At 34.3% G+C, this 60,948-nt stretch overlaps 4 protein-coding genes and 3 non-coding genes across 8 annotated transcripts; all 7 read left to right on the forward strand.

Moving 5' to 3' along the window:
• The first annotated feature begins 3,145 nt into the window (after nucleotides 1-3,145).
• LOC141644292 (protein NSP-INTERACTING KINASE 3-like) lies at nucleotides 3,146-8,559 on the forward strand. The gene is made up of 11 exons (XM_074453787.1): nucleotides 3,146-4,117; nucleotides 4,776-4,908; nucleotides 5,092-5,163; nucleotides 5,338-5,481; nucleotides 5,753-5,824; nucleotides 6,062-6,121; nucleotides 6,211-6,305; nucleotides 6,449-6,595; nucleotides 6,741-7,082; nucleotides 7,494-7,885; nucleotides 7,967-8,559. Exons 1-11 carry the CDS (start codon nucleotides 4,015-4,017, stop codon nucleotides 8,273-8,275), a joined length of 1,869 nt encoding a protein of 622 aa, XP_074309888.1. The 5' UTR covers nucleotides 3,146-4,014; the 3' UTR covers nucleotides 8,276-8,559.
• Nucleotides 8,560-27,387: 18,828 nt separating this feature from the next.
• On the forward strand, nucleotides 27,388-39,448 carry LOC141644293 (homeobox protein knotted-1-like 6). The gene is made up of 5 exons (XM_074453788.1): nucleotides 27,388-28,036; nucleotides 28,515-28,637; nucleotides 28,771-28,909; nucleotides 38,320-38,558; nucleotides 39,068-39,448. Exons 1-5 carry the CDS (start codon nucleotides 27,734-27,736, stop codon nucleotides 39,224-39,226), a joined length of 963 nt encoding a protein of 320 aa, XP_074309889.1. The 5' UTR covers nucleotides 27,388-27,733; the 3' UTR covers nucleotides 39,227-39,448.
• A 1,168-nt stretch (nucleotides 39,449-40,616) lies between these two features.
• On the forward strand, nucleotides 40,617-44,955 carry LOC141644295 (2-phytyl-1,4-beta-naphthoquinone methyltransferase, chloroplastic). 2 transcript variants are annotated; one of them, XM_074453791.1, is made up of 9 exons: nucleotides 40,617-40,896; nucleotides 41,009-41,073; nucleotides 42,122-42,212; nucleotides 42,290-42,378; nucleotides 42,479-42,612; nucleotides 42,701-42,762; nucleotides 43,536-43,635; nucleotides 43,864-44,010; nucleotides 44,874-44,955. In XM_074453791.1, the coding sequence occupies exons 1-8, from the start codon at nucleotides 40,732-40,734 to the stop codon at nucleotides 43,962-43,964; spliced, it is 807 nt and encodes a 268-aa protein (XP_074309892.1). In that variant the 5' UTR covers nucleotides 40,617-40,731; the 3' UTR covers nucleotides 43,965-44,010; nucleotides 44,874-44,955. The 2 variants fall into 2 exon arrangements, with proteins under 2 accessions (XP_074309892.1, XP_074309891.1); XM_074453790.1 differs by lacking the exon at nucleotides 44,874-44,955 and having other exon boundaries at nucleotides 43,864-44,114.
• A 4,628-nt stretch (nucleotides 44,956-49,583) lies between these two features.
• Nucleotides 49,584-53,411, forward strand: LOC141644294 (polygalacturonase At1g48100). Its single transcript, XM_074453789.1, has 8 exons — nucleotides 49,584-49,951; nucleotides 50,307-50,435; nucleotides 50,841-51,008; nucleotides 51,149-51,190; nucleotides 51,282-51,489; nucleotides 52,238-52,319; nucleotides 52,526-52,634; nucleotides 52,831-53,411. The coding sequence occupies exons 1-8, from the start codon at nucleotides 49,673-49,675 to the stop codon at nucleotides 53,239-53,241; spliced, it is 1,428 nt and encodes a 475-aa protein (XP_074309890.1). The 5' UTR covers nucleotides 49,584-49,672; the 3' UTR covers nucleotides 53,242-53,411.
• Nucleotides 53,412-53,777: 366 nt separating this feature from the next.
• TRNAN-GUU (transfer RNA asparagine (anticodon GUU)) lies at nucleotides 53,778-53,851 on the forward strand. The gene has a single exon. It is a non-coding gene; the product is annotated as a tRNA-Asn (tRNA).
• Nucleotides 53,852-54,443: 592 nt separating this feature from the next.
• TRNAN-GUU (transfer RNA asparagine (anticodon GUU)) lies at nucleotides 54,444-54,517 on the forward strand. Its single transcript has one exon. It is a non-coding gene; the product is annotated as a tRNA-Asn (tRNA).
• A 1,009-nt stretch (nucleotides 54,518-55,526) lies between these two features.
• On the forward strand, nucleotides 55,527-55,600 carry TRNAN-GUU (transfer RNA asparagine (anticodon GUU)). Its single transcript has one exon. It is a non-coding gene; the product is annotated as a tRNA-Asn (tRNA).
• Nucleotides 55,601-60,948: the final 5,348 nt, after the last annotated feature.

The raw sequence follows: 60,948 nt of genomic DNA on the forward strand, positions 1-60,948 counted from the left end.
ACAACCAGTAAAATAAAATGGATCTTTGAATTATTTTGGTTACCAAAAGAAATAAATTATATTCAAATATTTAATTTATTTTACTTTATATTTTATATTGACAATCGATAATTGTTGTAAAAAATCATTTTTTCAAATTAAATTTTGAATAACAAGAAGTGAAGGATCTTATAAAGGTCATATGTTGACTTTGTATAATGTATAAGACTGGAACGTGGTAGTTGTATAACGTTTTTATGATATAGAGTGAGATTTTAATAAACTCCAATGAGCCTATCCATCTTAATGTTACTTTTTCTGTCTCTTTCATTTGTTTACCTTTGATTTTGGAATAAAGACCAAGGAACGAGGAGAAACCAATTATTGAAAGATAACTGAACCAAATTGAGTGTGTAGGATCAAATTGGCTATTAAATGTATTCCCAAAAAAAAAAAAAAGTTAAACAATTGATTTAAGTACCCCAAAATAGAATAGTTAAACATGTAATCGAGACGAATGGTGTATAATTATTCTTGTATAAGGCTTCTAACTACCGCGTAAAACGTATTTTACTATAACGACAGTCCAACATCATAAATTCATTCATAATCCATCAAAGTAAACCGTTATTAGTTGTTACTAAAACCCGATTTATAAACTTTTTGTGTAAGACGGTTTGCACAAAAAGTTTAGATTATGTTATTGTCAATTTTTCATCCCCCCTCCAATGGTGAGTTCCTAGCAATAGTAATTTACTCCCAGATTAGTTGGCTGTTGGTGTAATTCCCGGAGTTTGATTACATAGTACTTATACGGAGTAGTTAATTAGTCTGAAGGAATAATCAAGCCTCTTAATGCGACAAACATGCAGCTATTGGAGTTTGGAGTTCCACATTCTGGCAATTCAAGCAGCCTTATCATTTTTTATTATAAAACCCACATGCATTGCTCTCATTTTATTGCATTTTCTTGTTTTTGTTTACAATTGAAATGCATGGATAAAAATAATAAAATACACATATAAAAATAGGAATAAATTAAGGTGAAATAGGTTGGCCTATTTAAAATGAATCAGTAGGGATCCTCTATCTCACTTTTGGTTACTCCTCTTTTTGGCAAAATGTAGGAGTTTGAAAATCACATGATTTTCCAATTCCCCCATAATGGAGGATTTGAATTACCTAGCCTCTTCTAGGTAGTTCTAAACTCCTGTGTTAATTGAACTCCTATGTATGTAACCAAGCGGATTTGCTAAATTCACGTGAATTTCTTGCTGGAACTTAATTCCCATGAATTCGATATTCCTATGGAGTTGTATTCCCGCGAGCAACCAAACAAAGCCTTAAAAGTTAAGTGGTGTGACACACATAATGGGACGCCAAATGGGACAGAGGATCTTCACTGAAAATGAATGCCCTTATACACCCATTGTTCCATGCGTCTCAATCATTTATTTACCTCTTATTAAATTCTGTAGTCTGATAATATAATTTGTAAATGCTTGTAATTGCGTGTATCATAATTCCACACCAACTCATAGGCTCTTACTATTTCTAATATCTTTCATCACGTACGTGGAATATGTACTCGTGGAGTACGATCGGGTATAGCAATATATAGAACAAAACAAGTAATAATATTTCTACGCTACTCGAAAAATACAATTAAATTTAACTAACGAGTATATCATATTATTCATACTACTCATATTTAGACCTAACAATAATGATATGGTTGAATAACCACTCTCATACCCGACCCAACACCTGAACTCACGTTTCGAGTTTGACCTGATCTAATAAAGTCAAACCCAAATGTTTATTATTATTAATAAATAACTTGATAATTACTGATCCGAAAACGATCCGTCCTAAGTCCTAACCTAACTTGACTCAAACTCTTATTAATTTGAAATTGACCAAATCTGAACTCGATCCGATTAGCCCGTTCTTGTATCCAGATATGCAATCAAATACTACCAATGTGGAGGTTGCACTCGACATTATTTTGACAGGCGTACATCTAAAGTGACGGGGACCAAAAAAAGAAATGAAAAAACAGAGGCAAAAGAGTATGGCAAAGATTTGGAACAAATGATTTGGACACTAAAAGCCAAAACAATCTGATAGACAACTCATGCACGTGACCTGCCAATTTCACCTTTTTCTTTCATTTTCTTTATCTCATTTCAAACATCAACTTGTACGTACCATTTTTCTTCTCTTATACAGTAATTTTGTGATTAAACATCTCATACATCTCGTCAATCTATCACAATTTTTTTTTCAAATAAAACTACTTATCTCGTGGATGAGAATTGAACGTCCAACTCTATAATTAAAAAAACGGAATATGAAGTATTGTATATTGTCAATAAATTGCTTTTTTTGTTAGAGGAACGTCTAAACGTCCCTAGGTGTAAAACATCTACCACATTTATTGCTAGTCTAGAGAACAAGAGTTTTAGCTCAGGCAGTAAGAGCTCTTTTACTCTAACCCTGAAATTAAGAGTTCGATTCTCACCCGTAACGCAAGTGCGCTCATTTAAAAAAAAAAAAAATTATTGCTTGTCCTTTATTTCTGCTCGTTTTTTTATAAAGAATCTAAGATATGAACATTCATGAGAGTTTTTGATGCCTGAAGAATGAGAAGAAATGTACTTGTTGTTAGAAAATCCCTCCTTAGTTATATTAGTCATGATATACTCGTATTTAGAAGACATCCTTAAATTTACAAAAATCACTATTAATTACTCGTATGTCGTATCTAATTACTTAGCATAACACTACTCATCCTAATGATCCTACGCCACTCAAATCCGGCTTAAATCCCATGAGGCCATGACATTAAAAAAATAAAAAATAAAAAAAAAAACTCAAAGCAACCCCATCCATTAATTTCATAACCTTTTAAATGGCAAATATCCTCATTATTTTGGCACTATGTTTTGGAATTGTATGTTTGTTTGTATTGTGAAGCAGTGGAAGACCACCATTACCAAACCACAACTACTCACTGATTTTTGATCCATTTTTTGCATTGTTATGTGTGACATCAATTTTCCCTTTTCTTTTTTAATTTTATTTTATTATCAAAATATAATTTAAAAATGATAAAAAATACTATGAGTGGGTGAAAATGGAATCTCAGAGAATGAAAGAAATCAGGGAGCAAAACCCCAAATAAAACTAATATCCTCTCATGGAATTTGTGGGGATCAGCTAGTACTAGGAGTATATTTTCAGATAGCAAAACACTCAAAATCACACCAAAAAAAAAAAAACACAAATTCTAGTATAAGACGGTTTTAAACGTTTTACTTCAATATCGTCTCTCCCTAGTTTCTTAGCCACCTTACATTTTATATTAGTGTAAAACCGTTTTACCCAGTCCTTTTTGGTCACTACGTGATTTTCTTGTAATTTAGACCCGTTCTACACGGTCTGTATAGGACGGTTTAACATATTTTACTTAAATATCGTCTCGCTAAACCGTCTTATACATTTTAATTTAGTGTAAACCGTTTTACCCCATCCTTTTTACTCACTGCATGATTCTATTGTGATTTGGATCCGTTTTACAGAGTCCATTTAAAACCGTCTTATACAAAACTATCTGTTTTTTATATTATGGTATACCCAGATCTCTAGGATCTCAGATTTTTTTCATTATTCCTCAAAGGGTTTTATTAGTTGAACAACTTGACAGAAAAAGACTGCTTCTTTTGCAAGAATTTTACTTGATGCAGGGAGTTTTATGTATTTGGGCAACTGGGTATTTTCACTAAGCAGTAAAAATCCTGTCTTTTCCTTCAAAAAGGGTGAAAATCACTTGGAAAGTGAAACACTCAACATAAAAGTTACTGCAATTTGATAGAGAAGTGAAAAAGATTCATCCTTTTTTTATATTTGGTAACTTATTCTTCAGAAGAAAGTTTCTTTGAAATTTAAGCTGTTTTGATTATATAAAATGTCAGAAAATTGGGATTTTTTTGGTATATTATGAGTACTAATAAGTGGGTCTAAGAAGAATTAATGGTGAGAATGTTTTTCTTGGTATGTACCATTGGATTGGTATTTCTGATATTGGTGGGGACTGTTTCTTCTACACTCTCACCAACTGGAGTAAATTATGAAGGTTAGTTTCTTCTACTTTCGGAAACCGCCTCTTTGTGTTGCTAATTGCTAGCATAAGGGTAAAGCTACGTACATCCGACCCCCTTACCCCGCAATTTGCAGGATCCCTTAAGGCACTGGTGTAATGTTGTTGTTGTTAGTACAAGGATTAGGCTGCTTACATCCGACCACCCCTTACCCCGCAATTTGCAGGAACCTTTAAGGCACTGGAGTAATGTAATGTTGTTGTAAGTACAAGACTACAAGGGTTAGGCTGCTTACATCCGACCCTCCTTATCCTGCAATTTGCAGGAACCTTTGAGGCACTGGAGTAATGTTGTCGTCATTAGTTTCTTCTACTGTATTTTGTGCCAGTTTTGTTTTAAAAAAATCTGTTGGAATTGCAGATACCTGAATTTCTTGCATTTGTAGTTATATATTGGTAGGATGATGTTGAGACACCAATCAGTAATAAATTCTCTTAGATTGTTGGCCACCTAATTTATTTTATGGTCCACAATAAGAATTAGATGGTGTTTGATTGTGAAATTTATTGTAGACTTAAGTTTAAAGAAGCTGTATGTTGAATTCGCGGAATTAAATCGCTACCCACCTGTTGTATATAACTATATATGGATTATGTACAATTTTTGTTCACTTTGTACAAACTTGCTTTGCAGTCGTAGCTTTGATGGCGATAAAAAATGAACTGGAGGATCCGTATAATGCTCTTGAGAATTGGGACATAAACTCTGTTGATCCTTGTAGTTGGAGGATGATTACTTGCTCTCAAGATGGTTATGTTTCTGCTTTGTAAGTGCATTCAAAGAAGTACACTTTTATTTCATGTCAATTTTTTTCGCTTTCCAGTGACTGTTAATGTTCGCCGACTCCAAATCATTTCGGAAATTGTTGCTGTCATCGTTGTCGTTTTAACTTCTCATGGAAATGGATATGTTCTTCTGACTGTATATATAAATTTGTCATGCTGTCCAGGGGGCTGCCTAGTCAAAGTTTGACAGGGAAGTTATCTCCCGCCATTCAAAACCTTACTAAGTTGGAATCAGTGTAAGTGTTGCGCTGAATGTTTCTTACTCTTATTTACTGGTTGCTTACACAGTTAGTCGTACTCTGGTTTCACTTCTATGAGTAATTGGATGTATGGTTAACCTAAAGGTTGAAAACAGATACTGGCAACTGTTACGTAATTTGTATGAGTACTTACCTTGGATGTTTTGTTAGGTTATTGCAAAACAACGCAATATCCGGTTTGATTCCCGCTGAAATCGGCAAGCTAGAAATGCTTCAGACACTCGATCTTTCAAACAACAAATTCATTGGGGAGATACCCAATTCACTGGGAGATCTGAAGAATTTAAATTATCTGTAAGTTTCAGTTTGGATCCTGTTAGCTGACCTCATGATGATACTTGATAGTTGATACTTTGAATGATATTTGACAATTGGCAGTACACGGAAACTTTTAATTGATTTACGACTAGCTAGTATCAAGTCAGTATTGCCTGTGTTAAATGATTAGCAATGACTATGCATATGGCATTTTTTTAATGTCGGTTTAGTCTCCCTTAGTCCCTTTGATGTTTCCAGTTTCGATGGTGTTTGATTCCTGATGTTTTCCCTTTTCTGAACAAGACAGGCGACTAAACAACAATAGCCTTACTGGACGTTGCCCTGATTCTCTTGCTGAACTTGAAGGTTTAACTCTTGTGTAAGTCTACAAACTGGCAATCTGGCATAATATACTGTGTTGTTATTACATGCTACTGATAGCGAGCTTAGCCGGTAAAGTAATTGAGTGGTGGTATTCATGAACTCGGTCGGAAGTCGGAACCAATCAGTATCAAACTGCCCTTCTGACTCCTATTACAGAAAAGAAAATAAAAACGAAGAGTTGCTTATGTTATGTTTAGGAGCTCACGGTGTTGTATTTACAAATTGTTTGTAGGGACCTTTCATTTAACAATTTAAGTGGTTCTGTACCTAAAATAGCCGCAAGAACCTTCAAGTAAGCATTTTCTCAAACCGGCTTTTAAATATTTATTATAGCATTTTGCATAATGCATTTTGTATTCACACACCTAATCGGTATTTCAGGATAATTGGCAACCCCTTAATCTGTAGAACCGCTGGTGCCAACTGCTCTATGGTGTCTCCTGAAGCACTTTCTTTTCCTTCCGATGCTCTTAAAGGTACTAAGATCAAGAAAGTAGATTTTTTTGGGAACAACCTTTCAATTTTTTAGGATCCTGGTTTGTTTTGACCTCCGCTTTTTCATTGAGATGGTTTCACTTTCATGACTCACATCTTGAATTTCGACTGCTCCATTACTCAGGTCAATCGAATTCTGGTGGAAAAGGTCACCACTTAGCTATAACCTTTGGGGCAAGTTTTGGCGCTGCTCTTTTGGTCATTGCTATCATCGGGTTGGGATTCTGGTGGTGGTACAGAAGAAACCGACAAATATTTTTCGATGTAAATGGTCAGTTACTCATTAGCTCCTCTCCTTGTCACAAAATTACCATTTTAAATTACAGACTTGTAAAACCGCCGTACACTTGTCTAAACTCTAATTTGCTTCACTTGTTGATGTGAAACGTGAAGTCTGATATTGTTTTGCTTGGCAGAGCAATATGACCCTGAAACTTGCCTAGGTCATTTGAAGAGGTATAGCTTCAAAGAACTACGTTCGGCAACCAACCATTTCAATTCAAAGAATATACTTGGTCAAGGTGGTTTTGGTATAGTTTTTAAGGGCACCCTAAATGATGGGACACTGGTAGCAGTGAAAAGGTTGAAGGACTATACAATAACCGCTGGCGAAATTCAGTTTCAGACAGAAGTTGAAACTATTGGTTTAGCTGTTCATCGGAATCTTCTTCGTCTTTGTGGGTTCTGTTCAACCGAGAATGAGCGGCTTCTTGTCTATCCTTACATGCCTAATGGGAGTGTGGCATCTCGTCTCAAAGGTTAGCATCGTACAAGGCTTTTGTGCTTAAGACTCTCTTCTATCATGCCTTTGTTTCTTTTCGTGTCAAGGGAGACCCAAAAACAGTTTTTAATATTGACGGCTTTCAAATCCAACTCAAAAGCACTACCACGTAGTGGCGTGTTTGAATTTCTCACAAAGTTTTTCTAAGGTTTTTGCGACCTTCATTTGAGGCGGTATCGGCTGCATTTATAGCCCAATGGCCGATTCTAAACTGTGAATGTGATGACCGACCGAGAAATGAAGTTTCAAACCGAGGTTAAAGGCCATGCTAAAATTGCGCTATAATGAAACTCTTTGTAATCACCTCTTAGGAGCATGTTTTGTTCCTCAGTCGACTGAGATCCAACAGTTCTCTGTGAAAAGTAACCATTTTTGCTCATTATTGTAGATCACATTCACGGAAGACCTGTATTGGACTGGTCGAGGCGTAGGAATATAGCTTTAGGGACAGCAAGGGGGTTACTGTACTTGCACGAGCAATGTGATCCTAAAATTATTCACCGAGATGTGAAAGCAGCTAATATTCTACTAGACGAGGATTTTGAGGCAGTAGTTGGTGATTTTGGGCTAGCAAAGCTGTTGGATCATCGGGATTCACATGTTACCACAGCAGTTCGGGGCACTGTCGGACACATTGCTCCTGAGTATCTGTCAACTGGTCAGTCATCTGAGAAAACCGATGTTTTTGGGTATGGAATACTTCTCCTTGAACTCATCACTGGCCAAAAAGCATTGGATTTTGGCCGAGCTTCTAACCAGAAAGGTGTCATGCTCGACTGGGTACGCTTATTTTCTTACTGTTGCAAATTATCAGTAATTCTGTCGTAATATCTGTTTCTAACGCTTGTCTTCGATTATCAGGTGAAGAAATTACATCAAGAGGGGAAGCTTAACCTTTTGGTAGATTCAGATTTGAAGAACTACGACGTATTGGAATTAGGAGAAATGGTACAAGTAGCTCTTTTATGCACACAGTTCAATCCTTCCAATCGTCCAAAAATGTCAGAAGTCCTAAGGATCTTAGAAGGCGATGGGTTAGCCGAAAAATGGGAAGACTCACAGAGATTCGATACTCCAAGATCACGCTCTGGTGAACCACTACAATATTCCGATTATATAGAAGAGTCTTCACTAGTTGTCGAAGCAATGGAACTTTCTGGCCCAAGATGACACCCTCCTTGTGTCATTCGCCTACCCGTAAACGCGAGGGGTACTAACTAGTAACTACTAAGTACTAATCAAGGAAGAAGTATGTGATTAGTGTCTATATATGATGTATTTAAGTTGTAAAAAGGAATATATTATGAAGTAAATGTGTAACCTTTAGATTAAAAGTCTGTGATGAAAAGAAATTTTGATGTTATCTGATTATAAACATTGAAATCCTGTAATAGTTCTGAGTTCTGACAGTACTCTGTATTATTTTATCGAAGATCGGCCAAATTAGTCGTGTATTTCGAATTTTCATAATCTGAGTATACTAATACTCTTGTGAGACGGTCTCTTAATAATGATAGATGAGACCTCTTCTAGCTTAATTGGTCTGTCTCTACTTGGAGACGTTCGTTCTCTCAGAAGACTTGTTCTAACGAGTATTGGCTTCATTAGAAACAGTGGTAGACCGAGGGGGCTAGAAGGGGAGGTCGTCCTTGCTTCGAAATTTTTAGTTAAAATTTTCGAATTTTTTCAAGGCCCCCTTACAATATTTCTCTTTCGACCCTGCTGCCTTAAAATCCTAGCTCTGCCACTGATTAAAAACGAATGAAATTCGACTTATTTTGCCATACATCATGCATGCTTACATCTGCACAAATGGATGGTACATTCACACAGGGTTTATTATGCTCAAGAAATTACATTCAAAACACTAAATATACAATTTATTTTAGAATTTTGACAAAACCATACACATACAAATGTAAATAAAAATCATAAAAACAATAAAAATAGCCGAAATGATGCCATTATGGTGACTTGCCGGCTTGCTTGCCATTTCACCATGGAAGAATACGAGTACGGATTCTCTGTCTCATTTCCATTCTAGTAGAGAAAGTGGGACAGATAATCCGCTCTCATAGAGAAATAATGGCGAAAGTGCAAGACAAACGGTTTTACTGATCAATTCCTTGCCATACCATCACGCCCGAAGAAGTATCTTCCTCATTTACAACTTACTCCCTACCTCGCTATGTATAAGCGGGAGTATTTGAGGGCACTAGCGTAATTTTACATGGTTGGGGATTGTTTAGAAAGTTGTAGTGTAGAAGTTTAAGCGTGGTTGTTAAGGTTTATATAGATCGATTGCTTATAAAAGTTGAAATCACAAACTGACTAAAAATAATGATTAATTTGGGTCATGCTGCCTTTAGATTTCATTATCAAAATCATTGTGGTTAAATTATTAGTACAAGAGAAAGTGTTTTAATTTTACATTTGCTTTTGACGTGTTCTTCACTTATTTGTGAATGACAGATTGATCCTTAGATCACTTTGCTTAGATTATCATTATTAGCTCGTTCGCCCCCGCTGAAAAATGAAAAGTTCGAAAGTTTTAGTTAAACTAGTGTAGTTCCCGTGCTATAGCACGGTACTTTTTAGACTCATTTTATAAAGAGATATTATCAATTAAATTATTTACATAAATGAAGTATACTTTTAATTTAATGTTATAAATCTACTAAATATAATATTAATAAGAGATTGAAAAAAAAAGTTTACTACCATAAGAAGAAATTTTAAGTTAAGTTATTTTTTTACTATTAAAAATAATACAATAATTTTATACCATTACATGCAACTAATTTAGGACACTAATAGTACAATTATTAAGTTAGTTGTATAATTTTATTAAAACGCGTATTGACCTTAAAACGAAAACCAGTAACTAAGACAAAAATATACACAATAAATAACTGATGATTTCTTACAAAAGAGGCAATATATAAATATAATATAAATTTAAATTTATACGAAATCAAGTTCACTCATCTAGCTTATAATATGACATGTAGAGTCCAAAATTATGGGCTATTAATAACTTTTACTTTGATAGATGAGAAAGAAAAAGTGGGCTACATATAGGGTCCACAATTTACAATCCATCAAATCTTATTGTATTAGTAGTATCCAGAAAAATAGGCCCAATTAAGAAAAAATTTCTTTAGGCGAGAAAATTAAAAGAATTTTTATTCTCTTAGTGGTAGGGGGGATTTTCCAAAAAAAATCAAGTTTCCGTTATATTATTACTTGTTTGTCCCCGCTGAAATTTCTCATCCCTCTTAACCGTAAATCCTGGCTCCGTCACTAAATGCGTGTTCATTTTTTCCGTGTAATGACAAGTTTTGATGCTATAAGCATACGAGTTCTAAATATAAATTTGAGATTTCTCAGTAACTTTTCAAGTCGATTTTTATTTTTTATTTATTTTTGTATAGTTTTATGATAATGGTTGACGAAAATGACAAAGAAGGACTACTTTTAGCCCTAGACTATGGAGTCTAACTTTTTGATTGAGTGGAGTGCTTTTATTTTCCGTGGTTTACCAGTAGATCCACTAACTTATGCCTCCTGACCTGTAAGACTACACTATACTAGCAGGACTTTTGCGCCTACTTAATTTTCGAGTGGACTCTCTAAAAAAAAAAAATTCGAGTGACGTACTTATTAATTCTTCCGTTTTAATTATTTATTTATTTTTATTTTTTTGTTTAAAATCAAAAAAGGGAAGGAAATCATTTATTTCCTCAGTTTCGATCATTTATTTATATTTGATTTTGGCTCAAAATTCAAAAATCAAAGAAAACTAACCATTTGTAGCCTTGTGGGGGTTGCTACTTGCTCTTGAGCAGAGGCGGCTATAGAGGGGATGCACCCGCACTCCCTTTGTTAAAAAAATAAGTTTAATTTGTGTAATTAGGGAACATATTAATTATGTTGATCTAGTGGTTTTGTGTAGTTTTTCTTTGTTCAAGGTCACGGGTTCAATACTTCTTGTGAACATTTTTTACTCAATGTTTTTTACACTATTTTTGTTCTGTATATTATGCCCAATCACATAACAAATTATTATCTTAGAACCAGATTTCTTATTATAAAACATAAATCCGCAACTTTCGTAATTTCATTAATTTTCCGCACCCCCGTCGACCGAATCCTGGAATCGCCCCTACTCTTGAGTCACAACTCACAGGTAGACAAAGAGTTATGTGAATTAATAAATTATCTTTTAAAAAAATTCCCAATATAGAAAGGTAAATAAATTAATGAGGCACTCGTAAATGGAATAGGTAAAAAAAATGACCAAAACAAAAGGAGTATTGTGTAAGATCTTTATATAATCTACAATTTTTTTTATGATAATAGATGATACTTTCTCCGTTCCATATGATAGTTTACGTTTGCTTTATGCACGTATGTCAATACTTGTTTTCTTTTGTTCGTATCTTTAGTTATATATTATTAAAAATTATAAAAAATTTATATTCATAATGTACTCGGTAAGACAATTTAAACATGACATATTCTATAACTTGATCTCACATGACTATATTTTATTTTATACATTAGAAGTTGTATTGAATATTCTTCGCACTTATGAATAGTGCCCAAAAAGTAAACGTAAACAATTCAATGGAACGGAGGAAGTAATAATTAATTAGAGAGTTATATGATGGTAAAATAGTTTTAGCTGGTTTTTCGACTAAAAATTCCTAAACGGAACTATATGAAGTTCTAAAGTGCTTAACTGAATGAAGCTGAAATAAGAGTTAATTTGAATAAAGTTGAATTGCACTAAATTGATCTCAGTTGAGCTAAACTAAACTAACTAGAGCTAAATTGAATTGAAGTGAGTTCAAATTAATTCAGAAAGAACATGACATATTCTACAACTTGCTTCTATGAGTTATGACAAACTTAGGCCATGTTTGACAAAACTACCTGAAAAGGTAGCTGAAACCTGAAAAGGTAGTTGAAAATTGAAAAGCTAACTGAAACCTGAAAAGGTAACTGATAAGGTAGCTGAAAATTAAGGTAACTGATTATATGAAAATGTGTTTGGCAAAGTAGCTGAAAAGGTAGCTGATTTTGGTAAAATGACGTAAAAGGATATGAAAATTATTTAATATTATAGAATAAAGGGGTAAAAATGGAAAATAAGTCATTTCAGGTACCTGATTTCTCAAATGCTACCTGATGTAGCATTTCATTTCAGGTACCTTATTTGACCAAATAAGCTACTTGCCAAACACTTGCAAAAAAATCAGATACCTGAAATTTTGGTCAAATAAGTTACTTTGGTTAAATAAGCTACCTAAAGTGTCGTGCCAAACAGAGCCTTATGCCAATATGCTAGCTAATACGGTTTTTATTTCATTTATAAAACGATGTTAGTTTTAATATTGATATGTTTTGAATTTTCTATAAATATATTAAATCAATTAATATTATTTTATTAAAACTAGTTTAGCTTTCATTTTTACTCACTAGCAGAGGTGTGAAAGTGTCTAAGACACTGGGTAGCCACGGGCGTCAGGCGGCGGAACCAGACCTCCGATTTTGGCCGCCAACTTTACAAGCTTTAGTGATGAAATTCATTACAAAACTCGACGTATATTACAAAGTACTCCCTCTGTTCCGGTTATGTGTTTACACTTTCTTTATTTTGTGAGGGGAAATAAAGGAAGTTTGGAACGGAGGGAGTAGTAAATTAGCCCCTTAACTTAGTCTAATCATGAGATTCAGCCCCTTAAGTTTAAATTGGGTTGATTAAGCCTATTAACTTTTGTAAAAAATAAAATTAAGCCTCATATCAAAATCTCATGAGAAATTTATTTTCTCATACCGTAAAAACTTAGATTAGTTATCTTTTATTTTAAAAAAAAATCGCGTTTTAAAATGTAAATAAAATAATGTTCTTAAATTCTAAAAAAAATGGAAAATTTTATTTTATTTATTATTTTTTGAGGAAAAAACGTTTTTTTTATTAAAACATTTTTTTGTTACGTAAGAAAACTTTAGACAATTAAAATCAGGCATATTTATTTTAAAGGTATTTAGTTTTTTTTCAAAAAAAAAAATTATACACTGTATATTTTTTAAAGAATTGTTAACAATTTTAGGAAAAATATTTAGTTCTATAAAATTTAAATATTTTTTCATAAAATAATTTAAAATCTTTTCTAATTGATGTTAATTCATTTTATATTATGATTATATTTGTTATATATTTTTTTTTTTTGAATTTTGGTTGTATATTGTAACAAGTATAATCAATTTCACTTTTTATATATGATATATTGAATTTCTCATGAGATTTTGGATAAGGGGTTTAATTTCACATTTTATATAGCTTATGGGGCCTAATCACTACAATCTAAACTTAAGGGGTTTAATTTCACAATTAGGCAAAGTAATGGGGTTCAATTATCACTTTCGCGCGTATATTTGGAGCCTTATTTTTTTTTTTTTTTGCTGCACCGGCCTCCATACTTCAAGATGCTCCTTCTCACTAATGAACTTGTTCTTCTCCCATTTTTCCTCCTACCAACTTTTTTCCCTCACAATTAATCCAATTTCATCAGTTTCTAAAACCCCGATTAATTAATTAATTAATAACTCTCTAATTATAATTAAAATTACAATTTCCTCTGTTTTGTGGTTTAACTAATGTGAGAAATCAATCTCACAAAATAAAAATGAAATCTTTACCAATGGAGATGGTGGAGTATAGCACGGAGTGTAAGAGAGTTACACGAAAAATTGTTCGAATATCAGTCGTGGATGATGATGCTACTGACTCAGACTACAACAATGACCGTGAAGATTACAGTCATTATCGTCGTGTTGTAAGACAGGTTGATGAGATATGTTTTAAAGTGGAGCATGTGTCATGGACACGGGCTCCACCAAAATTAGTGACGGAATTTGAATTGGACAATTGAACATGAATTTCTTGTGACTCAGATTTCATCATTATTTAGCCACATTACGGAGCATTACTTTAAACTACTTAAACTGACGATGATGTTGTTTCTCAATAATTAATCATATGAATCATCACGCCTATCTACCTCCATTAAGTAGTGATTTTGATACAAAACTAATTAATTAATCATGAACTTATCGCAATTTAAACTACTCAGTATTTCGACCTATTGCGGAGATTGGAATTCCAATTATTGTACGTTCCACCTTATCGTGAATTTATGATAAAATTTCGATATGGTGAACTAGAGACGGTTTAATAAAATCTATACAATACTATTAAAAGGTTAACTAAAACACCTAATTAATGTGACATGGCAACAATTTATTGTGGCGTGGCAATAATTTCGTCCCTGTGGCATTACTAGCGTAGTAGCATATATGAAAAAAAATCTCAATTCCACATTCATAAAACATATTCTCATAATTAATGGTAAAAAAAATAAGTGAAAATAATTTATACAGTACTATTAAAAGGGTAACTAAAACACCTAATTAATTTGACATGATAAAATAAACGTGATATGACAACAATTTAGTGTGTGGCATTACTAGGATAATAGCATATATGAAAAAAAAAATCTCAATTCCACATTCATAAAACATATTCTCATAATTAATGGTAAAAAAAAATAAGTGGAAATAATTGAATGAAAAACCTTGAGATTTCGACAATTTACTTTTTGAACGATCATGACAATATAATTAATCATTTTAATTATGTCATTTCCTCTTTCAATTTAAGTTTTCTCCGACTCCGGCCCATTGTTTGCCTTATCTTTTTTTCTCTAAAATTTAATATACATTTTTAGGTGCTTGATGGTCTTTTAATCATTGTTTAGGTAATTGTTGATCTCAAAATAGAGATCTTATAATATTTCTTTTAATTTGTTATTAAACGTATATTATTGTGTAATTTTACTAGTATACTTTTTCGATCAACCTATTTGAATTTGTAATTTTCTATTCATGAGTATAATCACCTCTAACATATGTTTTTCTTTTTTATTTCATATGAACTATTATCAAGGTATGTACTAAAAGCAAACGTATTAAAAGAAAGCGAAAGTGAACCTCCAGGTAAATATTAAATAGTAGGGTTTCTAAATTCTACTCCGTGTTTATTAAAAAAAAAAAAAAACAAGAATAGATTATTTTGTACTCCCTCCCATCCAAACCAAAGGTTACATTTGACTTTATTACGCTTGCCGAAGCGCGTTTTGCAACGTAGATATCTTTAGCTACACATTATTTAAAATTATAAAAACTTGATATTTTTATAGCATTCATGACGATGAATCAAACAAGATCTCGCATGACTATGTTTTCTCTTATACATTACTAATAATACCAAATATTCTCTACAATTATAAATAATGTCAAAAAGTCAAATGTAACATTTGGTTTGGATGAGAGGGAATAGTTTTTAATACTAATTTTATTTGTATATAGGATCGTGGACTTAATTATAACAAGAGATGAACCAAATTCTTGAAATAACAATAATGAACTTAAAAAAAGTTTATGAACCTTTTGGAATTCAAATTCAGGGAATATGGTTGTTAGATTATTAAGCAATTGAAATGAAAATTTAATTCGTAATATATGGAGTAGATACTGTTTGAATCGTATTTAATATTTTTCTATCGATATAATAAAAGTTTTTCAGATGTACATAATATTTAAAGCACGAACCTGGCGATAAGACTTCAAAAATATTTCTATGAGAGAGTTGATGGAGAGGACCGGAAATAATTTGGAGATGACTATATTGAAGTATTGAGTTTACAATATTATAAGGTGTCATTGAGGTTTTTACCATACAAAGTTTCATACTGATGGTCTCAACTTTTAATATTTGAATAACTCACTTTTTTATATTGTGGAGTAAAACATCCATGTATATAATGAGTCGTCTCTGTCATTGCTCCGTTGTCAAGTTTCTCAAAATTAGTAACTACCACATTGTCATTTGGACGATTTGATTTAAAAAATAAACCAAAGTTGTCAAAAGAATAAAGTATTAACTAACTAACTAACGTTTATGTATTTTAAGACTATATCGTTTTAAATTGATCAACAACTAATTGCTCGAACAAATATTAATAATACGATAAAAGTACTCCAGCTTTATTTTGGAGAAAATGTATGACAAGTAGCTTATTTGTTAAATAAAGCTGAAATAAAGAGCTCCTTAGACTAGCATGTGACAAATAAACTAGCTGGAAATCGTTTTATCATTCTTTTCCGCCTCTTTAACGATTACGATAATAATAAAAATACTATATAATTATTTGTCCTTTTTATCATATATATTACCTACCTTTTCAGTCTAATTTGCCAAATAGTTTCAATAATATTGACAAATTTATCTGCACCTCATTTTTAAACAGCTTTTTTGCGGACTTAATAGATTTCAGCTAACTTTCAGGTAGTTTTGCGAAATGAAGTTTAAATCTTATATTTGCACAACTTCTTATTTAAGATCATCTTAAGTTAAAATAGCTCTCACAAACGATTTAAATAAATCAAAAATGAAATGGAGTGGTGTGAGCAGTAATTCTCTTGTACAACGGTCTTAGCGAATTATTTTGCAAAAAGTGACCTGTTTTTTTGTCAATAGTGATCACTTTTAGGTAAATAGTGATCATTTTGAAAAAAAAAAATGGTAACTATTTATCAAAAAGTGCTCACTTTTCTCTTGATCACACGTACGACCGTCGCACAAGAGAATTTGCAATGATATATTTCCTCCTAGTCTGAGTTTTAGTTCCGTTTCTTTTGGGCACCAAAATTAAGGAAATGAATTTGGACCACAAAAAACACCATACCCCACATGAAATTGAATTTATACCACACAAAATTTACCAAAAAAAGAAAGAAGAACCAACATTCGACTAGCATGGAATTGAAAAGGGGAACCGACTTTCAAACTAGGAGGGAATAAGACTTTTTAAGTTAAGACGGTCTTAACTAAGACAAACCGTCGATATCACAAAAATTCAAAAGAGCCCGTTAAGCTTTCACATAGTTAGGGACATAAGTCCAACTTATGTCTAACTTTCAATTTTTGTGGGTACAAGATTGAACCCGGTTATCTAGCCCAGGCCCACAAAATATGTTCTAGAGCTTCTAGTGTACATTAATGGGCCATGTGTGTCTTGTAATCTCTATGTTCTTTCCCTTTTGCGGCCCATGAATGAAAGCTTGGGTGGGAGTGTGTGGGACTCATGGACTTCAACATGCATACAAAAGGCCATGCACAATGTTACATGTTACATTGCTAATAACTCTCTACAAAAATTGAAAATGACATTGCTTTATATTCCAATTAAATTAAGTCCACTCTAGAAACATACTAGTAAATTATGATTGGAATTGAGATATTTTAATATCGAGTTTTAATTTTTTATTAAAACACGGTAAGTTATGATTGAAATTTACATATGTAAATAGATCAGTCGTTATTAAAATAAGATTAAGGTTGCATAAGTAAAAATATAATTATTGGACCACCTTTTATTATGCCTGTCTTACGTTAAAACTATCGTTTTCATTTTCATCTATAATAGCCTAAATATAATTTAGATGATGAGCATATATATTTCAAATTATTGTGTAAAAATCTCATGATAATGTGTCTCTTACTTTCAAATTTACTATAACTTCGTCATTCTCTATTGTGGAATCAAAGACTTGGAATACGTTCTGAAAAAAATATTTCATATATTTTACAATAATAATCTGTAAAGGGAGAGTGAGTAACGAAATTACAAACAATTTGAAGGTAAGAAACACTATAACAAGTCTTATACAATAACCTAAAAGGTTTTTTTTTTCCGAGTATTTTGATCCATATCATTGCCTCATAATAACTCTAAAACTCATATATATCATGGAGGTTTATTTATGCATTTAGGTTATACCTTATAGACTTCGAACATGTCAACTTTAGGATAATTAATATGATATACATAATTTACAAGTTATCACGTATTCACGTATAACTGAGAATTTCACTGAGACACACCAAAGATAATAGTGGTTATGGGTCCCGAGTTATAAAAAAACACAGTGTGCCACAAAGTTGGTATAATTGCTTATTAGAACAAGATGATTAAACGAATCAACCTGAGATTTACCTTTTTCGATCGTCATTCCAATTAAAAAATGTATTTATTTTAGCATGTTTGTGAGACATTCTCAGTGTAAAATTGTTGGGGACGCAATCACGCAAATTAGGGAAAGTGTCAAAGGTTCGTTTACCAAAATTTCCAGATTAAGAAAATGTATCTGAAACTAAAAATGGAGAGTGATTAAAAATAAGCTTAATTAATTACAGTAATTAATATGTTTGTGATCACAATTGTTGTGGGCTCCATCTAGCAACAAGTAACGTGTCGGCCACCCGCTAAAGTTATCTTTGTGTTGTATCTATACTCCCACAAAGCGTCTTGCTTGTGACGGGCTAATCCCGTCACAAGCTGAAGACCTCTCATAAAAAGGGAGAGGGGACAAGGTGGGGCATCTCCATGTGCTTCTCCACTTGCCTCTCATAGGTATTTTGTGAGAGACAATGGTATCCGTCTTCAGCTTGTGACGGATATCGCCGTCTTCAATGAGATTTTGTGATACTCCCAAATCACAGCTTTATTTACGACAAAATATACACTAATCATTTGTTTGCCTCACAAAAATTAAAGAAAGAGGACTGAGCTAATTATTAAATGATAAGTGAATCAAATTGAGCTAATGATCGAAACGAAGAAACTCTGTTTTTTCGGGTTGAATGGAGATAAGCTCATATGAAGTGAGCTTTTTTTTTTTTTTTTTTGGCAGTAGTAAAGAAAGGTTTACCTATATAATGTTCGGGCATACAATGCCCTTATTACACCTGTAAGCAAATATCACTACAAAATAACTATTAAAACCTAGCAAAAGACAATGTCGGGAAGGAAAATTAGGTTGATGGAGTACGAAAAAGTTGAGGCGCGTTTCCTTATCCTCGTCTTGCAAGCATCTAACATCTCTTGAAAGCCTCCGATGCGGGTGAGTAGCGAAGTGACGACTGCATGGTGCACTTACGCCACAAAAGTGTAGAAAAGAAAGGTGGATAGCAGACAACATGCTGCTTCCGATGGAGCATGGACTCCTACACCAAGACAAAGAAACTCCACAGTCACACGAACGGCGTATCAACAAACCCAACATGCCTACAAACCACCTCAAGGAACACCCCCAAGCCAATCTTCTGTCCATATTTGCTTTTAAGCACCGTCTACCGACGGATCCAACCCGAACCAGACACCAATCTTCTTTAACTATGACCAAAGTCCCATGGATAACGGGACAGGACACCTGAGACATCCGTGAAGAGACCGCGATAGCCAAAACCCCAAGGATACAGGGACAGGACACCCAAAACTTCCTTGAAATAACGGCTAAAATTATTCGGAATACCATAAAAAGACTAAAAGGAAATTTAAACACCATAAGCTTGTAGAAGAGACCACCACAGCCAACCAAACCAACACAGATACCACTATACCAGACCCTTACTCAACCCAACCATGACACTTCAAATACCCAAAACCTTCAACCGTACAATCATTCCAAACGAACCGACAGACCCAACGACCACACCAAGACCACCCTAACTGATCGGTCAACACAGTGACCACAATAAACCCAATCAAACCAAGATTCTCAAAAACAGCCTCCCGAGACCACAGCCTCACATGTAACAAGACCAACAAAGTCCAAAGAAGAACCAGACCATAAAACCGACAAAAAAACGACCACAAACCTGACAAGGGACAGATAAAGCATAGAACCGATAGGTGGGGGAAATGAAAGGATCACCAATCGGTCCTAACCGCAACCGACACCCCAGACGACAGACCGATTGGTGGGGGAAATGGGGGGGGATCACCAATCGGTCCCAAAACGACAGACCTGAAAAAACAAAGCTCATCGACACAACCCAACAAAGACGGCCTGACTTTAACAACACCAAAACCGACAACCAAAACATTAAAAACCTAGGACAAAGGCCTTACCAGGGGGTGGGGAAAGGGGCGAGGGGAAGGGGAAACACCCCCTGACCAAGGGTGCATGCAAGACTGGCGCAGACAAGGCGGAGAATCGGAAGATGAAGAGCAGAAAATTGGATCAACAAGGCATAACCTCACAACCAATCAGTCACAACAAGGCCGATCATCAAATAAAACTCGGAGGAACGATAACCACGGAGGAAGAAGATTGTGAAGGGCCGAATCCGCCGGAGATAAGCCCATGAAAGAGCCCATCTCCGGCGAAGGTTGGGGGAGGAAAAGGGAGGTAGTGTGTGGGAGTTGGAGGCGGCGGATCAAAGAAAAAAATTAGGGTTTTTTTTGTTTAGAGATATGGGGGAGAAAAGTAGAGAGAATGTGTTGATAAGTGAGCTGAAAGGAGCTATATGGAGATAAATTGAATCCGAATTTTGTTAAGTCAAATAGAGCTGAAAAGCTTGAAATAACTAATAAGCTCAAAGTGTTAAATTGAACCGAACTAAAGTAAAGTGAAATAAGCTGAATAAAAGCTGAAATTAAGCCGAAAAGTAAAGGGCCTTAATGGTAAGATGGTTATAACTTATAACTTAAGTTGTAACTTTTAACAAGAAATTCTTCGTATATTTGTTTACAATTAGTCTTACTTATAGTCGTTCTAACTTATAATGAAGGAGTGATATCACTGATCACTTATATGCACCATCACCTCTATAAAAAGTGTTGATTTAAATTGTTTCACACTATCGCTATAGCTTACAATTTTGTACTTTTGCTTAATAATAAATATTTCAGGCCATTTACTTATTTAATTTTTATTTTCTTTATTGGAGCCTCTTAATTAAAACAAATGATTGAAAGTTGAGACCGAGAGAATAATGTTTATTTTAGGGTTTTTCTACATGGTAACCCTGTATTTTTTCCGATTCTACATGGTAACCTTCCCTTTCCAAAACACACACGTGATAACCCTGAACTCTATTAATACGTATTGGCATGACCCTAAAGTTGTATTCCGTCAATTTTTCCGTTAAGTACCTAACGGAAAGTGAGGTGGCTAATTTAATTTTGAGTTTTTTCTACCTTGTGTTTTAAAAAATTATACATGATAACCTTATTTTTGTACAAAACATGCATGCTTACAAAAATACTCATTCGATTAATTGTTTTTCTCTCATTTTCACTCGATTACTCTATCTGTTTTTTATACGCTCATGCTAACGAACTGTTTCCACCTCCACATCCTTGATGTTATTAATTTGATTATTCAGATTGTTTCCAATTCCCGAACAATTAATCATTTGACTCTTTTTGTCGCAGGCTTATTCATTCGGTCAAAGCTCGCTCCCAGCCAACAAATGGGCGAGCGCAGGGAGGGAGACTAAGTTATTCACCTTGTAGACAAAAAGCGATATAGAAAGTGAGACGCCCGAAGAAAAATAATTATATCAAACACATTCCTCCAATATCCTACATATAAACGAGTATTGAAATATCTTTTTTCGGTATTGTAAAAGCCTTAACTAGATCTTTTAAATTCCAAAGTAAAACCCCCCATAGGAGCGAAAGGAAGGAGATGTAAAAGATTAATCATTATTTAGAGTAATCGAGTGAAAATGAGAGAAAAATGATTAATTGAATGAGTAGTTTTTTAAGCGTGTGTGTTTTGTACAAAAATAGGGTTATCGTGTACAATTTTTTAAAACACAAGGTTACCATGTAGAAAAAACTCAAAATTAAATTAGCCACGTCACTTTCCGTTAGCTACTTAACGGAAAAACTGACGGGATACAAGTTCAAGGTCATGTTAATATGTATTAAGTGAGGTCAGGGTTACCACGTGTGTGTTTTGAAAATGGAAGGTTACCATGTAGAATCGGAAAAAACACAGGGTTATCATGTAGAAAAACCCTTTATTTTATTTGTTAAAATGTCACCAAATCTTGCTTGTGACGGTCTTTTTAAAAAGTTTTTTTTCAACCCTCTCTTTCACTTGGCCTCGTTTGGTTGCCCGTTGGAATACAATTCCACCGGAATATCGAATTCATGGGATTTAAGTTCCCACATCAAATTCACGTGAATTAGCTAAATCCGTTTGGTTGCTGATGTAGGAGTTCAATTACACGGGAGTTTGCAATTACCTAGGGGGGACTAGGTAATCCAACTCCTCCATTATGGAGGAGTTTGAGACTCTTTGGAAAATAAAATTCCCACATCATGGCAAAAAATGAGCAACCAAACAAGTTGCAATTTTCTAATTCATGGGATTTTACAACTCCCATGAATTAGAAGGGGCAACCAAATGAGACCTTATTTTTATCAGCTATAGTGCCGTCTACAATAAGAATGAGTGAATGTACAATTGGAGTTTGGTCACTTTCACGTAAAAAACTGAACAGATTACAAACAACATCTCCATGTTTGATTAAGTTTACTATTTTAACGTTCAAATCGTTATTTGGTGTACTAACATTTCCACGAAAGGTTAGGTTCCATTAAAACCGGATTATTAAGTCAATTTGTCCATACAATTTTGATACAAAACTCTTAGATTTGACACCATACTAACCTTTTTTTGTTTTGTTTTTACTTCAAAAGAAGAAAATTGTGTGAATATTAATGCTTGAATCCCTGTTGGACAAAGTTACCAAACCAATCAGTCTTTTGTTCATTTGTGGCAAGGAGAGTTAAACCACGATGGCCGATTTCTAACGTATGTCTTAAGGGCATTATTAACATTTTGTATATTTCATTTTGTCCATAAGACGATCCTTTTCTGATTAATAATCAGGGTAACTTATGAAATACAAATATTTCTTCTCAAGTCTCACACTATAATATATGGATATAGAATTTAAACTATTATATATACTAACTATACCGCTTGAGGTTAGACAATCGTATCTACAGCCGTTCATCAATTACTCCCTCCATTCAACTCCACACTACCATTATCTATTTTGTACACTATTCATAGTTAAACATTTAATTTCAATTTTCTCCCAATACATAAGTGAAAATATATTCATGTGGGATCTTGTTTTATTCGTCTTTACGAGTACATTAAAAATATCTGACTTTTATATTTTTCGCAAATACGTAGCTAACGATATTTAGCGCGTAAAAGACGCGTTGATAAATGTGAAAAAAAAAAGTGGTAGTGTTGAGTTGAATGGAGGGAGTAGTTGGTAGAGTTTCAAATTGGTTAATGAATGTTATCGAGTAGGATAATGAATGTTATCGAGTGTTCTAAGGACATGCATTAGAAAATTCTTTGTTATTAATGTAGTTTGGATGTATTGTACTACTATCTACAAACTATTTTTCAGACTTCAAATTAGGAACAACTTTTTACGACTTTAACTTTTATAAATATCAATCTAATTCCCCGATCTATGATAATCTTTAGAGCATCCGCAAAGGTGAGGCTCCCCATATTTTCTCTTTCCTTCTCTTATTCGTCCACCTTATTTTCCACTAACTTTTTCATTTACCCTCCCATTTCATAACTATATTTATATGCAACAACGAGGTTCCCCAATTCACACACAAAAATTTGGGAACCTCCCCAAAGGAACACAAATTGCCTTACTTTTCTTTTGAGAATTTTCCCTAAAAACAGTGGAGCCTCAAATGTTGGGGAGGTTGGTGCAACAATGAGGAGCCCCATATGAGGAAAGAGAGTGTATATGGGGAGCTCGATTTCCACCTTTGCGGATGCTCTTATGTTCCTACTAGAGGGGTAATAAAGTCAATCGAAGCTCTAGCTCAAGTGTGATCAATTGGGTGCTTATCGAGGCTAAGAAATTGAAGTTGAAGCTCGGCTCAATCTCGAATGGAGCTTAGCTTGATCGGGCTCAGGCTTGGCTCTATCTTAAAATCGTACTAGACAATTATAAATGAGTCTAAACGAGATTTCCATCCAAGTCTTACTCTACTCGGGCTTGTCTCGTATTTGGTCAAGCTTAGTTGAGGCTTTGATCGACCTCGTGCTCAGCTTTGATCAAGCCGATTTCGAAGAGTGTCACACACCAGCACTTATCACTTAGACCATCCCCAAACAAGGTCAATTGCTTGGTCATGGTTAGTGAGTTAATTAAGGTAGTTAATTGGTGACCAAATGAAATAATTTGTGACCATACTTGAATAAAATTGACCACCTTTGTGACTTCCTATGTGTCCAAATTTGATTGGTGGAACAATTAATAAATAATAAAAATACTACATTTTCAATGCACTGTGTATTTCTGCGTGAAAGTACTTACTCGATATTTATTAATTGGTTACTCAGATTTAGATGAGTTACTCAGTTTTTATTAATTGGTTACTCGGAATTAGATGAGTTACTTGTATTAATTGGTTACTCGACTTGTATTAATTGGTTACTCGGATTTATTTATTAAAATAAGAAACTCGATTTTAATAATTAGATGAGTTACTCGGTTTTAATTATATTTCAAAATAATTATATTGTCGCATTTGGATTTAATATTTCAAAATAAAACCATCAATTAATTATAACCGTTAGATCAAAATATAGCCGTTGGAATAATGAAAAGCATTTGGATTTTAATTATAACCGTTAGATCAAAATATAACCGTTAGATCAAAATATAGCATTTGGATTTTAATTGTTAATGAAATCGTCTAATCACTTTTCAAAATTATAACATTATTTAATATTTTTTTCCGTAAAGTGTTAGCATAAATAATGTGGAAAATGATATTTACAATAAAATAGATAAATAATATATTTATAAATAATAGATAAATAATACTCCGTATATTGTGACTCATTTTTGTATTTTTCTCTCAACAATTTTTCCCATTAATACACCTTTTCCCCATACTTGGACAATGTTCTCCTTCCAGTATCTTGTCCGACCATATACATGTGCTTTTATTTAAGTTATAAATTTAGTTAGCTTTTACAAAATAATTGTTACATTTATTTATCAAGTTATAAGTTTGGTTAGCTTTTACAAAATAATTGTTACATTTATTTATCAAATACTCCGTATTTGAAAGCAACTTCAGAGGTTTGAAACTAACTTCAGGCATTAATTTACGATAATATGGGGATGGGATACGAGTTTGACATTTCCTAATTCCTAGGTATTCTGCCTTTTGTAAATAAGAATCCGTGCCTATAAAGAATAATATTTGTCTATTTGACCCGTTTTATACCGAAGATGCATACGATCGTCAGATCGTCTCTAAATTAAATAAGCTCATGATAGTAACTCTTGGTTTATCACAAATAAATCTCCAATTGTTTTTGATCATCATGTAAATGCGTAATGCGTTGACATTTAATGACTCACAAAAGTACAAGAGATTATAATAATAATTACTGTATTATTTATAATTTTACTGTTCACTTAATTTATGTTATCACGGTTGATTTATCAGAAGTTCAAAACTATAACCACATATTAAACCTCCAATACTATCAAAGTCAAAAGGTGTAAAACTTAACCAAAGAGTTATTCTACACCGTCCTCTACCAAGGAATATCTATCTACACCAAGATAAGAGATAAAAAGCTCATCATTCTATAATTTTAAAAAAAAACATATAGAAAGTTATAAGGTGGAGGGAAAAAATATTAACAACAAAGGAAAGGTAATAATAGGACGTTACCAGATGTCCGATATAAAATTTAGTATCACCCGCTCGTATAATGTAGACCACGTATTATGGAAAGAGAAATGTACAAACTTTATTAAAGGAATAAAGGGTATGCCTGGTAAGGCATGTAAGGGTTAGGGGTTCGATTTTAGACTCTTGCGAATGAAAAATATCAAACTTGAGAGGAGTCTACCAATTAAATTGCTTCAATACCCCGAAAGAGATTGCCCCAGCTGTCGGTAGGAGATATTCGTGGTCAACACAAAAAAAAAAAAAAACTACTACTCCCTCCCAGTTACTATATTGTTCTCATTTGATATGAGCACAATAGTTAAGGAAAAGTATTAAAATAGGAGTAAAAGAGTTGTGTGGGGTTGATGATAGGAGAGAGATGAATTATTATTAGTTAAATAAAGAATTGTGGGGCCAAAACATAAAGGAAAGTAATAAAATAGGAGTAAAAGAGTTGTGTGGGGTTTGGTGATATGAGAGATGAATGAATAAAATAAGAGTAAAAGTTACCAAAAAAGGAAATGAGAACATTAGTTGAATAATCCATTTTTGGAAAGTGGGAACATTATAGTGACTTGAGGGAGGATAAGATAATAACACTATCTCATTTTAACAACCGAAACTATAAAATAACAATGCTATCACATTTTCCCGAAAAGTAATGACTCATCTAGTTTATCCACGAAGAAAAATTCTTGTGTTCTCCTTGTACATAAGAGCATACACATTAAAGAGAAAGTCATCTTCCTCTCTTCTAATTTTTCATTGGATATAATATTTTTTTTTTTTTTTCTGTCCCATTTTCCAATTTTCCATGTTCTTCATCTATTTTTCTCACATCAAAGACGATGATCAAGTCCTCTCATTTCAACCTTTTAAGTAGGCCCCAACAACCATTTTTCTCTCTTATATGGCACAAGGGCCAAGACATGGATATCCTCTACAGCAGTTCATAGACTATACATTTGAGGTAGTACCTCTTATTGTTTATTTTCTGAGTTTTATTTTAAAGTTTTTGACTTCTGCTTTAGTATAAAGTTTTTGAGCACATTTATTAAAACATTACATTAAAAAAAAATAGAATATTGCTCAAAAACTATATTTATAAATGTTAATATGCTCTGGAAAAAAAATGTATATGCTCAAAAACTACAAGGTATGAGATACTACCTCGGATGCGTAATCCTTTTTCTCCTCTACATGGACATCCTCTATAAATGGAGGATGTCTTCCATTTCTTCTTCTTCTTCAAAGAGGATGTAAAGAGGAGGGTGCCACATTAAAGAGGACATCCTCTTAACACTATCTTTTATCGAAGAGGATGATCAATCATCTTCAATGTGAATGCTCTAAGCCTTTATAATATTTTAAAATAAATTATCTCTAGGTATTAAAGAAGAAAATCCTCCTAAAAAACACAAAATTTTCAACGTCTCTAATATTCTTGATCGATAACAACGCTTTTCAATTTTACTTTTTACGGTACAAGTTATAACGCTATCTCATTTTCCAGAAAAAGTAAAGGCTCAATTGGGTCAATATTTCACATGAACAACCACCTCAATCTTCATGATCAATAAAAGCCTTACCTTTCCTTATCATCTTTTTATTTTTCTCCCTTCTTCCATCACTTTTCTATTCTACTAGAAAAAAATCCAGCTGCAATTTGATGATTATTCATTCATTCTTCAGTCATCACTGCCACACCAATACTACTACTACTACTATAACAACAACAACAACAACATCACCAATTTCACACTTCCCAATACATCCTTCTTTCTCTCTCTGCCACTCCCATTTCTACTAACTTCCTCCCCCAATATCCCTCCAAATTAACCTAATTATATCCTATAAAACCGACAGTGCCTCAAGTACTCCCGCCTAAAACCGTCTGTCGGTGTTAAAAAACATTATTTAATCAATTTAATTTAATATCTATATCAAATTATCAATGGATGAGATATATGGATTACATCGTAATCATCATCATCCGACGACGGCGGCGGAGTATTCGGAAAAGGCGCTTATGACGCCGGAAAACCTAATTTTACCGACGGATTATCACGCGTTAATGATGAATTCAGCTGTGAGATTCGGTTCTGATGAACTTATTTCCGCTACTATGTCTGATTCTGCTGCTTCCGGCACTGCTATTTCGGCTGATGATCATAATTCTGCTGCGGTTATTAAAGCGAAGATCGCTTCTCATCCTCACTATCCTCGTCTTCTTCGTGCTTATATTGACTGTCATAAGGTTGTTTAATCTCTTAATATTCTCTTATACGAGTTAGATTCATTTACAGTTGGTTTTGCTTAAGACCGTTTCTTAAATTAAGACGGTCTTAAACAAGAAATGACGATTTATTTGACTTTTCGTCGTCAGAAAAAGTCAAATAACTAATCAAATAAATCATTGAGACGGAGGGAGTAATTAGTATCCTGTGCGATATTTCACAAGATTAGATAATGATTACTCGCTACGGAGGGAGTAATAAATTATCTTGTGCGATACCGCGCAAGATTAGTTAATGATTACTCGCTTCATCTCGTTAGCTTCATTTGACTTCTTGTGCAAATGAAGCTAACCGATCAATTGAGATGGAGCGAGTAATCAATTGGAATTGTGAATACTCACTCTCCTTTCAAATAAATTTCATACGTTTGTTTAATTACTTTAATATATGTAAGTTTTTTAGTAAACTAATCGATTTGATTTGACGGTGGAAATTAAGGTGGGAGCGCCACCAGAGATAGCGAAGATATTCGAGGAGATCAGGAGGGAAAGCGAAATGCGTAGGCAAGAAGTAGGAGTGAGAACGTGCATAGGAGAAGATCTTGAGCTTGATGAATTCATGGTATATATATAAGATAATTACAGTACTATATATAAAAATGGTCCCCTATTTGACTAAAATTAAAGAATTGTTATCATGATTATGGATTAGGTTAATTATGTTGACTTTTTGTTCTTCTTTTAATTAAATTTAGGAGACTTACTGTGAGATATTGGACAAATATAAGGTAGATCTTTCAAGACCGTTTGACGAAGCGACAACGTTTTTGGGTGATATTGAATCGCAGCTCCGGGATCTTTGTAAGGGAGCCTTTGTTAGAAGCAGTTCTGGTGGTTAGTTTATCCTTTCTCTCTTTGATAATTATGTTTTACTAGTTACTCGTACTTTGTTTAAGATCGTTTTAAGCTTACAACATACAGAGTGGTCAATATAGCGATAATTAGATGACTCACATGGCGTGATTCGTGAAAATAGGTTTGTTTAAGACTAATTGAAGCTTACAACATAGTCAATATAGCGGTAATTAAATGAACACAAAATCTCATTTGTGACGGCACGTATCCGTTACTTTGAAGTGACGGATACCATTTTTCCTCACAAATGACCCAAATAGAGGAGAGAGGGAAGCACATGGGGTGTCCCCACCTTGTCCCCCTATCCGTTTTGTGAGTGATATTATTCGTCACTTGTTCCAACCCGTCTTTAGCAAGACTAATTGTTAAATGAATTACTTCGTGCATAACATGAACATAACTTGTTTTCAGCTTAAGACGGTCAAACGAGATTTTATGATATTTCATGGGTGTTACTCTTAATATTTTATAATTACTACTACGATAGTGTATTAATGCTTATGCTAATGCGAATTCTCGGTGTTTATCTTCATTGAACTTTGTGCAATTCAATAATGGTGCATTGGTGCACAAATATACCTTCTAATCATTGTCTTAACAGTTGGTTTTGTCTATGATTTTGATTTATTATAGTAGGTGTATAGTTTAAGTATAAATAAAGGAAACACAAAGAGAGAATGGGGCTGAAAGTGATGTGTTTTGTATGGCTTAGAACTTTTTCCTTGTAAACCCTAAAAATAAGTAGCCATTCTTTTCTTCTGGCCAACACTATATGTCCATTCGACGAACAAATCCTTCTCTCGGGTGCGATTATTGCGCACATCAGAGAGAAGGACCCGTGGACCAATTTAATATTCCCGTCAATTGATATCCACCCTTTGTTTTTCGTTATATTGTTTGCTCGTGTTTTTTTGAGACCATTACTCGACTAATGATCTTAGGAGAAAGCCTTTGTCGTTGTTGCAGTAGTAAACGTCACAATGACCGTAAATATTGTTACGAATTTATAGTGCTAGTGAGTGCGGCCTGCCGGAATCATTATTAATGATCCAATTTATTTTTTCTGGGGTTCCTAGGATTTATTAGTTCACTAGGATGTCTAGCAGTATAAACTGCTGATATGGGCAGCTAACATTTGACTATCCTTGTATTTTAGCTGTGTTTGGGGCTGTCTTTTTGTGCCTGTAAATCCTTTGTTTCAATATTTTCTCTCTCAGTAATTACTGCTTAATACGGCCTCATACTGTGAGACGGTCCTATTGGGTAAAAGGATACCGTAACTCATTTATTAACAATAAATGACCAGTTTTTGTATAAAAATGGGCCGTCTCACGGTGTCAAAACCGTCTTATTCTATAATTTCAGTTTTTAGAGTCTTTATAGCATGAGAGTTTATCAAGTTCGTGTCAGTGAAGGGAGAGAGATATAAAAAAGAGCACCTGGAAAGATAGAAACTTGCACGGTAGAGAGATTCTGAATTTGACATTTCAGAGTTGTTCAGTGATATAAACAGTCAATAGGCAGTAGTTTAGTACAGTAGTAGTAACTTTTTTTCTATATATTTTATTTTAATTAGGTTTTTGTCATTCCCAAAACAAAACTGTTGTTGTAAAAAAGCCTGTAAAAAATCCTGAAAAATGTAGGTCCAATATTTCCAAATTATCATTCATTTTAATTAATACTGTGTGTATATGTATGTTATTTTCAGCTCTTTCTTGATCATTATCCTTCCTTTTCTTTTACTCCCGGTTCTTTGTCTTAAGTTTTTGAGGTAAATGTTATTTCTGGCAGTCTGTCTCCTATTTAAGATGGAAAAGTTAATGAGGCTCGGTTATCGATGCGTATTTTGTTCACTTCAGTAGTTCAGTTGCTGCTACTTCTTGACTGCTTGTATTATTTTATGTGGGTACTTGGGTAGTCGTATCGTTTTTTAATGTACAAAAACATAAATTAAACGGTTGTATACTTGTATGCGTGCGTACATCTAGTGTGCATACAACCGTTTCACAATGCTCGTTGTTTTCAATGACCCAAGAGTTTTTCTTTGCGAGTTGTGTGGCACATGGTTTAATACACCATTGCGCTCATATATGTTTTCTTCACTCTATTTGTTTATATGGTATCCCGTATGGTGTATGATCTTGACTGAAATATCATATATTCGAATGTGTGATCGGGTAGATGTGGCTCACTTATTTTGAAAAATTGATGTCATGTGTGGTTTTTTCTAGCATAGGAACCCTGCTATTGTCGAAGTCCCGTAGATTTCAGCAATTTACCAAAAATCAACGACCCTACGTTTCCTTGGTTCACGTCTTGTTTTGCATGTTGAAATCTTTCTACTGCTAGAAGTATCTTGTCAATGTCCTTACCGAGTTGCAACTTCTGAGTCCTTCGCTGCCTAGCTATCGTTCATCTATAAAAGACATACATCTTTGCACACTTAAGAATGTTTTGTCATAATTATTTTCTTGAGTATAAAATATATTGCAATGTTTACATTCAATCATTAGGATTCGTGTGCTACCTAGCAACAAAATAGCACACTGTCGTTTGAAATAACCAATGCTCTAAGAACATTTTTGTCAGCCTGCCCGTCCTTCAACTTTGTGATTGCCGAAAATATATTTTAAAAATGTTCAAATATTTATACAAAAATCCTTTGTGAAAATTAGTGTTCACTTCTTGTTGTTGCACAAAATATCGAAGTAAAATTCATGAATCCCGGATAGAAATTTTTGAGTTGGCACGTATATGAACAACACACTGTACATGTCTTTACAATCTTTAAACTTTCAGAAGTTAATAATCTGATAGTGCTTTGTTCTGTAACTTTAAAAAGGGCTTCAAGTTTCCATGGCACATGCTAGTATTTTAGTCTGGATATATTATATACTTCATCAAAATGTTGGAAATGACATTGGGAATTTTTGTCTGCGGTCATTTGATAAATCTATTATTCGTAGTATAATATACTTCGTAAATTGTAACAAATTAATCTAAGATTAATTATAGTAATTCCTTCCCCCGCCAAAAAAAATTCAGCTGACAATGATTTGCATACAAAATATTTCGCTCAAGTGCTTGCATAATCTCTCTTTGTGTTCTTAAACATTTCCTTCCATGCTTTGTGCCTGTCTTGCTATTTTAATTTATCAAAGCTAATAATGTGATGATTAGCCAGACGGTCTGACCAAGGCTGGTGGCGTTTGTTAGGGAATTTTTTAGAGTAATTAGATCACTTTTATCATTGATTCTATATGATTAATGAAGTACAAAGAGGCATTATCTTCCACATCCTCGTCAGAAAGAAAAAGCTGCTACCGTTTGTGTTTGCTAGTTCCGAAGATTGTGCATCTTTGTAAGCCTTAGCTGCTTTAGATGCTGAGTAAGATAATGGTGTTCTCGAAAGCTACTTTCATTACTTAAAATCAAATCGTGATTAGATGTTCTGCATCATGGTTATATGGAATTTTAGTTGGCAAAACTATATTATTACTTTCATTTGGAAGTACAAATCGACTTTTTGGCAATCTAATCTGCTTTGGTACGTTGCGTCGTGCGTCTCATATTATATTTTAGTCCTGTATTTTTTTTTTTTGACAAGCCTTAAACTTCTTATGTCATAACAAGATTCTCAAAACACATGATCATACCCACTTTTTTATTTTTTGGCATATGCCACATGCTGGGCTGCTTGCATTGTTCATACTGTTTTTGACATCTTTTATTCAGCCTTATATCTGAGTTGCTATTTCTGTAAGGCCAGCCTTAAGTTATGCAAATTTTGTCGATGACACCGGTATTAACTTCTAAGTGAACTTTTTTGGCGTGGAACTCCTACCACCTATGACAGAAAAATGTTGAACAATACTAGTTTCTCATGATTGCGTAAATTTGACCCCTTTACCTCCTGAGTTGGAATAATGTTAATATTACTAGAGAATATTAGAAATTACTGCGGAGTATTGTATTAGGAAAATATTAATTTAGGATAAAGGGAATGTTATGGGTGGTATATTCAAGTATTTTCTGTTCCGTAAGTTTGTTTCATGCTAGTTTCATCTTGCAATGCTGGCGACTGGCGTTTAGCAAGAATTTGCTGTGGTTAGTAATATCATTACTGTAAACCGCTCTAAATTAACTTCTTTACACTAATAACTACTCCGTATGAATTAGATGTTTTTATGAAGAATTTTCTTTAGAAAGAGTGGAAATATGGATTCAACAGCTGTATGATCATCAGTGTTGTTTGAAACCTTTGCATGTTGTGCTTCTATGAAATTTAGTCTGGATTAAATTCCGGTAGATAAATTTATAACATATGGCTTTGGAAGTGTTTTTATGCATAATAAAAATAATCGGGTTACATCTAAGCATGAAGTAAGGTGTCTGGGTCTAATCCCCCATCTCGGTACAACCGATGACTCAGGCACTAACAGAAAGTCCTCTAAGGATCAAGATCACATGTGGTTTTGATATACTTGGTAGACTGAACATGATGTTATGGAATTTAACTTGATCTATTAGAGGTAATCAATAAAATTAGCTGCATGTGTTTTGATATACTAAACAAAAAACACTTCCTTTCCTTTCACTTCCCTCCGGAGGCGAGGGGGAAGGAGGGAAGGGAATGAAAGGGAGAGAAGGGAAAGTATGGGGAATGGAGTGTGGTTGTTTGGATATAATTTCCCTCCCAATATTCCCCTCCATTTTCTGCCACCCTCAATTGCTATCCAAAAAAGGGATTTTAAATCTCCTGCTTTCCATTTCATTCTTTTCCATCCAAATCACTCAATCTGAACACAGTGTTTGTCTTTGTATAGTAATTAGAGTGTACTCCATCCGTCCCGGTCATTTGTTGTCCTTTTTCATATTTGGGTGTCTCAGTCAATTGTTGTCCTTTCTATTTTAAGAATGAACTTGATGAGTAATTTGATCACTCTCATTCAATTTGTTCCACTTGTCATTTAGTTATTGGTCCTCTCCTCTTTCCTTGGTCTTTGTGCCAAAACGAAAGGACAACAATTGACCGGGACGGAGGGAGTACTATATTCCGTGCTTTGAAGCATTTGAACCAGGAGTCGAGCTAAAATTTTTTGCACTCAATTTTTTTTTTCCAAATATTATATATGCAAGTTATACATACATCGTGTTTAATAAAACCTTACCTTATTGTCGTAGACAAAGTTGGGATAGCATTTAAAATATTTGGTGGTCGAGCCCGAGATGTGAGACAGGTCTGAATCCGCATCCTTAGAGCATCCGCAATGGTGGAATTTTAGCTCCCCATATACCCTCTCTCTCCTCATATGAGGCACCTCATTGTTGCACACACCTTCCCATAATATGGGGTTCCACTACTTTTAGGGAAGGTCCTCAACAAAATATAAGGCAAATTTTGTGTTCTTTTGGGGAGGTTCCCAAAATATTACATGTATATTAGAATTGTTGGGGAACCTCATTGTTGCGGAGATGTAATTAAAAAATGGGAAGGGTAAATAGAAAAGTTAGTGGAAAATGAGGTGGGCGAATAAGAAAAGGAAAGATAAAATATGGGGCACCTCACCTTTGCGGATGCTCTTAGAGCATGCACATTGAAGAGTATCTCCTCTTCCTCTTATTTCCTCTCTTTTCCTCTATTTTTTTGACACCTCATTTTCCACTATCACCATCCTCCTTCTAACTTTTCTTCCATTTTTTCCCCACATCAAAGAGGATCCTCTCTTCTCCTTCTTTTATATTTTAATTATTTTTATAATAGTTGATAAATTTATAAAAATAAAATATAATCCACATGGTCTAACTTTATGGGAGAATGGGCACAAGGGCCTAGATTTAACTTCCTCTAAAAATAGAGGAAGTCTTCCTCTTTGAAAGAGGATGTCCAAATTAGTTCCACATTGAAGAGGGCATCCTCTTAGAAGAGAGATGATGCTAAGAGGATGTGTCATCCTCATCAATGATCTATATACAATCCTAGAAAGTTTTGAGTCGAAACCGACATGAAACGAATTAGGCAACCGGAATGGGGAGGAGAATTATTGGGGAAAGAAAGGGAGGGGGGTAAATATGATGGAGATGTTGAGAGTGGGGTTTAAAGGCACATGGAAACCCCCGGGGTTTACGCTGAGAAGGGTAAAGCAGGGCACATTTTGAATGCCAAGTCTCTTTACCACACATCATTCTTTTTAGTGCGGTCTTTCCCTTTCTTCCCTTAGCTCTTAGGGATTGGTTGAATAGTCGTTTTCGTTGTCTTAGGGACTCTCCAAGTTTCCCTTCTCTCTTGGGGTGGTCTCCCACTTCATTATTTTCTTGTCTCTTCCCTACTTATATCATTTTAGAACCTGCATTAGTTTGGCCTCATTTGTGGGACCCTCTTTTTATTTATTTTTTTTTTTTCTCTCCTGTCTTATTCATTTGTTTATATTTTTTATTCTTTATGAGAATTATTTTAATCGAAGGTAACAAATGATTGAGACGGAGGAAATATTATTTTTCAAGTCTAAATATTCCTAATTTTGAGCTCCCTAGTTGGGCTAGCAAGCAGACTTATGAAAGGGTTGTGAATGATGTTTGCCATGGTAGATTGGGGTGTGTAAAGATCTCTTTTAAGTGATGTTCTTGGGGTAAAGGGTGTCGAGTCACCGGGGACGAAGCTAGTTTCAAATTCCCTAGAGCTGTACATCAATCTTACTTATATTTCTAATCATAGTTACTTTGTCGGGGTAGTAAACCATGTTGAGTCACGATGAAGTGTAATTTTTTTTCAAAAAAGCTTGCTCGGGCCATGTCATGGTCATGTACTTAGCTCCGTTTCTTCGAGTCACGACTTATGACTCACAAGAGTTGCCCTAGAATCTCTTAGTATCTGATTCGGAATATATACCTTACAAAGTGGATTCACTCGATCCCTCGATAGAGCCCAATGCTAACTTCTCCTTAGTTCCACACTTCCACCACCTGTCTTTTGCGAGCTTTTAGTCTTTGAGGGTAATCAAGTTACAGCTCCAACCGTCGGTCTGTGACGATAGAATTTACATCGAAGAGGGTCCTAGTAAATTAGAACAATATGTGTATCCAAGAATCGTACCCTAAAATCAATTACAAATTCTCATTTGTGACGGCGATATCCGTCACAAGCTTGTGACGGATACCGTTTCCTCTCACAAAATGTCCATTGAAAGGTGAGTGGGAAGCACATGGGGGGTGCCCCACCCTGTCCCCTTTCCCTTTTTGTGAGAGGTCACAAGCTTGTGACGGGATTAGCCCGTCACAAGCAAGACTAGCTGAAAATCCGTATGGGGTATAATGTAATAGCTCGAATAACTCGATATCGACAATAATTGTGTAAAACACACACACATGTAAACTTGCACGCATACATGGCTGGCTACTTGCATAAAACATGTGATGAGTCTGATGACATAATAATTTGGTTACTATTAGTAACACATGAGTACTAGAGACCTGTTTTCCTCGTATCCTATTGTGTCTGAACTATTCTGTTCACCTTTGGAAAGGTAGGGGCCAGTGAATTTATGAGGCAGTGACCTTCATAATTTCTTGCATATAAAACTCCGTCTCTTAGGGCCGTCAAATAAATTTGAAGAGGCCTGATTTTAAAGGTTTTAAAAGACCTTCTGAGACCTCGTATAGTAGAAAAACTTATAATCCGTATTTTATAATAGATAGATGGCAAGACATTTGACTAGACCTGACAAAACCGAGCCGGCCCCGAATAACCCAACCCAACACCCGCACTGAGCTCCCGAACGTTGCCCGAAATTCAAATTGACCCGATCCGAATGTTTATTGTTGTAAATTGACCATCATCCCTAACAAGCCCAAAAATGACTTGACCTAACCCGATCTAACCTAAATTCTTACAAACCTGAAATTGACCTGACCCGAATTGAACTGTTTGCTAAGTCTACATTTAGCTAGAAAATTAGACTTTAAAAAGTCTCAGGGCTCCGTTTCTGATAACTTTTTGAACATGTTATAAGACGATCCTTGTTCCGACACGGCGTCATTGAGGAAGTACAGGCAGAGCAGCGTGCATTACGGGGATTTGACTGCCCTCTTTGAAATGTTTTTCATCCTTGACAACTTCTCTTACTTTTTTACTGCAGAAGCTGCCACTGTGCCATCTTGTCCACTCTGATTTAGGAAACGACTGGACAATCTACTTTTATTTTTTTATCTTTTGACCTTTTTATCCCTCAGAATTTTCTATATTCTATGGAGTATGTTTTTAGAGATGTCACATTTGTTAGGCCTACTTGTTGGTCCTTTAAAAGCCTTGTGTGGGTTGCATTCAATGGTTTGTGTCTCTTTCAAAGGCCTACTGGTGATCAAAACCCTTGTGTAGGAATACGACCTTTGACTACATTTATGATTTACCAAGTTTTTTAGGCTACTCACTGTTATTCAAAGACCGAAATTTAGTTCCGCAAAAAAAAAAAAAGACCAAAATAAGTGGACGATTTTAGCACACGAGGTTAGTTGGTAGTTGTGGGGCCAGAATTTGAAGTTAGCGGGAGCGAATGAGTAATTGTATAAGGTAAAATCGAAAAAAGTTCGAAAACTGTCACTAAAAATGTAGAAATTTTCATCCATCATCATGGGTGGGCATGCACTCCAGCTAGCCCCCCTAGCTCCACCAGTGTAAGTTGGTTTCCTCACTTATTGTTTGTATGGTATTAAGTTTAGGTTGTAACATCAAATTGCGGTCGAGTTTTAGTGGTTATGACTTTTGAAGGTTATTAGGACTGTATTTCAATGTGGTAACCACAATATATGAGTTCCCTTGACAATTGATCACGAGATGAAGTTTCAAACTTGGATTTAAAACCGGGCAGAATATTGCTCTGTGCATTCTACGGGTTATGAGCTGAGCTTGGTATTAATGATGGCATATAGTGTATTTTGCAGACTTGATCTCGAAATTGGCTATTGTAAACTGATCTCGGCGGTTTTGGTATGAATGTGGCCAGTATAAACTACACATGCAGTCACAATAAAGTTTAAAACTTTTACGATTTGGTTGTTAGTTGTCATTGCGATATATAAACCCATGCTTGATGCACTTATTTACTTGATATGAATGGTTGCTTTCTGCATGACCACATTTTAATTTGTCACCATTGCCGTCGAAATTGTTTTACTTGAGGTAAGCTGTATCAAGTGAACTATATGACATCGTAGATGTGGTTTAATTTTAAGTTTGTTCCTTTAGATTCCGTCAATCAGGCAAGCTAATGATGAGTTGCATTTGGGTTTATGTTGGTTGCTTATGAGTTATGTTTCGAGTTGCATGCTTACTTAAATGTTCCTTTAGATTCCGTCAATCAGGCAAGCTAACGTTTCCGTGTTCATCATTCTAGAGGAAGCAGCTGTGTCTTCAGATGAGGAATGTAGCGGAGGTGAGGTTGATGTACAAGAAATGCAGCCCAGGGATGAAGAGCGGGATCTCAAGGATCAGCTTCTTCGTAGATTTGGGAGTCACATAAGCAGCCTCAAGCTCGAATTTTCCAAGAAAAAGAAGAAAGGGAAGTTACCTAGGGAAGCCCGGCAATTGCTTTTCGAGTGGTGGAATGCTCACTATAAGTGGCCTTATCCCACGGTTAGTACACTCTTCTGTCCTCGATTCTTTGGCTAGGTTAAGCAAATTTTAGTTTGGTTCAGTTTAGGTCGACAATTCGTAATGAGTAATGACGACCATGGTAAATTCCTCATGGAATGAATTTATTAAAGCTAAACCGAATTATTTTCTTTTCATACGAGGATTATCGGTGTCTTACAAATAACATGAGTAAGACTAACGAGTAGGTCTCCTCCTGAGAGACGGTTTCTCAATAAGTTTATTGAGACTATTTTACAATTTTAAGAAAAAGTGGTACTAAAGGTTATAAAATAGGTACAAATCATGATTAAAAATACGATGGGTACATTTATTATCTAGATAAGTACGAAATTATTATGTCACGATTAACAACAAAAGGGTCACGAAATACAAATAAAAGGGTACGAAAGACTGGTCTCTCAATAACTTATTGAAAGACCGTATCTCCCAAGTTTTAGTGCATCAATTAAGAGTTGCAATAGCTCATATGTTTGGTGTTTGATCAACAGGAAGGTGATAAAATCGCACTGGCTGAGATGACGGGTCTGGATCAAAGGCAAATCAACAACTGGTTTATAAATCAACGGAAGCGTCATTGGAAGCCATCGGAGAACATGCAATTTGCTCTCATGGACAATATATCCGGACAATACTTCCCAGATGACTAATCATCGTTTAGATAACCAAGTCCATTTATTTTGTCGACTCGTCATACTTAATCTGGCTTATGTATATGTGTCAGCAACAATTTACCAACTTGGAAACACATTTTAGGTTAATTATGTGAAGGGAGGGTAAGAATTATGCAAAAAATTACCCTCCCATCGTCATTTGTATTCTCATTGCAATGAAGACAACCAACTTACCATAATGTATCTAATTTCATTGAACCATTGCTTTTCTTGACGCTATGCTTCAGAAGTCGTAACTCATAAGTCATAACCATTGGAACCGTCTTTGTCGTAAGATGATCATTCAATTTTGTACCTCGCAGTCTGTCGTTTACTTTTTTCCAACTTACTATCAGATTTGAGGTGAGAATGGTTGTGAATTATGATTAATGGAGCTTAAAAGAGTGCTTAACGATCATTCATTCCATTAAAGTCACTTAGTTGTCCGGGTGTTAAGAACATCTTTAATGGTAAGCTATCTTTAATGGTAAGCTATGACGTATTGTAGTTTGACTTGCCAAATAAAAATTTCCAGCAAAATCACTTTGAAGCTACGCTCCTGTTCCTCTTCAATGGTAAACTACATATAATTGTAGCTTGAATTGACCCACTTCTCATTTATCGACCAATAGAAAGAAAGCTACTTAATTTCAAGCTTGTAGCTTTCAAGCAGGTTATAAATTTCCTACTCTCCAATGGTGAGCAACATGCTTGAAATGTTTTTAAAATTGTAAACAAGTCCTTTTTGGTAACCATTGAAGATGCTCTAAGAACTTTAAAGTTAAATGTTAGTCCATGGGATTGATAGTGCTGTTACAAATGGTATAAGAGTAGCGTTGCAATCGTATGGTGATCTTGACTCCATTTGTAATGAGCAGGGGTGATAACTAGCTGAGCTGAGTGTAAGCCTAGGATTGCCTAGCCCGAGCTCGAAAAGCGCGAAAACCTGCTTGGGGCTCGAGCTCGAGCTTGACATTGGAGGTATGGCTCGAGCTCGGTTCGTGGCTCGAGTTGAGCTCAATTCATGTAACCCAAATTTGCTTATAGTAAATTTTAAACCATGGTCATTTGCTTGGAATAAGAAGTTACAACACACTTTACTTTCATGTACGTAAATACTCTAAAATAAAAGGAGTTAGTCTTGTGTAAGACGTTTTTACTCTAATATAGCTATCAAACGGAACCAAACAAAACCCTATTAGTGAATAAAAAGTGATTCCTAAAAAATCCCGTTTTATGAAAATTTGTGTAAAACCGCTTTACACAAGTATTATTGTTAACAAAAAATACAAAGACCGTCTCATGGGAGAATTCGTCTTTGAGAATTAGACTTGTAAACCCATCTCCTATTGGGCTACTAATCACAACGTAAACATAACTGGGCTTCATATCGACCTTCTCTAGTTCTCTATACTATCTTTCATCCACAAACAAGCCCAATAAAATAAAATATCCACTCAAATCCCAAAAAAAAAATCAATTAAAACGATAAAATCCTGAATATGACGTCACTGCCACCGCACGCGGTGGCGCTTTTCGCACCTCACTACTCACGCGCTGCCGTAATTCCGCCGCCTACATTTAATATTCGTCGGAAAATTACTCCAGTGAGATGTTCCGGCGACCGGAGAGATATTTTCAACCGTATTTCGCCGGTTTATGATTACGTAAGCACGACGACGTCATAATTTACTTGAATTTTGTAATTTCCTTTTTTTTTTCTTTTAAATTAATTTATTTTGAACTTGAATTTAACTGAAATTATGAGTAATTCAACAGTTGAATGATTTGCTAAGCTTGGGACAACATCGTGTTTGGAAGCGCATGGCGGTCTCTTGGAGCGGGTAATTATTTCTTCATTCTTCGTTAATTACAGTAGTTACAGTTTCGATATGTTGTGATTATTTGTTATTATCAGTAATGTTTGATTTTTGTACTGTTTTATTTGATGAATTCAAGAATTTGTTGCTTAGGGTTGATTGTTAGTGCTCGTATTTTGTCGACGTAATGGTTTTAGATGTTAGTTAGCTTAGCCGGTAAAGTTAGAAGGAAAGAGGAGTTCACATTGCTAATTTTATTGTTTGATGGTGAGAGCGGTTTTGGATGTTAGTTAGATTAGTCGGTAAAATTAAAAGGAAGGAGGATTTCGCATTGCAAATTTTATTGTTTGGTGCCGAGAGCGGTTTTGAATGATAGTGAGCTTAGTTGGTGAAGTTAGAAGGAAGGAAGTGGTTCTTATAGCTAATTTTAGTGTTTGGTGTCAAGAGCGGTTTTGATGTTCATGTTAGTCAGCTTAGTCGGTAAAAGTTAAAAAGGAAGGGTGAGTTCAAATTGCGAATTTGGACAGTTTGGTGTTGGATAGCAATAAGCTTCGTAAAATGAAATAGTGTAATGGAAATTGAGCTCGTGTTCTTGTAAATATATCATTAGACTTGATGAATGTTGTGGCAACTCTCGCCCAATATATTAGTCTGGGGAGAATTAGAGTGTCGTAAAGTCGTAAACTAGGAAAGTGACATTTTAGTTTTTCGGTTGTTTCGCTTGTAAAAGAAAGATTATGCTCTTGGGCAGTCCGGATGAGTGCAAGAGTAGAGCAAGTAGCATTTGTGGACCGTGGGAAACAAGACTCTCTTTGAGGGTGTATCAATTGTACACATAGTTTACTAGGTAATCAAATGTTCGCCATTTGCATGAGCTGCACAGCTTTGCCTTGATCCTTGTGCCTAGCCACCACAGCCACTATCGCTTTGGTGCACTTTGCGCCATTCAAAAATAAGTTATGTAATGCAAAACTGCTACAATGCTTCTCTTCATGACCAAAAGATTACTTTTACATGGAGCACCTTAGTCTCTTGAATGCCATGTTTAATTTACATTTGAATTTGGTAACAGAGCGAAAAAAGGGGATAGGGTGCTGGACATATGCTGCGGAAGTGGAGACCTGACATTTTTGGTTTCGGAAAAAGTTGGTGTCGATGGACAGGTCCAGTCTATTTCTCCATATATATAAAATGCAGCTATTCTGAGGTGAATGTGGTCATAATTTGGGCCTTCTTGCAGGTGGTTGGTCTTGATTTTTCGGAGGAGCTGTTGTCAGTTGCTTCGTCCCGCCAGCAGCTGAAATTAAGCCCTTGCTACAGAAACATAGAGTGAGTACTAGCTATTCTGTGGTCAGTGATCTTTTTTGAGATTATTTTTTGCTATAACAATCACATAAGAGATACTAATTTCATGTCAAATGTATCCCAGGTGGCTGGAAGGTGATGCACTTGATTTACCATTCCCGGAGGCTTCTTTTGACGCCATCACAATGGGTTATGGATTGCGGAATGTACAAGATAGAAAAAGAGCTTTAGAAGAGATTTTTCGAGTTCTCAAACCAGGTTCCTTATAACCTCTCCTACTACATAATAAGTTATTTATTAATTAAGTGTCTCTCTTACATTGTTCAGTGGTGAAATTATATATCAGGTTGCAGGGCTTCCATCCTTGATTTCAACAAAAGCACGGAACCTATCAGTGGTTTAGTTCAGGTATTTCTTTACTCTGTGTCTGGACTTTGGATGGAGGGATTTGGAGGGAGGGGTGAGAAATTCATTTTCCGTTCTACATGCCTAATCAAATCTCGTCCTAACATAGGAAAGATATGGAGCCTTGGAGGCAAAACAACAAGGCCCATTCCCCTTCCCTCCCTCTTTTGTATCCAAACAATGAATTAAAGTTGACTAGTATAAATATGAGTTTATTTGTGATTAGCATTTGTGGTATTCTTCACCTGTATTCGTTTTCTGTCTTTGAATATGTGTATGCTGTTGTTGGAAAAATAGGAGTATGTCTCTGTGATTCTGGTTACTGTTAGCAATATTATGCAATTTTGTGTACAAGAATGTTTCCTTTTATCCACTATCTATCATGTTTCTCTTTCCCTTTTCCCTATTATTTTTCTTTCATTTTAATTTTTGTGAGCTAGCGATGAGTGTGATGGTTTCAAAGGTTGTCTCGTGTCAGTTGACCCAAATCATCTTAGGTTTCATGCTCTGACGTTGTTGATATTGTTGTTTGGTATAAGAATGTAGCTTTGTAGAATAAAAAGTGGCCTTTAGCTACTACGCATATCTTTTAATTCAGTTGTCCTTGTTTTCATTTTCATTTTCATTTATTTCCCCTTGTTAAGGACTTTAAATTTGATTTATACGATCTTATAGAGCGATGTCACATATTTTTCTCTATTAAAGAAGCATATGCACATCTATTTATTCATGATGAAGAAGTGGCTTGATTTTCATATTGATTTTTTTTTTGCTAGGAGTGGGCGCTAGACAATGTTGTTGTTCCAATTGCTACTGGATATGGCGTGGCTGATGAGTATAAATATCTCAAAAGCTCAATTCAGGGTTTTTTAACAGGTCAGTTTAATGACTGTATCTTGTCTTTGCGGAACATCGTTTGCATGGATGTTAATACTCCCCTACAATTCTAACTGGGAGCTGCTGTACTAGGCTTTCTTTTGTTTGTTAAATACTCCGAACTAGAATTTTCCCTATTCAGCTGCAGGAGAGAAGTGGATTTAGATTGAATATATAAAACGAATACTTGAATAGAGCTGTAAAAATTATCTCTGGCTGCCTTCGCAGGAAAGGAACAGGAGCAGATGGCTCTTATGACTGGGTTTTCTGATGCCAAATTCTATGAGATTGGCTTTGGACAAATGGGAAATCTGGTGGTTACTCATTGAAAGATCCTGTGCTTCATACATCACTGCTTCACTTTAGGCTTTTCTGGTGCTTAAATTTGTTCTGTTGCATAATTTATGAATTTAAATGTATACGACTTTTAATGTTTTGATGCTAATTGCCATCTCGATTCTTGCATTGCTATTTACTTCATTTTTTTCTTGTAATTAGTTTCTTCTACTGTGCCAAGATGTAGATAAATTGTAGATTGCATTCAGTATATACGGAATATTTTTTTCTAATTTTTCATAACGCTCCTGTCTCCGCTCCAATAACTTTGTTTGTCAGATTATTTGAACACGAAATCAGAGAGAAACTGCTGTAACAAACGATTTTAAAGATGAGTTGCATGCATTCGACCTGATAGTCTCTCTGTCTGAAGCACGCTCTCACAGTGGCTGAAATTACCTGACTAGAAAAGTATCTTCTGGTCGTAGAAGTTACAAGTTTCACCTACCTAACAGTGAGATATATTCTAGAGTGGTGATAAAAGACGATAAATCCAATAACAGATGGTAAATATTAGATTTTTTCTTAAATTTTTGTTAAGATCCCACTTCTGTGATATGTCAAATATTTAACTAGTAGGAAAACGCTAGTCTTCGACATTTGAACTGCCCTTGGCATTGATGTGCATATCATTGATACTCCTTGTTGCATAGAAATCTAACTTCAAAATTTTTCTTCTGAAGAGCTTTGTCAAAAATGCTTAGCAGTTAGAAAGTTTACACTAGTAACTGCGTTTTGTCTGTTTATTACTTCCTGTTACCCTCTCTAACAGAAGGACCTGTATGCTGTAGACATCTGCCATTTATATCTATCTATGCTGGTTTATCCTCGTTCTTTTGTTTTCATGAAGTTAAACTAACGGTTTGACAGCTCCAATCGCTATGTTGTGTATTTTCTTCCAGCTTAGTGTTCTTTATGGCAGAGGATTGCGTAACATGCACCAGTTCTGAGCTGCAAAAAACGAGGAGACTTTTGTTATATAAGGTATTTTTCGTCACTTGAATATCAAAGATTAAGCAATCAAGGTTTTAATTGGACAGGAGCTTATAGACAAGAAGACTTAAAGGTTTATATTGGTCCGCCTTTGATACTTTCAGAAAGAAGAAAGCGGTCATCAGAGCTAGGAGCTGAGGAAGGATGGAATAATAAGTGGCTTTGTTCATCATTGAGGTATAAGCACTTCTTATCTGGATTTATTAAAGGAAGAATGAGAAAGCTATCCTGTTCACAGAGGATTCCCGATCATATTTTTTTAGTCTAAGACCGTTTTTTGACGGCCTCCTTATGGCTTATGGTAACTTGTAGAAGAGTTGTAACGGCTATTAAGTAATCCTGCTTGCATTATGAAGCTATTGACTTAATTAGCTCACGGATCAAGGTTGAAAACATGGTCACCCATATATGCAAATTTGACTTTTGATTAATTAGCAAATACGGAGTACCTGTTTACTTTACTTACTGCATGTGGATTTCTTCTGAACCTCGATTGTGTCTTGGATAATTTTAGCTTATTTTTCAGTAATTGTTTGCTAACTTCTTTAACTCTTGTTTTTGCCAATGCAGGTACTCTACAAGCATGTTCCTGATCAAAAGAGAAATAAATTCTTAAATCAGGTTGGTACAACGAATACATTGAATCCTCTATAATACCGTTGATATTAGAAACATGAAGAAAAAAAGGCTACATATGTTGTGCTTTATGGCATTATTTTGCTAAGCCACGGCCTAGCAGTTTCATAGATTCACTTTAAAACCTATACCATCTAGTTGAATTACAGGAAAGTCTATTTTCCTCATCATGAACCCCAATCAGATATGACTGTAAGTGATACTCTGTACACTGGAGTATACTTGAATAGCTTTTAGTTTCGTACGTCGTGTTACAAATTTAAATAAGCGAGGATTTGTTTACTAGTCTATTGGCTATCCTTCATTCCTTCTAACGCTAACCGATTCCTTAATAGAACCTTGCGGGTTTTGTTTTGTTCAAATGAAAATGTGCCTGAAAATGTGCCGGAGATATTGTTTTTGTGAAGTCTAAGAATGGATAAACATTTGCAAGATGATATGAAAGCAGATATGTGAGGGAGTGTTAAGAGATCGTGGTCCATAAGGTAGCTATATCTTCCTATAAATTGGAGTGTTGTTAGAGAATTGCCATTTTATGAGCCTAATGGACTATCACAACATTTTAAAGATGATATGAAAGCAGAGACTCGTGGAGCTGCTGTAGTTCAGATGGATGGAGGTACTACGTACAATGCCATATGTTTGATTATTCTTTCCTTATGGTAGTGATGTTTGCACCAATTATGTCATGGTTTGGTTTGATGGTGGAGAACTGGGGTTTTTGTAAACGATAGGTTGCAGTTACTCACAAACAATCATGTTGATTATTTGGCGACGGAGACTGATCAGTTACCTAGCTCCCAATATTGGTTAATTATACTGTGTGGGGGAAGGAGAGGCAATAAGGAACCAAACCCTTGCAAGAATTTGGAAAATTACAAAATTACGATACGACTCCGACTCCGACTCCGTGGTGTTAATATACAAATGACTTGATATTGTGCTAGTTATATGTGGCTAGATTGATAGAAAAACAAATGGGATGACAAAAGTTTGCACACAGTAGTAAATTTAGCCTAATCACCAGTAGTGCAACACCGTCCCATTTAGGTGTAGGGTCCACGGCGTGCAAGTATAAAGAAAGGCCTAACTTATCAAGGCTTTTACTAGTAATAGTTTTGCCTACGTCTTCAACATGCAACCCACCTTCTTAAAAAGGGTCCGTTATCAAGCGCCTGTAATTTAAGGGTACCCACCCACCACCAAACCAACTGAATTATCGTCCTTGTATATTTTTACATAGGTATAGAGCTATTGTTTTTGGTTATTTTTAGTCTTTCCTAGAAAGCTTTGATTGCCCCTTTATTTCTAATTATGTAGAGTTAGCTAATTTAAGATTGCTCTTTTTTCTTTTAGAAAGTTTTTCAATATGCAATTATGCGTGGTAGAAGAAAAATTCTGGGTTAAAATTTAGCGAAGTTCAATAAAGAAAAAGTTGGTGCAATATTGACTTAGCATTTAGTACACAAAGGCCTAAATAAAATGGTCTGGATTAGTAAGTTGTACTCGTACAACAGAAATTAGGATGCTCTCTAATTTGTTTGGAGGAAATGGAGGGTCCATTATCGGATCAGTAGTCCAAAATGAATTAGTTAATGGAGAGAGGGAATGGGAAGGGAGTATATTTGGTTAAGATTAAATCTCGACTATTGATTAGGTAATGGAGGGGGAAACTGGAGAGGCTCATGACTGGTACAACATACCCCTACTATGTTCGGCAATGATAAGTGATAACAATGTTGTACCATACAACATTCTTACGAAAACAACTATCTATTTCATGTAGCTATGTTTAATTTATTTAGTTTTCACTTTATTAGATTATCCTAAGTCTAATACCGTCATTATCATTAGTTTCATTTATTCAATTCAGTATAGTTCCGTTAATTACTACAGTACTAATACTATGTATCAAGTTGAGTAGTATATTTTGTTCATAAATTTCAGCAAAGTGAAGCTTAATATTAATAAAATTAAACATTAAACAAGTTCAATAAAGTTGAGTTAAGCCTGTAAAAGTGTGACAAAGTAGATAATAATATTTATATTTTATTCTTGTGATTGTCTCTTAGCTTTGATTAATTCTTAATTTTCATCTTGGAAAAAGTATGCTAACTGTATTTCCTCGTATGTTCCACGACAAATTGACAACTGATGTACTATTTGTTTGCTTGCATTCTTGTCGTGTATCTGATGAAGTATGAAGTACTCCGTATAAAACATACCAATAGTTTAGCAGTTTACCACTTTATAATACACTATCTGTAGTAATAAACTATTAGCAGTTTACAACTTTATATACTGCGCCAACAAGGACATAACACGATGCACAACAAAAGCTTGAGGAATGTACCAAAAGAGAAGTGAAAAGCTTTAGAAATAATACACCTTCAAATTAATCTAACAGCTACGGAGTAATATATATTACTTCATTCCCTTTAACACAAAATTCTTGTTTAAGAGGAACAGGACACCCGTCTTTAAACAATAAAACGGGTCAAATAGATGGATGAAAAAAAAGCAGAATGGCTAGTGAATGACAAACTTTTATCCCATCTACCTATATAGGGTAATATCTGGTTGTTTTACACTTAAAAGGAAATATAGTCGTCTTAAAGGGAGACTGTTTGTTTCTTACGGAGTAGGTTTTTTACATTTGCTTTTGGTGCCTTTTTTCAGGAAATTACATATAAGTGGATAACGTATATGACTATGTTAAGCAAATTAGCTAGAAAAAAAATGTAAAGAATCTATTGAACCTGCCAAAAAAGGAGTACGTATATAATCTATTGAATTTGAGGGAGTATATACCGGTTGATTATAATGGTTCAATTGAACTAGCATATAATCCAAGAATGTGGATGATTATTTGGAGTATATGTAATTGATAATTATGTAAACAAGTTTGTGATTCTTCGTTGTACTTACTTTTTATCCAAAGTAAAGGTTGGCAATTAGTCAAAACATATTAAAATGCTAGAACCATAATCAATCATACCCAATGTCTTGTCTTTATTAGTTAGGCTTTTAGAAATGTATCTATGTTAAGGTAGGCTTAATTACCAATATAGTCATTTTTACACAATTAGCTACAAGAAATGTAAATCTTCAATTGGTTTGTCCTAGCTTAGAAATTATACATTCTATACCATCCACTTTCACTACCGAGCATCGAAGTTTTTTTTATAGAAATTCTTTGAATAAACTGAAATTATTATAGATGACAAGACTGACCACAACATTAGGTAAAGCTTGTCGGAATTTCAGGAAATAATTTCATGGATTGAGTTAAACTGATGTGAATTGAACAAATGTCCTTTTATATGGACAAAGACAGTGCTGAATTGGCCTACAAACGCCACGGCTCGAGTCACTTTTTAAGTACTTCATGCTTGTATTAGGTTATTGTTGGTTCTATAACTTCCATTCTAGATAGTTAAGAAAATTCACGCTTCTAATTTGTAAATAGCAGCTTTTTTGTTATTATAACTCCTATAAATTTCCAAAAGTTTATGCTCAGAATTCGATTGTACTGTGTTTTTATCATATGGCATTACATATAAACCTATTACAAAATGTAAGATAACTAACATCCTATGTTCAACTCTTCACTTGGCAATGTATTGCATGTCCGGCTCGACAAAGACACCAAAATCTGACACGACACCGATGACTGATATTAAGCATCGTTTCTGTGTTTTTGGTCCCTCTAGCATGAGTAATTTAGATATTTTACTCCGTATCTACTAATTGATCAAGGTACGAGCTGACTGTATTTGCGTGTCGCTTAATTTTTGAAACAGAGTGTGAGACAGTCCACATCATGTCGCCTCCAATACCATGTCAGCGAGCCTGAGTAAAGTTAAGTATATAACATCTATGAAATTTCGGCCTTAGCATGATTATATTCTGACTTCTTTCATGTATTTATATTTTATATGAAAATAATACTTCCCTCTTGCCTCAAGCTATATAAGGAGCTGACCAGCATTGTGACCTCAAAAACACAACTCCTGCACCAAATACTTGGAAAAAAAATAGTAACCATCAAAAGTACAGAAATTAGTTAGTTATGAAGAGTGGCAAGTGGTTTTCCATTATTTATCTAGGGATAATCCTAACAACTCTTCATATCGCATTTTCTGTTATCTCGACAGAGGCTCGGAAGAACTATGCCATAAGTCATAATAAACATACAAAACATAAACACGGGAAAGGAAAACCTAGTCATTCTTGTAAAAGTCCACCAATACCACCTCCACCTTCATCTGATTCTTCTCCAGCAATCTCAGGTAGCTTTAATGTCCTCTCTTTCGGAGCAAAAGGCGACGGTGCCACTGATGATTCTAAGGTAGTTCTGTTCCTTTTTCCGAGCTAGAAATGACCATTATTTAGTTTTGCTGATATCTCGAACAGTTCAAAAACAAATTTTATAAGAGATTGTTGTATATGTTGTTTGCATACAAGAGTCTCACTTTGTGTTATGTTCATTTCGTATTAAGGGTAATGGACTAATGACTGTATCTATATAATGGTCACATACCACACTAATTGCTCCGATAGACTGTCGACCATATGTGATCATGTTGGATTTGCTTTTCAACATGGATTACAAATCATGAAAAACTATACGAGTTGATGGATTTGTGTGCAATGACTTAAGTTTTGTATTTATTCTCTCCGTTTGTGATTCACACTTGATATAGGCATTTTTACGAACATGGCAAGCTGCATGCAAAGTAACAGGAGCAACTGTGGAAGTTCCTTCAGGATACAGTTTCTTCATTAAGCCTATAAGCCTCTTAGGACCTTGCATGCCGCAGCTTGCTCTGCAGGTTTGATAACTGTTACTATTTCATATGTTTATATTATCACCCTTTGTCTTCGGCTCTCAGTTTTAACCTCTAATGTACTTTTTCACAATACACTACCAGTCTACAATAACTGTTCTCCTTATTTGGAGATATTAGTAGTAAATCCAAAATGAAAGTATATTTATACATGACACTACCTTATTCCAGTGCCTAAAAGAGTCCTCCTGTGACCAGGTAATTGGGATGGATTAAGCAGTCCCTCGTGTGGCCATTACTATCTTTTGCGTGAACTTTAAAATGCAGAGTTATTTAATAGAGCCATATGTAAATGGAAACTATCAAGAGATGCAAATTAAATAATCAAGCATGGGAAGGATGGAGTATAGTTTAATCAACAGCAATACTGTACTTTGTGAAAATGTGCAGATAGATGGAACATTGTTAGCACCTCCAGAAGTAAGTTCATGGGCAAAATCTGATCTATTTCAATGGATTAATATCAAATGGGTCCAAAACTTTACCATCCAAGGCAGCGGAGTGGTTAACGGTCAGGGCTCTAAGTGGTGGTCTTCCTCGCAGTCCACGGCAGATAAGGTAAGTTTGCTTACATACACATTGCACTTACCAATGTGATTTCTTCTTGAATACATAGAATATGCATGAAAATATTTTATGCATTATGCTAGAATGCATAGCGTATTAACTTGAGACGTGTTTGTGTGGGTGATTTGCAGAAGAATTCTCCATCAACTCATGTTCCAAGCATGAAACCTACAGTAAGTGACTCCTGAACTTATTTTCCATCTACTCATGTTCCAAGCATGTAGTTCCTTTAAAGTTGACTTTATTATATTTTTTTTTTGTCAGGCATTGAGATTTTACGCTAGCAACAATGTAATAGTTCGTGATATTACGATCAAAAACAGTCCACTTTGCCATCTGAAATTTGATAATTCCATAGGAGTAGAGGTCATCAATGTCACCATTTCGTCACCAGAAGATAGCCCTAACACTGATGGTATTCATCTTCAAAACACTAAAGATGTTGAAATCCATGATTCTAACATTGGATGTGGTACGTGCGATTTCCATATTCATACAGATCTTTTCATGTATGGTAACTTATTTAACGCCTTGCCTGCTCCCACTGACCCTTTATTTTTTTCACAATTTCGCTAACATGCAAATTTTATGGGTCATTAAACGGTAAAAAATAACTCTGCATGTTATTCTAGAAAAAATCTTGTTTACTTCTCAAGGATAGGTAAAGTTCTTGACATGTGTTCGGAAATGTACGCTCTTATAAAGTGAATGTTCTTGGATGTTTAAGGCCATATATTTAATTTGTAGATGCTAAGTTTATTTATAATTTAAACGTAATCTGTACCTTAAACCTCGCTCGAATTTGTTACATTTTGTGATATGACTTACTAACCTTATATTGAGTAAACCCACATTTGAAATTGCATTAAAAATCTTCAAGTGGAGAAAAAGGAATGTTTAGACAACCAGAATCTAGTTGGGTAGTTAGTTATGTTCCACCACACCGGCCATTTTAATAACTTTCTTGGAAACGGTTAGTGGATGCATCTAACGGTTACTTTTAACTAACTTTTAAAAAGTGTGTGCTGAAAAAGAGTCCTCTCAGGCCAGCAGGTCCAATTTGTACCTTTGAACTCCACTAACTGTAAAATTATTTCTACTGCATACCTGGATTTTTGTACTATATTATTACTCGTCGAATTATTTATTCGCAGTTTTATGATTTTGCTTCAGGGATAATGTTGATTAACTAATGGAACACCATGCATTTTTTTAAACAGGAGATGACTGTGTATCCATTCAAACTGGTTGCTCTAACATTCATTTGCACCATATTAATTGCGGTCCTGGCCATGGAATTAGGTAATTATCAGTAATTATTCGATTCATTATTAGAGGTGTCACACGACTTTGTAATGGTATGGCTAGAACATTCGATCCCCATCTTGTGCCACTATATGTGAACTTTTGAGACACTGACATGTTGATGTTAATTCCAACATACAAGTCCGAAATTTACTGTCTTTAACAACCTCTAGTAAGTATTCATATTGATTTCGTGGATGCAGTTTGGGAGGACTAGGGAAGGATAAAAGTATCGCGTGTGCATCTGATATTGTCGTCGAAGATATCTTCATGCAAAGTACACTATATGGAGTGAGGATCAAGACATGGCCGGTAGATATACATAATACTTGCAATTATTGAAAAGTACCTCTTACTTGCATTTACTGAATTACATACTCCCTCCGTCCCAATCAATTGTTATCCATGTTTGAAATCCCCCTCACAGAAAATGACAATAGATAACAATTGATGGGACAGAAGGAGTATTATGTTATCGTACTAATTTGTGCTTTATTTTCCATTATAGGGTGGTATCGGATCTGTTAAAAACGTGACATTCTCAAATATACAAGTTTCAGACGTCAAGGTTCCTCTAATAATCGACCAATTCTATTGCGAGAATAATGTTCATTGCAAGAACCAAAGTGGCGCAGTGGCAATATCCAACATCAAATACAATACAATAGTTGGGACTTATTCTGCACAACCAATTCATCTAGCTTGTAGCACTGATGTCCCTTGTGTCGACGTTGATCTTGTCGACATTCAATTGAAGCCATCTCCAGTCAACCACGGACTTCAGCAAGCGTTATGTTACAATTCTTATGGCACAACAAAAGCTCCTTTGGTTCCGGCTAGTATAGACTATTGTCTACGAGATAGTGGTAGATTTGCGAAGATAGCGAAATTGTCCCATGATCATACTGTATGCCAATAAGTGGTAGTCTGGTAGATGCATGGTGAATTGGTGATTCTAGTTTAGTATCAGTAGTGTTCTTGATTATCACCTGATTAAATATTGTACATGTCAAAAGTCCGCTAATATTAACGGGGACTTTCTTTTAAGTTTTAATTACTGCTGCTTACCTTGAATGTTAAAGATTTTATAGGACTATTACAGAGTATTCTTTTGAGTATCACGATTCCTGACTCGTACAAATGAAAGAAATTGAACTTAAAAGGGTCTAATCTAATAATTAGCATTCAACACCCAACAAAAAGACTAGCTTATTTGTAACAAAAAAAAAAAAGACGAGTTTATACTAAGATAATGTGACGCAGTATAAATAGATAAAACGAAAAGGAAAAATATTGAAGAACATAAATAAATGTTCATTATATAAAACTGCCTCACATAAGCGCAAATGCAGGAAAAAAAAATAGTTAGAATTGAATATGTACACAAAAAAAATTTGAAAAAGTTGAGAATAATAATAAATAAATAATTACAATAAGAGAAGAGTACCAACAACAGCTGGAATAGCTCAGTTGGTTAGAGCGTGTGGCTGTTAACCACAAGGTCGGAGGTTCAAGCCCTCCTTCTAGCGTTTTTTGTTTTTATTTTCTAGTTTCCTTATTAGCGGACCCTATGATCTGGGCCGAGGCAGATGGTGGACAAAGAATAACGGCCCAAACTAAAACTGATACGCAGTCCTATTAAATTTCATTAATGGGCCGTCCCTTCATTCTTCACTTCTGAGTTGTGTGATCAAAAAAGTCTAGAAAGTAGAAACGGACCGGTCAGACCGAACCATTTGGTCTAGTGCGAATTCTTTTAGGTCCGATCCTCGGTCCTTATTTTTGAAGGCCGGAAAGTGAGAATGTAGGAATAGCAAGTCTAGAAACGGACTAGACGGACTGAACCATTTGGTCTAGAGCGAATTCTATTAGGTCCGATCCTCGGTCCTGATTTTTGAAGGTCGGAGGTTCAAGCCCTCCTTCTAGCGTTTTTTTTTTTTTTCTTATTTTCTAATTCGCGAAACTTGCTTGTGATCTAGGTCCGTCTACAATGAGACTAATTGATAAAAAAATAATTTTTTTTTTATTTTCTTATTTTCAAATTCGCGGAACTTGTTTGTGATCTGGGTACAATGAGACTAAGTTATAAGAAAATACAATGAGAAAAGACTACCAATGACAGCTGGAATAGCTCAGTTGGTTAGAGCGTGTGGCTGTTAACCACAAGGTCGGAGGTTCAAGCCCTCCTTCTAGCGTTTTTAATTTTTTTTAATTTTCATATTTTCAAATTTGCGGAACTTGCTTGTGATCTGGACCCGTCTACACTGAGACTAATTGATAAAAAAATACATTTTTATTATTTTCTTATTTTCAAACTAGTGTAGATCCTCATGCTACAACACAGTATTTTTAGCTTTGTTTTATAAATAGACATTCTCATTAAATTAATTGCTTAAATTAACGGTATCTTTAATGTTATAATGTACTAATATAATCTTAGTAAGAGGTAGAAAATGAAGGTTATATCATTTTTATGTTAAGTTAAGTTATTTTTGACATTAAACCATTTTTATTTTGATATAAAAATTAACTCTATAATGTTATATCATTGAATGAAACTAATTTATGACATTAAATTACAATTAAGTGGTGTAAAATTGTAAAGTCCAATTAAAACGCGTAGAAACCTTATAACAAAAAAAGGTAAAAACAGTATACCACACACTAAAAAAGATGATTTACTAATAATTAGACTAATATTTTTTTTTAATTAAAAAAATACATAAAAATTATTACGTCCTTTAAAATATACACCATATTTAGAGTGTAACTGATGAATAATAATATAAGAAACGGATTTACGTAATTTTCGGGTGTACGTGATGACAATAATTATGTTAAAGACTGCATAAGAAGCAGGTTTGCGTAATTTTAGAGTGTTAGTGATGAAGAATAATATCAATGGAAATGGAAATTATCATAATAAATTATGGATTTTAATGAAAAAGTCATAAATATGAATTTTAATTAAAATACTAGAGTTTAATTATAAGAATATATTTATTGAAAAGATAATAATGTAATGAATTTTTTTTACTTGTTACCTTATTTAGCTAGATGCCTTTTGAATAGAAAAGTAAGAGAATTTGTATTCTCTTAGTAGTAGCCTAGTAGGGGGAATTCGCGGAACTTGCTTGTGATCTGGCCGTCTACAATGAGACTAACTGATAAAAAAAATACAATGAGAGAAGACTATCAATAATTGCTGGAATAGCTCAGTTGGTTAGAGCGTGTGGCTGTTAACCACAAGGTCGGAGGTTCAAGCCCTCCTTCTAGCGTTTTTGTTTTTATTTTCTAGTTTCCCTATTAGAGGACCTTGTGATCTGGGCCGAGGCAGATGGTCGACAAAGAATAACGGCCCATTTTATTAATGGGCCGTCCCTTCATTCTTCACTTGTGAATTTGTGATCTAAAAAGTGAGAATGGTTTATAACTAGTAGGAATGAGCTAAGTGACTAAGTCTAGAAACGGACCAGAACGGACCATTTGGTCCGGAGCGAATTCTTTTATGTTCGATCCTCGGTCCTTATTTTTTGAAGTTTTGGTTTTTGATCCGGCCCGGTACAAAACCGGTTATTTTAGGTCCGGTTCGAATGGACCGAAATATATGGCATTCATGTCTATTTATTAAACTTTTGTAAATGAATCGAATATTTTACGTTAAAATCTCACTATAAACTCAATTATAACAATTATTTAAATTAAACAATAGTTCAAATACCTATATTATTTTATTTGATGAATTTAAAATTTAATAATCATATACTAAATAGCGACAAATTGTACTTTTCGGTCAAAAACCGAACTGATCGAAAAATTGGTTTTGGTCTGGTCCAGGATCGAAACTTTTAGGTCCGGTCTGATATTCGACCGATGCTCAGCCCTATTCAAAAGTGAAGCAAAAGTTAGGGTTCGTCACTGTCTAAGCCAACTTCTTATTCCCCCGGGAAACGGAAAATATAGCAAATCACCCCCATAAGTTTGATGATATGTGCAATTAAACTCCTTAACTTCTAAATGTAGCAAATCGACCCCATAAGTCTCTCTCAATGTGCAATTAAGCACATATCCTAATTTAAGAATGAAATTTACTAAATTAAATATATTTTACTATTATTAAAAATCAATATTATTGATCAAATATTAATCCTAAAAGTCTAATTAATAGAAAGCATGCTTAAATATTTTTTTTAATTATTTTGGTCGAAAAATATTCGTAATATGAGAATTTTTAGTGACGTTACGATAAAAAGTTACATGATCATATCAAATTTTTTCATATTAAATTTGGTTCACATTTTTCGTTGAATATATAAATATTGTATATAACTTTTAATAGATATATTTAAAATGGTTTTTATAATAGAAAATAATATGTTTTAGTTAAAAAAATGGTAGAAAACTTGATTTGTGCTTAATTGCACATTTTTGAAAACTTATGGGGCTAATTTGCTACAAGTGAAACTTAAGGGATTGATTTGCACGTAGTACATAAGTTATGGGGGAAATTTGCTACATCCCCGCTTCTGAAACCACTATGTTGATTTGAGATTTGTGAAACGTGAGATCAAGAAACCGATTGCAAAAGTGGTTTTGTGACTGTCTTAAAATGATCTCTGATAGTTGAAATAATACGCGATCATAAATTTGCGAAGTTTTATTTCAGAATACGTTATATGATTAAAATTTAGATTGACGCTTGTACGTAATAGTCGATTCTTGCGGTGTTACTGGGCGTCTAAGCCCATTTGTGAAAGAAAGTTAACAAACGCAGATTTCGGGCGAAAACGTACAAGTTTCGTAGGCGAAATCTTCAAATTTTGTTCACAATTATCAATCTATATACACATATGATCAAAACAAAACATGTGCATGAAATCATGATTATGTTTGTTACAATTCCCATAAAATATTAACAAATAGAAATGTAGTGTAATAAAAACGAAGGACACCATAATGCTATACTTGATGATCAAGATGATCATGTATGTTTTGGCATGGCAAGTTGGCAACCCATCATTAGATATTTGCTTAAAGCATGCATACTTCACACATCAACAAATTTTCTTTTTTCCCGGAAAATATGGTACTCAAATTTTAAAAAAAAAAATAAAATAAAATTAATCCAATTCATCTTGTGGCTTGGGTATCCTCAATTTCTTATATGAGACGGTTTTACAATAATCTTATTGTTTTTTCTGGTGTATACCATCCAGTTTAGTCCGGATTCGAGTTGGGTACTCCCTCTATCTTTTTATATATGACTTTCTCACATTTCGAGACACTCCCTTCTCTCTTCAATATCTCTTAAAATATAAGACTAAATATTATGATATGTATATTCGAGTTTTTCGTAAGGAATTTAATGGTACCATTTTTATATTTTTTGAACAAATATATTTTAGTAAATATTAAAGTCAAAGGCTTAACTCGTAAATGCAAAACGTCATATTTATAAAAACATGGAGGGAGTATGTATGATCACTATAGCAGTAAAATTTCCCTCGTGAATTTTAACTCGGCTACATTCTCAATGCTCTTATAGTAAAACCTATATAGATAGTTTATTTTACTTAATTTACTTTTTCGCTTTTTTTATTTTTGTTAGTTGTTAATATAATTACCGTTATATTTCATGATATTCTACATTAGACGGTCTCACAAATAATACTATTATACTATTACGTAATTACTCATATTAAACTTGTATATGGACGGGTCATATAATATTGATCACAATCTTTAATATTGTTGTAATTAATAGCTCAGAAAATTTTCATTTACAACAATATTTTACCTTAGAAATGTGTGAGTTAGTCATTCAATAGTTTCATGAATCATACACTATATAAAAAAACGATAAAATTAAAATTAAGCCATAGAAGATGGCACCTTTATTCACTTTAAATTTCATGATAATTAAGCTGGAGCATACAAAGCTGATTGTACTTTATTTGACATAATAATTGCTACACATTCTCTACTTCATCCTTCAAGTTACTTTACCTAAGTATTCCCCTTTTAACATTTAACATTCCTTCTTTCTCTTCACTTTTTCTTCAACTTATTTTAATGCAATTTTCTTCAAAAAGATTATTCTTGTATCCCTCTTTAGCAAATTCAAGGTAGATTCACTTTGAACTACAAAACTGAAACAAGAATGAAAATGGTTAAAAAATTACTTAAATTATAAAATAATATTTTCTAAACCTAACTCCTTTAACCAGAACATACACAAATACTTAGGAGAAACGGCATGTCATTAATTGTTGGAATACCACTTTTCTCGTGAACTTTTATGTATTTTTCGTAACACTTTTGTATTTTATACCTAATTGACGACTATTATTTAATACGGTGTTTTCAAAATGATCGAGTGTATGATCATATTATTGCCAACATAATCGAAAGTTAAAGCTCTGTTTGGCAAGTCATTTCATTTACCTTATTTGACCAAATTTTCAGCTTGCTTATTTTTTTCGTAAGATTATAAGTTAATTGAAATGAAACATATCTAGGGTAGTATGTGAGAAATAAGTTAACATTATTTGACCAAAGTAGCTTATTTTACCAAATATCAGCTAGTTGTCAAACATTTTTAATATATACTTCGTTATCTTATCAGTTCTAAAGTAGGTTTCAGCTAACTTTTCGACTAATTTGATGATTTGTTTGGTAAAATTATCTGGAACTTGAAAAACTAACTGTCGAAAAATTAGATGAAACAATCCAACAAAAATGTGAGAGTTGACTTCATGTAAGTTCATTGACTGGATTAAAGATAGAGCCGTTCAAGCCAAAGCTAATTGGTGAACATAAATCTTGAAATGAGTAAAAATAGTAATAACATTGTTTCTTAAGTGAATGTTATCATCATATAAATGTGGGGATCAAATAATGATTAGAAATGTGTAATTGCTAAATTGCGTTTTGACTGAAAATTCTTCATTCTTGATGCACTAGACAAATTGACAAGTTTTCGAGACAATCACACACTAAAAGCCAAGCTAAATTCTATCTCATCATGATTTGAGGCAATTCTCTTGTAGGACCTTACTCAGGCGCCTGTGTTTTGGTAAATGTTTTTGTTGTTCTTGTTTTGTTACTAGACCCAAGTAAGATTGTACTACAACAATATTATTTGCAATGTTGAATACTTTGTTAATGGATGTTGTGAGAAGGGAGTCGGATGTGCACAGTCTTGTTATTTTGCTATAAACACGATAGTAATTACATGTGATGTACAATGAAAATAATTAATAGATTATATCACCAGTTGTATGGTTAATTAGAATTTGAGCTTTGTACTAAAGTTTTCGAATTTTGTTTCAAAAAATATGAGATATACTGTAAAGTTTCTAAATTCACACACTTAAACATAAAAAAAATAAAACTTTTGAAAAGTTCAGCTCCAAAAATATCATTGGCCAGTTCACCTTATCATTGTTGGAAAAACATGAGAAAATTGACCTTTTTTGTTACACCATTGATTATGCATGCTTTGACCCTTCATTAGTTAAGTTTGTCGGTTCCGTGAACTAATGCATTGATAATCGTAAATGTTGAGTAATAATTAAGGTTTCCTACACCATTATAAATCCTGGATTTGCCCCTATTTGGCCATCTTCAATTATATTAGTAACTTTAGTTTTCGAATGAATACTTGTTTAATTTTAAGGATTTCTTTACTTATACATTGGCCTTAACTATTGAGTTTTCTAAGTTATACCTCTATTTTTCTGTAAAAAATCTCTAACTGATCAAAAATTTTGATCAGGAGTTTGAAAAGTTGTGATATTTTGTTTTTTTCAAATTGATCGTGTATTTATGATAAGATTTTCAGTTTGAAAATAAAATGTTCCATTATGAACTCATGGTAAGCGTTATGATAAGTCAAAGTTTTTTAACCAAATAAATTTTGACTAACCTTAATACCGACTTCATATAGGCCATTTATAGAAAATAAAATACATAACGTAGAAAATAAAATATTTCATGTCACTTCAGGTACAATCGAGAAGGAAAAAACCCTTATTTTAAAGTCTTCCCCCAATGAATAATGGCTCAAATATGGTCAATTGAAAAGCACTTGCAATTAAAAAATTTTCAAGTTGGCCCCATTGACCAAAACCATAAAGTCTTGACTATGATCTATAGTCCAAAATAAATTACAAAATATAGTTAAGAAGTGGTGTTGGTATACTTCTTCTGGTTAAATGAGTCCGCACTATGTCAAGGGTGAGTATCAAATCCCAATTTTATAGTTAAGATAAAAGAACTTTTATCACTTGAGCTAACTCTGATTCCGAGTGGTGTTGGTATACATAGCAAAGAACACATTCAATCACAACAACAAAAAATTAAATAGTAAAATGAAAAGAACAAGACTGCTACTGTTAACTGTTAAGTAAGCAGTGTTAGAAGAGACGACGACATAGTGTGAAGTGGACCGAAAACATTGTCACTTTAATGTTGGTAATACTTCACTTGAATCCAAATTAACCACTTTTGTCTTTCAATTTTTCATTATTCAAACCTTATTATTAATTCAATTAAAGCTGCTTTTATCAATAATATAATTCTGAATTATATTCAGGATATCATCAAAGCATGACAGGCATAAAAG

This window comes from Silene latifolia, chromosome 2 (assembly GCF_048544455.1).
Source record: "Silene latifolia isolate original U9 population chromosome 2, ASM4854445v1, whole genome shotgun sequence".
NCBI lineage: Eukaryota > Viridiplantae > Streptophyta > Magnoliopsida > Caryophyllales > Caryophyllaceae > Silene > Silene latifolia.

Coding starts and splice junctions, on each gene's coding strand:
- LOC141644292 (XM_074453787.1), top strand. CDS start 4,015: ATGGTGAGAATGTTTTTCTTGGTATGTACCATTGGATTGGTATTTCTG. Junction 6,596..6,740: donor AATATTTTTCGATGTAAATG/GTCAGTTACTCA, acceptor TTTGCTTGGCAG/AGCAATATGACCCTGAAACT. Junction 7,886..7,966: donor AAGGTGTCATGCTCGACTGG/GTACGCTTATTT, acceptor TTCGATTATCAG/GTGAAGAAATTACATCAAGA.
- LOC141644295 (XM_074453791.1), top strand. CDS start 40,732: ATGACGTCACTGCCACCGCACGCGGTGGCGCTTTTCGCACCTCACTAC. Junction 40,897..41,008: donor TTTCGCCGGTTTATGATTAC/GTAAGCACGACG, acceptor GTAATTCAACAG/TTGAATGATTTGCTAAGCTT. Junction 41,074..42,121: donor ATGGCGGTCTCTTGGAGCGG/GTAATTATTTCT, acceptor ATTTGGTAACAG/AGCGAAAAAAGGGGATAGGG.
- LOC141644293 (XM_074453788.1), top strand. CDS start 27,734: ATGGATGAGATATATGGATTACATCGTAATCATCATCATCCGACGACG. Junction 28,037..28,514: donor CTTATATTGACTGTCATAAG/GTTGTTTAATCT, acceptor GTGGAAATTAAG/GTGGGAGCGCCACCAGAGAT. Junction 28,910..38,319: donor TGTTAGAAGCAGTTCTGGTG/GTTAGTTTATCC, acceptor TCATCATTCTAG/AGGAAGCAGCTGTGTCTTCA.
- LOC141644294 (XM_074453789.1), top strand. CDS start 49,673: ATGAAGAGTGGCAAGTGGTTTTCCATTATTTATCTAGGGATAATCCTA. Junction 50,436..50,840: donor TGCCGCAGCTTGCTCTGCAG/GTTTGATAACTG, acceptor GAAAATGTGCAG/ATAGATGGAACATTGTTAGC. Junction 52,320..52,525: donor GGTCCTGGCCATGGAATTAG/GTAATTATCAGT, acceptor TCGTGGATGCAG/TTTGGGAGGACTAGGGAAGG.